Raw genomic sequence first — 72,089 nt, forward strand, 5'->3', positions numbered from 1 at the left:
ATCAATGATAAAAGCCTGTTGATATCATATAGAGCATTATATGATGAGATGAAAAGGAACTTAAACTCTGGTATTCTTTCCCCAAACCCAAAACCACAGCCTAATCATGAAATAAAAACTCAGACAAACCCCGATGTGAGGACACTCTTATAGTACACCTGGCCATCATACCTCAAAATTGTCAAGATCATTAAAAACAAGGAAAGATGGGACTGAGTGGGTTAAGCATCTGACTCTTGATTTGGCTCAGTTTATAATCTCAAGGTTAGTGAGATTGAGCCCTGTGTTGGTTCTATGTTGATGACACAGAGGCTGCTTGGGATTCTCTCTCCCTGCCCCCTCAAAATAAATAAATAAACTTAAAAGCAAAACAAAACAAAAAACAAAACAAGGAAAAACTGAGTAAATGCCACAGATCAGAAGAAAATAGAGAGACCTAACATCTCAGTTTGGTATGGTACTCTGGATTGGATCCTAAAATAAAGCATATTAATGGAGAAATTGATGAAAGCTAAATAAAGCCTGGAGTATAATTGATAGTAATGTACTAGCGTCAGTTTTTTCTTAGTTTTGTCACGTGCACCATGCCAATGTAAAACACTAACAATGGGGACACCTGGGTGCCGGGTTGTTCTGGGTTGAAGTGTCTCCTCTAAAGAAGAAATGTTGAAATCCCATTCCTCAGTACCTCAGAATGTGATCGTTTGGAAATAGGGTCTTTACAGAGAAAATCAAGTTAAAGAGAGGTCATTAGGGTAAGTCCTCACCCCACATTATACTGGCCTTACAAAAAGGTAAAATGTGATACAGGGACAAGCATGCACAGGGGGAGGTCAGCCATGTGAAGACCAAGGATTGAGGCAAGGATCTACACACCAGAATGCCAAAGATTGCCAGTCAACAGCAGAAGGTAGGAGGATGCAACCAATAATTGTTCCCTATAGGTTTCAGAGGTAGCTTGGTCCTGTGAACACCTTGATTTCAGTTGCTCCAGAAGTGTAAGATGATATGATTCTCTTGCTCTAAGCCCCTCAGTTTGTGATATTTTGCTATGCCAGCCCTAGAAAACAAATTCAGGGGTGTACAAGAGCTCTCAGAAGTATCCATGTAATTTTTCTTCAAGTCCAAAATAGAAAGTTTATATAAAAGAAACAATAACAACAACAATAAAAACAAACAACAACAACAACAACAAAAACACGTTTCCATATGCCATCAGTGTATTATTTGAAAGCCAAAGTAAAGGTAACCATTTGCACTATGTTAAAGGAGAAGAAAGAAAGAAAAAGAGAAAGAAAAAAAAATGTAGGAAAATTTATCAAAACATACGAAATCTGTATGGTGTAATCTACAAAGTCCTAATGAAAGAAATCAAAGAAGACCAAAATAAATGGAGAGAGAGATCTTTTTTTTTTTTTTTTTTGGGAGGGGGCGTGTAGTTGGAAGACTCAACATAGGAAACATGTCAATTCCTTTCAATTTGATCGATAGATATGACAATTCCTACAAAAGTCTCAGTAGGATGTTTGTAGTTTAAATAAGCTGCTATTAAAATTTATGTAGAAAGGCAAAGTAACTAAAAACAATAATAATTTTTGAAAAAAAAGAATAAAGTTAAAACCATACTTTCTAATTTTATTTTTTTCATACTTTCTAATTTTAAAACTGACTATAAAGCTATAATAATCAAGACAATGTAGTGTTGGTAAAGAGACACACACATAGATCAATGGAACAGAATAGAGTCCATAAACTGGAGTCCATAGACTCACACAAATATGGATGGTTGACTTTCAAACAAGGGTGTAAAATCAACTCAATGGAGATAGGTTTTTGCAACAAATGATGTTGGAATAATGGAGCATGCAAATATAAGAAAAACTTAACTTCCAACTGAGTTTACCTCTTATGTAAAAATTAATTCAAAATGAATCATAGAGATGTAAAATGTAAAATTATTTTAAACATTTTTAGAAGATGTGGATTAAAAATCCTTGTGACTCTGATTTACACAAAGATTTCTTAGCTACAACACCAACATCATGTTCCATAAAAATAAATATTTGTAAATTATATACCTGATAAAGGATTTCTGTCCAAAAATCTGTTAAAAAATTTCAAACCTGAATAATCTGGCAACAAACCAATTAAAATGTAGGCAAAAGATTCAACAGACACTTCACCCCAGAAAATACACAATGGGCAGATAAGCATAGGAAAGGATGCTAAACTTAGTTTACATCTAATTTACATCTAGTTTACATTAGCTAAACATCATATTAAGGAAATGCAAATGAAAACCACAATGAGATCCAACTACACACCCAGGGGAATAGCTAACATTAAAGTCAAACCAAAACAACAAAACAGACCCATGCCAGGCACTGCCAAGGATATGGAGGAAAAATCACACTACTGGACTCTGGACCTTACTAGTGAGTGTGGACTGAAGAGAGAGAAATTTGGCCCCACCCTCAGACAGTGGTGCTCTATTCTCATGGTCACCCATACACTGAAGGGACAATCAGGTTAGTTCCTGTGACCTCCAGCTCTCCTGTATCATGAAGGTTTTTGATGCTAGCTCAGAGACATGTCATTTATTTGCTAACATCTAGTGTCTATATTAAGAATTTGTTCTAAAAGAGATACAGCTCTCCTGTATCATCAAGGTTTTTGATGCTAGCTCAGAGACATGTCATTTATTTGCTAACATCTAGTGTCTATATTAAGAGTTTGTTCTAAAAGAGAAGACCCTGTCCTTGCCACGGTCCACTGGCTGTGTCCCTATATTCACCTCTCCTCTTGTTCTACTGAACCATGATGCCTGATAGAATCACACTGAAGTCCTTCTCCTTCAGTCCAGATCCTGGTATAAATGTCTGGAGTGTCTCTACCCACATTCCAGGGCTCTGTTCTTGCTCTTCACATTCATGACATGAGATGAGTTGATCATCTAAATATCCCATAATAAGAAATGGGAACTGCTGTTCTTGCGTGAGACCTAGCAATAAAAATGTAAGATCCTGGGGTGCCTGGGTGGCTCAGTCGGTTAAGCGTCCAACTTTGGCTCACGTCATGATCTCATGGTTCATGAGTTCAAGCCCCACATCAGGCTCTGTGCTGACAGCCTGGAGCCTGGAGGCTGCTTTGGATTCTTTCTCTCTCTCTCTCTCTCTCTCTCTCTCTCTCTCTCTGTCCCTCCCCTGCTTGCACTTTGTCTTGCTCTCACTCAAAAATAAATAAAAACATAAAAAAAAAAAAGTAAGATCTTAAAGGGAGGAGGACAAGGCAAAAGGTGAGGGTTCTCAAAATGTTCAGTCCTATTCCTATGGCATGACTTTATTTCAAAATAGCTAGAGTGTGGGGTGTCTGGGTATTAAGCATCTGACTTTTGATTTCAGCTTGGGTCATGATCTCATGGTTCATGAAATTGAGCCCTGCATCAGTATCTGTGCTGACAACATGGAACCCACTTGAGATTCTCTCTCCCTCCCTCTGCCCCCACCCCATTCTCTTTCTCTCTCAAAATAAACTTAAAAAAAAAGCAAATAAGTAGAATGAAGTTTCTTCTGTTCTGATTGATCCCACAAACATGTAAGGAGATCATGTCTAATAAGACAGGACGTATGTGAGATTGTGTTAACAGGAAGAGAAGAAGAGGAAAGTAATGTCCAGATAAATAAATAAAACTGAGTGTGGGACAAGAGAAGCATCAGGACTAGCGAGGAACTTAGGGAAAGCAATGCCAAGGAGAAATGGAGTTCGAGCCAAAAAGGCTTCCAGTGACACTGTGGGCAGCTAGAGAGAAAAAAAGAGGTTCAAACAGCGCCTACACAAAGTAAACTTCCCTTACTTTAACTGAACGTACACATGAATCCAGGAGGAAGACAGTCCTTGGGGAACAGTGGCCAAGTTGTAGACGATATGGCATGCTGATAGAGGAAGCGACAGACAACATTTCATGTATATTTCAATATTACTCTCAGGTGGTATAAAATTCTATTTCATAGAATTGGCACAAAGCTTCTGCTGTTCATTAAGACCCAAAGGGGACAAGACAATTGAGAGTAATATAGTGCTGTCATGGAGAGTGCAGTTCCTGAGACCCAGCTAATGAGTTTGAGTCCCAGACCCACTGCTTACCAGCCCAGACACCTGGAGACCCCTCAGTTACCTTGTTTGAAAAACAAAGTGTCTGTCTTGGGGGAGAAACTGGACCAGGGCCTTGCACAGGTGTTCACTAGCACTGTTGTTAACTACATGAACAGGATGACAACAAAAGAGAGAGGGAGCATCTGAGAGAAGGGCAAAAAGAGAGGGATGAGAGGAAAAGTAGAGACTTAAGTAGGGAACAATAAAAATCTAGCATAAAATTGAGAGAAAAATCCACGTTTGAGACAGTAATAAGTGAAAGGGCCAGGAAAAACCCTATAAGGTTTTTTAACTTTAAAATTGGTAAGGGAAAACTGATGTTGGAAAACAGACACATTGGATGTAATCCAGGGTGGAGATTTCATACGTTTCTCACACTCAGGGTTCCAAGACACCCCCCCACCACCACCATGGTCATGTCCCACAATAGTAACACGTCTCAAGTGTCACTACCTGCAGCACCCCAACCTGGCAAAAATCACAGCAGAGAATGGGCAAAGGTCTCAGCTAACAAACTCACAATCTGAAAGCTGGGGTTTAGACAGTGTGACCTCTTTCATTTACCTCTCAACGTGTGGGTTGGGGCACAATGCTACCTTAGGCTCCTACAACCCCTAGAATGAATCCATAATTGCTCCCTCATGCTCTGGAGCTTTCCTGTGGCTCCTTTAAAAAGAGTCACAGAGGGTGTCAGCTGCCTTAGGTATAGTTGAGATCAGGTACTCCTGTCAGGTTCATAGTGGAGCCACAGAAGGACAGGAAAATTAATGGGGCTGTCTGAGGACTCTAGGCATCGTAAAGCATGGAGAAGTGAGTTCATGAGTCCTGGGATCCTCTTTATCACCAAGCACCCAGTTAAGCACACATCCAGGACTCAATGTTCCCATTGTTTAATGAAGCCATAGCTCGTCAGGTGCCTTGGAATATAGCTCCCTAGATTAGGGAGGTCTGGATGTAGATTAGTCCCTGTTCCAGCTTTGAGAGCAAGCACCTGACATACAGAACAGAGCTCCTCATAGGTTCCTGCCCCCCCTTCCTCGTTTTCTGGGAGATGCGGCCCCCACAGCATGAGTGTAATATTCCTAAGTGGAGTACTAATCATACACCCTCAGGCTCCATCTTAGTTTTCCTGAAAATAGGCATTTAAGCAATCTCCTAGGGTCAAAGGTTCTAGGGAGGGAACTTCTCTCCTCTGTCCCTCAGAGAGAAGTAGTAGCCTCTCAAAAGCAGGGAGGGAATGGCAACAAAAGGAAATGGGATGAATTGCCTCCCTTATAGCAACTGATTTATATAAACCAAAGCTGTGAAAGGTAACAGTCAAAATAACCATCTGTACTATTCCACTTAAAGCCACTAAGGGACAGTTTTCTTCAATATTCACTTCTGCTTAGCCCAGCCTTTACTTCAAATCAGCTTCTCACAATGATGAAAGGTAAGAAAGAGAGAACCCTGGATCTCATTCAGCCTTGAAAAACATGGCCTTTTTCTTGCTTTTTTTCTCCAGGTTCAAGAACTCCTCAAAAATCACAAATCTTTTGGGAGGGATGGGAATATCTGTCTTTGTTCTCTCGCCTCACATGCATGCGCACACTCACACACTCACTCTCAGACTTTTTCAAGAGGAAATACACACTGCTGTGATTAGGGAATAGTGAAATATATTTCAAAACATTATTTATCCCCTAGAAATTTTTGTCATTCTGCATTTTCCCAAGGAGGCTAGCAAAAAAGTGCAACCGATTTCACAGCATGGGGATATTCTCTCACTCTCTGTGCCCCTCAGTCCCTCTTTCAATATATATATATAAACAATCTTACCAACCAATCCCAATTTTTTGGTTAATTTCCTTAATAACATTTCCTCTCAATGGATCACAAAATTTAAAAAATTACTTCCAAATATTAACAAAATTATTAAAAGCTTTCTGTATTATAGGTTACTGTGATTTAATGTGATTTCCTCTTGTTGCATGTTTTATGAACTTTTTGCAAGTAGCAAAAATATGTGTGCACAGTTGTGTTAGGAGACAGAAGGTAGACCGCTATCTCTACAGTATTCATAGACCTTTGCGGGACTAATATGAAGCCTCCTTCATTAGCAGAAATGAAACTCAGAACCTGGCAAGGTGTTCTGGAGGCAGGTCTCCAGGTGCAGAAGGTAGTTCTCCGGTTCTATTCTTTGAAGGCGTTCGGGATCACCACTGTCACCACTGAGGTGACCATGGGTGTGTGTGTTCCACATTAATATGCTTATTGAAGTTGGTCCCATTTCTTTTCAAACGGGGTGGAGATGAGGCTAGAAGTGTGATTAAAGGCTTCAGGAAAACTACACAGAAAGAGAAGCAAATAGTAACCAGAAGCAAGGTAATCTTGTGTTACACAACTCAACTTTTCTCACCTTCTTGTCGGTCTTCTCCTCCGGGAAGCTCCCTTGCCTGTTCCTGTCTGCCCCCACCACCCAGAACCGATGTTCTGTATCTCTACCTAAACTGTCCAGGTTCAGGAAGAGGAGGATTTGGGTGGGAGAGGGCAAGAGAAGCTTCCCTTCTCATCTGTGCTGTTTCCTTTCTGAGCAAGAACCCTTCTCGGCAATTACCATCAAGACTGCTTTAACCTAGGAGGTGGATCAGAATCACCTGCAGGGCTTGTTAGAACACAGACTTCTGGGCCTCCATCACAGAGATTCTTGATTCAGTAGGTCTGGGGTGTGGCTGGAGAGTTTGCCTGTCTAACAAGTTGGAAGATGCTGGTGTTGGTGCTGATTTAATGTAATTGATGTCTGAGAACCTCTAACTTAGGCCAATATTCATTAATAATATGCTTTTAGAGTATATCTCGGAAAGCACAGGGATGGAAGTTCAGGCTGTGGATCTGTTGCTGTGGCTTCTTGAAGTCTATGTTGGGGAGAAGAGAGAGGAGGGAAATGTAGGCCCTTTTGCCTATGTGGCCCCAGTGCCTTAGGAGGGGTGCAGGATGGCTTCTATGCAGCACCCTTGGAAAAGAAATTCTGCATTTCTTAAAATGTCAACATAAATTTATCGGAGAACCAGAAATTCACCAATTTGACCTGTCCTCCACCCACCCCCTCTCTGGTAACCATCAGTTTATTCTCTATACTGAAGAGTCTGTTTCTTGTTTGCCTCTCTCTCTGTCTCTTTTCTTTTCTCCCTTTTCTTGTTTGTTTTGTTTCTTAAATTCCACATATGAGTGAGATTCAAGAAACAAGTTATTTGAAAGTAGATAAAGTTCAATAGTATGAAACAGTCCAGAGTAAAAATAAATAAATAAATCAGGAAATCTCATGTGTGTTTCCTTCAAAGCAGGGCCTTCAGTAGAAACTGTATGATCTCTTAGCATTTTTTTAGAAGGCTTTTAAAACTTCATTTGTAGGTAGTAAATTGGAGAGAACAAGACATGCCACGATAAATGACATTTTGTGATTGAGAGAAGGGTATTTTTCAGGGAATATAAAAAAAATCAATCAAACAAACAAACCAAAAATGCCTGGATAGTCCACTTCCCAAATCTCACAATCTAGAGTGCAAGTAGAACATAGGGTAAGAAATGGAGCATATGGCAAACAGTAAGCAAAGGCTATGAAAATCAGTGCTTGGAATTAGTAAAACACAAATAATTCTGTTCAAAATATTAATTAAACTAGTGGCATTTAGGCAAGCTTTTAATATGCTGGAGATGTGCAGCAGACACTGATTCTAGATGACAGAACATTTGTAAGTGGTTGTGAGTAAATTTTTATTATTTGTTTAACTTTGGTGCTTGCCAGACGGGCTTTGAAAATTATTGCAGCAAACTTTGTTCTAAAAGGACCCTTTTGGGGCTCCTGAGTGGCTCAGTTGGTTAAGCATTTGACTCTTGATTTTGGCTCAGGTCATGATCTCACAGGTAATGAGATTGAGCCCCAAGTCAGGCTCTGTGCTGAAAGTGTGGGGCCTCCTTGGGATCCTCTCTCTCTCTCTCTCTCTCTCTCTTTCTCTCTCTCTCTCTCTTTCAACCTCTGCCCCTCCCCTGCTCTCTCTCTCTCTCAAAACAAATAAATAACCTTGAAAATAAAATAGGTGTGCTTGGGTGGCTCAGTCAGTTGAGCATCCGACTTTGGCTCAGGTCATGATCTCATGATGGAGAGTTCGAGCCCTGCATTGGGCTCACTGCTATCATTGTACAGCCCACTTTGGATCATCTGCCCCCCTCTCTTCCAACCCCTCCCCCACTCGCTCATGCTCTCTCTTTCTCAAAAATAAATAAATATTTGAAGCAAAAATAAATAAAATAAAATAAAATAAAATAAAGTAAAATAAAATAAAATAAAATGAGATAACCTTGTTGGCATCACATGTCTTGCCACTTTAGGCTATGCCTCCCTGAAGGACAACAGGCTGTTGTGATTCACCGTACCCTGATCTGAAGAATCTGAAAAGGCCATTAAAATTGGAAAAGTGTTTCTTTTAAGAATGACTTTTTGGTAAACTTTCTAGTGATTACAATCTTTTTTTTAATACAAATTCCCACACCCATTTCTTCGGAAAGCCCTAAGACACTGGATTTCTTTGTGATGTCCTGAGAAGGCTGTCCCTAATGATTAGATTAACACAATAAAGCTGTTCTCTGAAAATATCTTCAAATACTTTCCTGTGATTTCACACGTAAAATCAATGACTACCACGAATGGATTAGCATTATTATTTAACAGTAAATGAAATGCGCTGCCAAGCAGGCAGTAGACAGAGACTTTAAACGCAGATTACTAAGTGAGGGAAGTCAATCTGAAAGGCTTTTGTTAATTGGAATTAACATCAATGGATTCAGTTTACCAGTTATGAAATACATATTTCATCTTAGACAAAAAGAGGATAAATGGGGGCTATTATTTAGAAGAGACACTAGTAAATAATGACAAGGAGAAGTTTGAAAATTAAATAATAGAGGGGTGCCTGGGTGATTCAATCAGTTGAACATCTGACTTTGGCTCAGGCCATGATCTCATGGTTCATGAGTTTGAGCCCTGCGTTGGGCTCTGTGCTGACAGCTCAGAACCTGAAGCCTGCTTCATATTCTCCATCTCCCTTTCTCTCTGCCCCTCCCCTGCTTGTACTCTCTCTTTCTCAAAGATAAATAATAAAAAAAAAATGAAATAATAGAAAACACTCAGTGAAAGAAACCTTGGCTTGTTCTCAAACAAAAAGTTAAGTGAAAAGTTCCAGTGTGTTTGGAGGGACAATATACAATTAAAAAAAAATCCAATTCAGGGGTGCCTGGGTGGCTCAGTCAGTTAAGAGTCCAACTCTTGGTTTGGGCTCAGGTCATGATCTCATGGTTTTGGGATTTCAAGCCCTGTGTTGGGCACTGTGCTGACAGTGCAAAGCATGCTTAGGATTCTCTCTCTCTCTCTCTCTCTCTCTCTCTGGCTCTCCCCGACTCAGGCTGCTTCTGTCTGTCTCAAAAATGAAAAAAAAAAAAAAACAGTTCAATAATATGTACTAAATCTAAACATTTAGACAACTGGAAGCTTCAGAATTAAAAGAAACATTGGAGATCATTGACATATACACATTTACATGAAGCAGTAAACATTTATCTCAGCTATGGATAAATCAAGTGCACAGGAAGTTCAGCAAGGACGTCAGGGAATTGAAGGACTCAGTTAATGAGATTAAGCTTATTATCAGACACCAAATCACATTATTGTCAAACATAGGCTGGTCATTTTCTAGTGATGTTGGAAACAAGGAAAGTGGAAAATTAAATTTCCTTTCAACTTAAAGCCCATTGACAAGTCCTTGGACAGAAAGAGTAACCTTCCCCTGGGAGCGCAGCTGCCTCAATGATGACACTTTGCTAAGAGCAAAAGGGAATCTTAGCTTAACATTATCCTGACCCCAGGATTCTGTAAGTCTACTTGAACATATAAAAATTCCTTCAGAAACTTCTTTTATCTCTACCCTCCCTGTTCAAAGATACATGTTGGCAATCATACTCCAAGCTTATGGCCCCTGATATATGTCTGACGGGTCTCATGAATGAGCTTTTCCTAAACAGTAATAAATGACCCTTTCCTAACAGCAACTTGCCCCTCCAGGTCCTGGAAACCTTGCTTCTAAAATACCTTAGAGACTTAAGCTATCCCTAACCCCCTCCAAACCTGAAGGTATATAATCAGTCACCCATCACAACCCCAGTGCTGCTCTTTCTGCCTATGAGTCCTGTCCTCTGCTTCAATAAAACTACCTTTTCACACCAAAGATGTCTCAAGAATTCTTTTTTGGCTGTCAGCCCTGAACTCCAACACTCCAACAATATCATTTGGTGTTCTAATGTTGGGTTGAGCCTTCTCATTTGGACTCTGAGTCTTGGTGCAAACTTGGTGAGTGCTTTCTCTTCTCTTCCTTTACTTTCATTTCAGGGGTTTTTCAAGGACTATGGTCTCCTTGGAACACTTTCATTTGCATTGCTCAGGCTGCAGTCCTCTAGCCCTGGCTACTCTACAGAAAGGAAAAGCTGCCTGTTGGCTGGAAGTTAGTTCCATGGCTGGAATGGTAATAATATCCAGAAACTTGATGTCCTCTCTTTATTCCTGTCCTTATACAATGTTGTCTGTCTTGGGCATGGGACAGCCACCTAGGTCACCAGCATAACTGCCAATCTTAAGACTCCTGTGTGATGAGTCCTCCTGATTGGTCTAATGTGATCACCTCCACATCTCTGGTCTAGCTACTTCTGTCCAAGAGACCTCCACTGGGAGCCAGCCAAAACCAGTATCCGATTCAATTAAAACCCAAATGGGGAATGTTTCCTAAGGAGTTGGCTATAAAGACTACATGTGCTGGAATGTCACTTAGACCAAAATGGATTTCTATCTTTACTGTTTTCTGTCAATGTCCCCTACAAAATTGAGTAATTTTTCCTTGTAAAACTTTTCTAGTGTTTTCCATGTGTTAAAAAACAGCATAACCTTCACAGCAAGGCAATAGTGAGGCTTTCATGGGAAGGCTTAGACACGAACCGAATGGTATTTCACTCCATTCACCAGGCACCCACCAGGCCTAGGATGCCATGGGGAAGTTTGGGGAGACTCTAGCATCCCTCCTATGGAGCCTTTATGACAGAATGTGATCAATAGTGATTTTCATCCAAGGGACACCTTTGGTCATTTTTGACACACAGAACCTCTGCTCCTATCTTGTGTGAGGCGAGGTGCCTCCAGAAGGCCAGAACACCATCCAGGAGTTGGGGGGAGGGGATTTTTGGTAATGAACCTTCTCTTCTTCATTTCTCGAGTACTCATCCTTGGAATGTCTTTTAACCCACTGGAAACAATTCAGATTGCAAAATTAAAAAAAAGACTGATATTCTGCAACACTGCATGACCTCTGTAAGATCTATCAATGGATCTCTTCTGTAGGAAACAGGACAAATGGATGGAGGTTCTCTAGGTCCAGGCCTTCAGGGCTGTAAATCAGGACCTGGACCTAAGGGCCTCTTGCAGAACATATTTTGTCAGTAACCAGACCAGTAAACTCCCCCCCTGATATATTGGGTGATAATTATCTAAATAGGCCTCCTTCTGATAGAAGCCAGGTTGCTGGAGGAAATACAGGCCATTCCTAGCAAAAAGGATGTTGACTCTCTCACTGTTGTTCCTTCTATTAGATGTGGGGGCTTCTCCCTCATTCATTTCCTGGGTGAATGGCTATAACTGGAGCCAACTGAGGTTAGTCTCCCTTGGACAGGGACTTTAGCCAACATTGTGAAGCAGCTGCTGAGACTCCCTTTGTTTTGGGGAAATTCCCTGTTTTCTCTGGCTCAACATGGACTGCATATTTCCAATTTTGTGGAAAAAAACAAAATGGCATCTGCTCCTCTGTTCAAGCAGTGAGGTTTAGAACCAGGAACCCTCTTTCTCTGCCTTCTGGAGGCACCTCGCCTCTTTTGCCTCCCCCTCTCTCTCCTCCTCTTTCTGTACCACCTTTGGTGTGGACTATAACCAGTTACTATACCATCCTTGGTAACTGGTGCCATTGACTCTTCCTTCTACCCTTGCTGTCAAGGAGCAAAAAACACCCTCTTGGACTTACACTGTACACTTCAGATTTCCTCACAGGTGCCCCAGGTAAAACTGACATGGGAACAGATTTGATGAGGGACCATAAGGCAAGCTGAGGGCCAAGCATAAGCTAGCACAACCCCCTTCTCCCAGGTGGGATATTTGTGACATTTCTCAGGCATTCCTTGCTGCCCAAGAAAAAAGGAGAGGACAGAAAACAAAGGGTTAAACTGATAGAATCTCCATCAGTTTACAAATATTTTAGTAATATTACAAGAAAATGGCAATCTTATCAATAGCCTAATCTCCAGAAACTCTCTGTCTTAATGATAATGCTTTGCTAGAGGGAAAAACAACCTTAGCCTGACAATAGCTATGCCTCCAGTAATCTGTGAATCTTTTTTAGCATATGGAAATCCCTTTAAGAAACTTCCTTTTGACTTTACCTCCCCCAACTCCACAGTATATAACCAGTCACTCTGCACAACCCCAGTGCAGCTCTTTCTGCCCACAGGTCCTATCCCCATGCCATAATAAAATCACCTTTTTGCACCAAAGACGTTTTCAAGAATTCTATCTTGGTATTTAATCTAAATGAAACATTTATTCTACCAAGGTTTGCTGAAGGTCAAATAAGCTCATGTTATCTTTTTTGCAATTTGTCAGCAAAATGATGATTTAAAATAATGGCTAATTTTGCCTCTCAAATTTTTCATGGGTGATTGTTAAGATAGTCTTTGGTAACCTGAAACTTTAAAGTTTTGCTTGGATAATAAATTGGATTGAATTAGTTGGACCTCTAGGTATTTTCCAAATAGGATAAAGTGCTAAAGCATTGGTTACTGAACATAGGTTTGCACTTTTGACTTATTGTAAAGAAACTAAGGATATTTGGGTCTATTGGAAAACATGCTTTGTGCTTAATTGATTCACAAATTTGCCTTCCAAAGAATTCTGGTTTAACAGTTCACAATTGGTTACTACTTAGTTTTCATTGGAGATTAAGGTTTCTAAGAGCTCAAAATTCTGCTTTGGATCATTGGATCTGCTCTTGGATCATTGGTCTGCTCTTGACAAGAAAGTGTAAACAAAATTGTGCTTTCTTTGACCAGAAAAACCAGTTTCTATGGTGTGACGTTATCAGGTTTTCAATGATCTGTAATCCTATTTAGGCATGTGCTTTAAAACTTTCCAAGGTTTTAACAAACTTCCCCAAGATTTAGATTGTAAATGAAGTCTCTGACTAATTAGGCTTGTTTATTTGGTATGTTATGTTCTTGTATAAGGTCATCATTCTATTCTGATTATTAAAATGTTTTATGTCACAGAGGCTCCTGAGTGGCTCAGTCAGTTAAGTGTCTGACCTCGGCTCAGGTCATAATCTCACAGTTAATGAGTTCAAGCACCACATGGGGCTCTCCACTGTTAGCACAGAGCTCGTTTTGGATGCTCTGTCCCCCTATGTCTCTGCCCCTCCCTTGATTGCATGCAGTGTGTCTCTCTTGAAATAAATAAACCTTAAATAAATAAAATGTTAAATGTCACAGAAATAACTGAATTTCCTTGTCAACTGCATCATAATGAACTCTCTTATCTCCAATTCTGAGTTATTTGTCATTTATAGTTATTTTTATATCTTTAAGATCATAAAACTGAAATGGGTAAGAGTTTCCACAACTAACTAAAAGCTGCATTCAAACTGAGCAGGAATTGGTAACATGGAACTAAATGAACTGCAGAAGATGATTATAGTTTTGTGACTTTTGTTTGAAACATTGCTGGTTCTATAATGTTTGTTCATCCAGATTAAGGAAATTTCTCTTAGGATATCTAAGACTTATAAAAATGTGACAAAATATTGTGAACAAACTGAAGCATTTAACTTTTCTCTCTACCTGAATGCTCTGAAATTCAAAAAGTCTCAGTGAGTATTCTTCTTCCATGGCAATCACAGTTATTTGCATAAGTTAATAATAACCAGTTCTCTTTGCAACAGGACACCACTGGAAACACGGACTATGTTACCAAGGTTTTGACTGTAATGTCATAGTTGAGAGAGACATGCATAGACCCAGATATGACCAGACAGCTTTAAGGAATTGAGGTTGGCTTTATGAAATGGAGCCATAAAATCCCATTGTTGGCCTGATATGTTGCTTACCCAGTAGCCATGCCAAGTGAGTAAAGAATGTCACTTCCTGGCAGGTCTGGATATCATGGGGACCTTGTGAAGAGGAATTTGCCCAAATCTACAGGTACTGCAGACATGTCTGGTGGCAAGTACTTGGCTTGGTTTCTGGCCTAGAGAAGCAACTAAAAGTTAAATCTAGATTCCTTATGAAAAATTCCAGCAAAGCAGATTTTAGAAGATCTATATGGCCAATCAGTGTTCTTGCTGAGCTTATGTAAATAATTAGGCCAAGTTTGCTAAAACTGGACTTATTTTACAAATGAATTAGTCTTGATTTGACTACCACTGGAAATAATGGTGCTTATAGAGAGAAAAATTATGGTTCAATAACACACCTTTGCCGATGTTAAATTCTAGTTCTGATTATCTTTGAGTGTTTCTTGTTTGCCTAAGCTAGACAACTTGAGGTCAACTTCAGAGAAATTGCTACAAAGGCTCATATATAGACAATCTTCATGCTTGTTATTCTGTGGGGATACTAACAGGACCTATGGACATATGATTATTTGAACAGCTGGAAAATGAGATGTATTCTCCAACAATTGTATAATTCAACTATCACCTTAACCAATTCTATGTGGCTGGAATGATAAATTTGTTCCTTAAAAGCCAGAGCATACCCTACTCCATCGGGTTAACTATGGACTTGTGGAGATAATGGGTGACCCCACTTTCCTTATAACTGGATGGGATGATGCCTTGGGGATGCCCTTGTCTCTATAGATAAGTGATTTGCTAGTGATTCCTTGTAATTAGGATATTGTTAGCGTCAGGCCTCGAAAATGAGGTCTTCTTGATGGTTTTATCTCTTAGCCATATTTGTCCCACGAACTACTTCTATTGATGTACAATTGCAAATATAGGCCTTAGCCAAGTGTATAACAGCCCCCCCCCCCCCCCCCGTAGAAGAAGCTTCAAAAATTTCTATGGGACAGTCCCTGACAATAATGAGTTCACATCTGTTCCAAAGTGTCTTAGAGACTAAAGGCCACCAATGGATGATAGGAGGCCGACTTATTAAATAGCAAGCTATGCCTATATATATGCCTGAATTAAAAATTAAACTGTCAAACTTTAAATCCAGCTACCCTTGTGTCTGGGGCTGACCATCATTACTCCATGTTAGAACATAACTGCTCAGAGATTACTGATCTTGTTTATTCTAGGCAATCAAACTAAAAAGATTCCCCTATTAAAAATGCAGATGACAGTTGGTTTTCTGATGGCAATAGTTTAGGCGAAAGGGGATTAGAAATTCTGGGTATGCCAAAGTCAGTCTAACTCAGACAGTTGAGGCCAAAGCCCTCCCAGAAAATATATCTCCCACAAAAGCAGACTTAATAACACCCACTCGTGCTTTACAGTTGTCAAAGGACCTCAAAATTAATATCTGTACTGACTCTAAATATGCCTTTCCAGTCCTACATGCCCAGGAGGTAATTTGGAAGAAAAGGGGATTATAATCAAGCCTGAACACTCCAATCAAATATGGGTCCAAAATTATCACTCTTCTTGTGGCTGTACACCAAATTAAGGAGGTAGCTATAATTCACCTCAAAGGACATCAAAAGAATATGACCTTAGAATATAAAGGAAACAATATTTTATAGACTGTGCAGCCCAGAAGACAGCACAAAATAGCAAATATTAAGTCTTATACCAGTTTTAACTCCAATAAAGTCCATAACTCCAGTCTATTCAGACCAAGAAATTCACATAGTGCAGGGATGAGGATATTAAAAAATGAACAGGACTGACTTGTTAATAATGAGGGGAAAATCTTTATGCCCAAAAAATAACCAATGGAAGGTAATAGAGGATTTATACCAGTTCACTTATTTGAGCCAAAAGGCCACTGAGGTGACAAAAACCTTGCTAAGAAAAATTGACCCTAGATTTGATCTCCCTTGGTCCCTACAGAATGACAATGGACCATCTTTTTATTGTAAACATAACTCAGCAAATAGATAGGGCCTTAAAAATTAATGACTATTTGCATTCAGCCTGGCATCCACAATCCCCGTGGAAAGGAGGCCCTCCAAAACCAATGGCCTTCAATATCCTGACTGCAGTGAAGGAGGCCCAGAATTAATTGACTGGCTCCTAAGGGGATCCAATGGCTATGCAGCTCTTACTTGTGGCCATAGTTCCCCCTGGCTGGATAGGCTGCTGTCCTCTGGGTTTTGCCTGGATGCACAGACGCATTATTAAAACCATTATCAGCCAGCCAACCTTCCACACTTAAAACAACAATGGACATGTTCTGTGTTTCGTTGGCATGACCACCTAGTATCTATCTTTGTTCCCTCTTTGGGATTAGAGGTTGTTGTTTGGCACAGGAAGCTCTTCATTCGTACACAGTCAAAGGCCTAGATGACACTCAAAATAACATCTCCCTAATAAACACTAAGTAACACAAATGCACAAAGCAGTTTTACAAAATGGAATGGCATTAGATGCTTTAGCTTCAGCATAAGGTGGAACTTGCCCTCATAAACACAGAATGCTGTGTGTACATTCCAGACAACCACAGAAATAATTCTGGGTTTCTATCCAACATGAATACTCAAATCAGAGCTCTAAACCACCCCTCTCTTTCCTTTATTGATTTGTTAAACTCCTGGACTGGAAGAGGATTTTTGTCAACTATCAAAGGACTTGTATCTGGGCTTTTCTTTTTCTTATTCTAATTATGTTTTGCTGTTTTCTCCTATGTCTCTCCCTTGGTGCTGAGACTCCTTCACTGCCATAACTTCAAACTGACAGAGAATGCTTTCTACTCGGGAAGATACATACATTCAGTCTCCCTGGGATTCAACTGCTTCTGCCTTTCATAACTCTTACATGTATAAGCCCCCACTGACAAATGTTGACCCATAATTAGGGACATCTCTATGCTCCTCATCACCAGGAAGAAGTTACATAAAAAGAGACCTTCCACCCTCAGCAACCTTGAAGATTTAAGGGTCAAAATTGTGCAGGGGAGAATGATGTGTGAAACAAAGGCAAATGAAAAATTAAATTTCCTTACAACTTACAGCTCATTGACAAGTCCTTGAGAGTGAGCTTCCTTTGGGACCTCAGCTGCCTGGACAATGACACTTTGCTCAGGGCAAAAGGCAATCTTAGCTTAACATTATCCCAACTGCTGCAATCTTGGAAGTCTACTTTAACATGTAAAAATTCCTTTGGAAACTTCATTTATCTCTCCCCATCACCACCCACCCCCCAAGATATATATGTTGGCAATCATACGCCAAGCTTATGGTCCCCTGATATACATCTCACAGGTCTCATGACTGACTTTTTATTAAAAAGCAATAAATTTCTTACTTGACACATCCCCAAGGGCAAGGGAATTAAAAGCAAAAATGAACTATTGGGACCTCATGAAGATAAAAAGCAAAGGAAACAATCAACAAAACTAAAAGACAACCAACGGAATGGGAAAAGATATTTGCAAATGACATATAGGACAAAGGGCTAGTATCCAAAATCTATAAAGAGCTTACCAAACTCCACACCCAAAAAACAAATAATCCAGTGAAGAAATGGGCAGAAAACATGAATAGATACTTCTCTAAAGAAGACATCCAGATGGCCAACAGGCACATGAAAAGATGCTCAGCGTCGCTCCTCATCAGGGAAACACAAATCAAAACCACACTCAGATACCACCTCACACCAGTCAGAGCGGCCAAAATGAACAAATCAGGAGACTATAGATGCTGGAGAGGATGTGGAGAAACGGGAACCCTCTTGCACTGTTGGTGGGAATGCAAACTGGTGCAGCCACTCTGGAAAGCAGTGTGGAGGTTCCTCAAAAAATTAAAAATAGATCTACCCTACGACCCAGCAATAGCACTGCTAGGAATTTACCCAAGGGATACAGGAGTGCTGATGCATAGGGGCACTTGTACCCCAATGTTTATAGCAGCACGTTCAATAATACCCAAATTATGGAAAGAGCCTTAATGTCCATCAACTGACGAATGGATAAAGAAATTGTGGTTTATATACACAATGGGATACTATGTGGCAATGATAAAAATGAAATACGGCCTTTTGTAGCAACGTGGATGGAACTGGAGAGTGTTATGCTAAATGAAATAAATAAGTCATACAGAGAAAGACAGATACCATATGTTTTCACTCTTATGTGGATCCTGAGAAACTTAACAGAAGTCCACGGGGGAGGGGAAGGAAAAAAAAAAAAAGAGGTTAGAGAGGGAGAGAGCCAAAACATAAGCGACTCTTAAAAACTGAGAATAAACTGAGGGTTGATGGGGGGTGGGAGGGAGGGGAGGGTGGGTGATGGGTATTGAGGAGGGCACCTTTTGGGATGAGCACTGGGTGTTGTATAGAAACCAGTTTGACAATAAATTTCATATTAAAAAAAAGCAATAAATGACTTCTTCCTTTTTTTTAAAAAAAAAGTTTATTTCTTTATTTTGAGCAAGCGAGAGAGAGCGAGGGAGAAGCAGAGAAAGGAGAGAGAAAGAATCCCAAGCAGGCTCCGCACTGTCAGTACAGAGCCCGTGAAGTGCTGATGGGGGGCTCAAACTCATGAAAACTGAGATCATGAGCCAAAATCAAGAGTCAGATGCTTCATCAACTGAGCCACCCAGGTGTCCCATAAATGCCCCATAAATGACCTTTTTTAACAGCTAGCCCCTCAAGGTCATGGAAACCTTGCTTCCAAAATACCTTGAAGACTTACGCTATCCCTAACCCCCTCCCTACCTGAAAATGTATAATCAATCACCTGTCACAACCTCAGTACAGCTCTTTCTGCCCACAGGTCCTGTCTCCGTACTTTAATAAAACCATCTTTTTGCACCGAAGATGTCTCAAGAAATCTTTCTTAGCCATTGGCTCTGAACCCCAACACTCCAAAACACACCACTAGGACCTAAAGAAAATAAAAAATAATGCAACGTGTTGTCACAATAAAAATATTAGGGAGAGAGTCATGGTTAAAAGGAAATATTTTTAATCTGAGAAGCATACTCTTTATATGAATATAAGCAATGCCATTGTAAATGGGGGAATTCCTGGAAGCATTCTCTTTAAAATGAGACAAAAGGACAAAGATAGTCACTATCACTGCTTCCACCCAATATTGGATGGAAGTCTTAGCCCACACAATTTATAAACGTATTGGTGGGAGGAGTGAAGAACACAAAAGTATAGGACTGGCAGGAAGACAATAAAACTGTTCATACAATGAGATCTTTAGGAGAAGATTGTATTAACAAAAACAAGCTATATACCAACAAACCAATGGAAAAAATGGGAAATGGGTAGGAAAATGCATTCAATATTTTTTGAAACCTAAAAACCCTCAATTTCTGCTCCTTGCTTACTTCATTCCACGTTTATTGCTTGCTCCCACTGGATTTAGTAACTTGAATTTATCACTAGTCTTCCCACTTTAGCATCTCCACCCACTACACCCTAATTCTCTTTGGAGTCTGCCTTCCAAGGCCACTTCCTCACCCTAGTCTTAGATTGTCCTTCATTATCCATTCCCTTAGTCCTTCCCCCTGTTTTCTTCTTCATAGCCATAACCCAAATTGTAACTACAATTCCTGTAGCTATCTGTTCTGTGCCTCCTTCCCTGACGATAGCCTTCAGCGGGTGGGAATGAAGTCTGTCTCAATCCTGGCTACCCCTCTGTACCCAGAACAAACTGTTAATAAGGAAATAAGCAATGAAGTAATCCAAGAATGCCCTCAGATGTATTATTTGCAGCATTGAAAATATATTTACACATTGAAAGACCAGACATCTCAAATCATAGTGACAATAATCCCAGGTCAAAATATTGTCCTCTCATAGATTGGAATTGAAATTAATCATCTATAACATCAGGGAATCCTAGAGAAACCTTAAGCCTATGGCATTTAATTTTCATTCTTAGCTTTCCATTTATGCATGACTTCCACTTATTGCCTGTTGCCTCCAGTTACTGGATGGTTAAAAGTGTTATTATTAATCCTCCAGCCACGGATTTTTCAAATCAGAACTATCAACATTGGCAATGGGATCATTCATTCTGGTGGGGCTGTCCTTTGTCTTTTAGGATGTTTGAAGAATCTGTGACACTTCTACCCACTAATGCTAGTAGTGACCTCCAGCTGTGACAACCAAAAATATTTCCAGACATCAACAAATGTACCCTGAAAGAAAAACTCCCCCTCCCCCGCTGGAAATACTGTACTAGGAACTATATACATATACACATATGGATACATACTATATATATATATATATATATATATATATATATACATACATACATATATTACGTTGGATAAGATCTTTAAAATTGTTTAGATATTCTAACTGGTGTTTAAAATCTAGAACATATAAGGGGGAGTAACATAAAAGAGAGTCTATAGAAAACTTGATTTGGAAAATATAAGCATACCAGTGAATAGGTAATATTTTGAACAAATTAGCTATAGTCTAGTACCCATTTTCTAGGAAAAGATACTTTTGTTGCTATATACAGAATTACATATCAGTATTTAACGATAGGATGCCAGAGAGAAATAATAGCCTCTACAGTTTGTTCTTACTATCATTTGAAGAATGATGTTAGTACAAATTTATTGAGAAAGGGTGTCAGATTACTCTGAACCTTCATGAGGCAATGTTCCCTTCCCTCCATATAAGGAGCATCCCTAGACTACCCTAGCTCTCCAAAACTGTACAGATCTTCCAAGCACAAGGCTACAAAAATCACACGATTTTTCTTGATTATTTTTGATTCTTGCAGGCTGCATTCTTTCTGTGACTGTGATTTTTGTTTTTCATAGGATTAGACTAATGCGGTGTTATGCATGATTACCAGATGCCTTTGGCAGTGGACTTAGGTCAGGGGAAAGACTCATAAAGGAAGAGTTCCAAGTGCCATGATAAATGCTGAGTGAAGGAGTGATCTTTTTCTTTCTAATATGATTGGATTGAAGGAAATCATAGTACTGTTACTGTTACATTGTTACCTTTCCATATTCAAAGTACATGCCCCTCCTCTCCCAGATTTCCCTAGATTTTCTGCTCATATTTTGTTTCTCACTAATATTTCCTTTCAGATTTTCTCAAGTAAGGAGATGTTGAATTTAAGCTCCCTCCCCACCTTAACAAAAGAGCTTGCTCATAGGTTTCAGAGCCCCTAACAGCTCAAAAGGTTTAGAAGTCTCAAAGACCAATATGTATTTGGTGACTGAAAGTTAAATCTTATAAAATCATAGACCTCAAAGACATAGATATTTTTAAAATTCTATTCAAACGGGCAATAAAACATCAAAGAGATATGAGGAAATTTGACCAAAACACACCTCTATCAGGAGTTGAGCTGAGAGCAGAAATGTTTTCTGATGTAGAAGCAGCCACTTTCTCTTATAAACACCAATGCTACCTACCCCTCTCTCTGGGAGATATGAAAATTATTGAACCTAATGAGTCAGATTCCAGAGCATAAAAGTTGAAGTCCTTTAACAGACACACCATGTCATTGCCAATTTGGAAACAGAAGCAGGATGTTGTCACATTTTCTTCAACTCAAAAAAGAATAATACATAGGTATGCTTGATAAAATTTGACACATAAAATTAGCTGCCTGGATGACTCAGTTGGTTAAGCATACGATTTGAGCTCAGGGGAGTTCAAGTCCTGCATCAGGCTCTGTGCTGACAGTGCAGAGCCTGCTTGGGATTCTCTCACTCTCTGTCTCTCTCCCTGCCCCAACCCACCTTGTGCATGATCTTTCTCTCTCTCTCAAAATACATAAATAAACTTTAAAAATTTTTTGGTACTTGGAGGGGCCAACATGGTGGAAAAGCATGGAAGTTTTTTTGCTTCTCTTGTCTGTGAAATACAGCCAGATCAACACTAAACCATCTTGCACACTTAGAAAACTGATTTGAGGATTAACACAACAATCTGCACAACCTGAACCACAGAACTTGGCAGGTATGCAGTGTGGAGAGGTGAACTAGGGGAGAGAGAGGCACGGAGGGCAAGGAGCTGTTTTTGCTTGTGGAGAGAGGATGGAGATGGAGTGGTGGGGGGAAGGGGGAGTATGGGAAAGCATCCCCCACCCTGCCCAGAAGCAGCTGGAGAGAAAGTACAGAAGGGACTGAACAAAAAAAGAGAGAAAGTAAAAAGGAGAAAGGAGAGGGTCTAAATTCAATTAAGACTCTATAAACAGGGGGAGCGCAGAGTCTGCAACTCCACAGCTAGATACCTGGTGGTGCTCTGGTGGAAAGAGCGAATACCCAAGAGCAGAGAGCAAGGTCCAAGGGGTCCTTGGGCCACACAGGAAGAGGCAGTTCCCCTGCTGGGAGGACATTTGGTAGAGGCTGTGTGGCCACCTCACAGGCAAAGGTCCCAGTGGACCCTGGAAAACAACCACATTCACTATGGTGAAGCCTGGTGCCAGACGTGTGTGGTGATTTTCTATAATCCCTGAAATGCTGCTGCTGCAATATCTTGTGAACATTTTCTGGGGTGGGCTGGCAACCAGTTGCAGTCTCTGGGCATCGGCAACAGCACAGTCCCGTGAATGTTCCTGGGTGCAGCCAGCACCTGGCCATTGCTCGGTGAGACCCTCCCCCAGAGGGACAGAACAGGTCAAAGCCACAGTCCCTCAGAAGTGAAGGGTTGGGAAACAGCCCCATCTGAGATAAAACTCAGGAGGGAGGTGCCACCTGCAACCTGACGGCTTGGTCATGGACAGTGTAAAAGCAGGGAGTGAACAGAAGCTGGAGACAAAGGAGGGGTGCACAATTACTGGTCAGAGAGAACAGAATTCTGATACTAGAGACTGGGTAAGCTAGGTGATGCCATTTTCACAACCCCCCAACCCCCGCACATGTGTATACACACCTACAAGTGCCACAACAATCCACCCCAGTAAGCTAACAGCACCATCTAGTGGAGAATGGAGCTGTTACACTGAGCCCCACACAACTGGGCCAAACTCGTTCTTCAGGAACACCATAAGTCTCTCTGCCTGCTTAGTTTATGGACTAGAAAGTGCGTCATAGTTTGACTTCTAGGGGAAACTGATATAATTTCAATCATATTTCAGTCTGTTTGCTGGTCCATCTATTCAATTTTTTTCTTTTTCTTTTTCTTTCCTTATTCTTGAATACAGAAAGATAAAATATTCATTTTTATTTTCAATTTTTATTAAATATGTTTCTTTAATTTTTTTCTACTATATGTTTTGTAAAATTCTCAAATTCTATTTTACTTCCATCATTTTATTTTATTCTATTTCATTGTATTTATTTTTTCAAATTTTCAAACATTTTCCTTTTTTTCTTTTTTCTTTTTTTCTTTTTTTATATTTACCTTTTTTTCTCTAATCTATCAAGCTCTTTTCAACAAGCAGACCAAAACACACTAGGAACTAGTATCATTTACTTGTTTTTTGTGTGTTGTTTTTTATTTCTTAGTTTTAATTTTTTTACCTTATTAATTCCTTTTCTTCCTTCAAAATGATGAAATTAAGGAAATGATGAAATGAGGCAATTAACCCCAAAAGAAAGAACAGGAAAAAATGACAGCCAGGGACTTAAAGCAAGATGTCTGAACCAGAATTTAGAATCACAATAATAAGAATACTAGTTGGGGTTGAAAATAGATTAGAATCCTTTTCTGCAGCGATAAAAGAAGTAAAATATAGTCCGGATGAAATAAAAAATAATTATATATATATATATATCTAATTATATATATATTTATAATTATTTATATATATAAATTATATATTATATATATAAATTATATATATTATATATAAATTATATATAATATATAAATTATATATATAATATATATATTATATATTATATATAAATTATATATAAATTATAGATATGTAATTTCATATATATATAATTAGCTAGATATATCAGCTATAACTGAACTACAATCTCAAATGGATGCCACAGTGGCAAGGATGGATGAGGCAGAGCTGTGAATCAGCAATATAGAGGACAAACCTATGGAGAAATATGAAGCTGAAAAAAAGAGGGAGACTAAGGTAAAAGAGCATAATTTAAGAATTGGAGAAATCAGTGACTCATTAAAAAGAAACAACATCAGAATCATAGACATCCCAGAAGAAGAAGAGAGAGAAAAAGGGGCAGAAAGGTTATGTGAGCAAATCATAGCAGAAAACTTTCCTAACCTGGGGAAAGACGGACATCAAAATCCATGAAGTACAGAGAACTCTCATCAGATTCAACAAAAACTGACCACCAACAAGACATATCATAGTCAAATTCACAAAATACTGTGGCAAGGAAAGAATCATGAAAGCAGTAAAGGAAAAAAAGTCCTTAACTTACAAGGGAAGACAGATCAGGTTCACAGCAGACCTATCCACAGAAACGTGGCAGGCCAGAATTCTAAGAGTGGCAGGATATATTCACTGTGGTATATTGGAAAAATATGCATCCAAGAATTCTTTATCCAGCAAGGCTATCATTTAAAATAGAAGGAGAGAGAAAACTTCCCAGACAAACAAAAAACTAAAGGACTTTGTGACCACTAAACGAGCCCTGCAAGAAATTTTAAGGGGGACTCTTTGAGGGGGGAAAAGATGAAAAAAAAAAAAAAAGACCAAAAGCAACAAAGACTATAAAGGACAGAGAACACCACCAGAAACTCATCTCTGTAGGCAACATAATGGCAATAAATTCATATCTTTCAGTACTCACTCTAAACATCAATGGACTATATGCTCCAATCAAAAGACATAGGGTAACAAAATGGATAAGAAAACAAGATCCATCTATATGCTGTTTGCAAGACACCCACTTTAGACCTAAAGACACCTTCAGATTGAAATTAAGGGGATGGAGACCCATCTATCATGCTAATGGTCAACAAAAGAAATCAGAGTAGCCATACTTATATTAGACAATCTAGACTTTAAAATAAAGACTGTAGCAAGAGATTAAGAAGGGCATTATATCATAATTAAGGGGTCTATCCACCAAGAAGACCTAACAATTGTAAACATTTATGCTCCAAATGTGAAAGCACTCAAATATATAAATCAATTAATTACAAACATACAGAAATTCACTGATGATAACACCATAATAGTAGGGGACTTCAACACCCCACTTACAACAATGGACAGATCATCTAAACAGAAAATCAATAAGGGAACAATGGCTTTGAATGACACACTGGACCAGACAGACTTAACAGATATATTCAGAACATTTCACCCTAAAGCAGCAGAATACACATTCTTCTCCAGTGCACATGGAATGTTCTCCACAATAGATCACAGACTGGGACAAAAATCAGCTCTCAACAAGTAAAAAAGATCAAGATCACACCGTGCATATTTTCAGACCACAATGCTATAGAACTCAAAATCAACCACAAGAAAAAATGTGGAAAGATAAAAAATACTTGGAGGCTAAAGACCATCCTACTAAAGAATGAATGGGCTAACCAAGAAGTTAAAGAGGATATTAAAAAGTACATGGAAGGCAAGGAAAATGATATCACCCACCACAGCCCAAAACCTCTGGGACGCAGCAAAGGTGGTTATAAGAGGGAAGTATATAGCAATCCAAGCCTTTCTAAAGAAGAAAGGTCTCAGATACAAAACCTATCCTTACACTTTAAAGAGCTGGAAAAAGGACAACAAATAAAACCCAAAACCAGCAGATGACAGGAAATAATAAAGATTAGAGCAGAAGTAAATGCTATCGAAACCAAAATAACAGTAGAACAGATCAATGAAACCAGAAGCTGATTCTTTCAAAGAATTAACAAAATTGATAAACCCCTAGCCAGTTTGATAAAAAAGAAAAAGGAAAGGACCCAAATAAATAAAATCAAGAATGAGAGCGGACAGAGATCACAATGAACACAGCAGAAATACCAACAATAATAAGAAAATATTATGAGCAATTATATGCCAATAAAATGGGCAATATGGAAGAAATGGAAAAATTCCTAGAAACATATAAACTATCACAAATGAAACAGGAAGAAATAGAAAATTTGAACAGACCCATAACCAGTAAGGAAATTGAATTAATAATCAAAAATCTCCCCAAAAAGGAGTCCAGGACCAGATGGCTTTCTAGGAGAATTCTACCAAACTTTTAAAGAAGAGTTAACATCTATTCTCTTGAAGCTGTTCCAAAAAATAGAAATGGAAGGAAAACTTCCAAACTCTTTCTATGAAGCCAGAATTACCTTGACTCCAAAACCAGACAAAGACCCCACTAAAAAGGAGTACTATAGACCAATTTCTCTGATGAACACGGATGCAAAAATCCTCAACAAGATCCTAGCCAACCGGATTCAATAATACATTTTAAAAAATTATTCACCACGACCAAGTGGGATTTATACCTGGGATGCAGGGTTGGGTTCAATATCCGCAAAACAATCAATGTGATACAGTACATCAATAAAAGAAAGTACAAGAACCACATGATTCTTTCAATAGATGCAGAGAAAGCATTTGACAAAACACAGTATCCTTTCTTGATAAAAACCCTCAAGAAAATAGGGATAGAAGGATCATACCTCGAGTTCATAAAAGCCATGTATGAAAGACCCAACTCTAATATCATCCTCAATGGGGAAAAACTGAGAGCTTTCCCCCTAATGTCCGGAATGCGAAAAGGATGTCCACTGTCACCACTATTATTCAACATAGTATTGGAAGTCTTAGACTCAGCAATCAGACAACACAAATAAATGAAAGGCATCCAAATCGGCCAGGAGGAGGTCAAACTTTCACTCCTCACAGATGACATGATGCTCTACACAGAAAACCCAAACGATTCCACCAAAAAACTTCTAGAACTGATCCATGAATTCAACAAAGTCACAGGATATAAAATCAATGCACAGAAATCAATGCAATAATGAAGCAACAGAAAGAGAAATCAAGGAATCAATCCCATTTACAGTTGCACCAATACCCATAAAATACCTAGGAATAAATCTAACCAAAGAGTTGAAAAATCTATACACTGAAAACTATAGAAAGCTTATGAAAGAAGTTGAGGAAGACACCAAAAAATGAAAAAACATTCTATGCTCCTGGATAGGAAGAACAAATATTGTTAAAATGTAAGTACTACCCAAAGGAATCTACATATTCAATGCAATCCCTATCAAAATAACACCAGCATTCTTCACAGAGCTAGAACAAACAATCCTAAAATTTGTATGGAACCAGAAAAGACTGCGAATAGCCAAAGCAATCTTGAAAAAGAAAACCAAAGCAGGAGGCATCACAATCCCAAACTTCAAGCTGTATTACAAAGCTGTAATCATCAAGACAGTATGGTACTGGCACAAGAACAGACACTCAGATCAACGGAACAGAATAGAGAAACCAGAAATGGACCCACAAATGTGTGGCCAACTAATCTTTAACAAAGCAGAAAAGAATATCCAACGGAATACTTCTACAAGACTTTTTCTATGGGAAGGAACTGAATAAGAGCATTAACCCTGATGAGGCTGTCACTTATGGTGCAGCTGTCCAGGCAGCCATCCTTTCTGGAGACAAATCTGAAAATGTTCAAGATTTGCTGCTGTTGGATGTCACTCCCCTTTCTCTTGGCATTGAAACTGCTGGTGGAGTCATGACTGTTCTCATCAAGTGCAATACTACCATTCCTACCAAACAGACCTAGACTTTAACTACCTATTTTGACAACCAGCCTGGTGTGCTCATTCAGGTTTATGAAGGTGAGCGAGCCATGACCAAGGGTAACAACCTACTTGGGAAGTTTGAACTCACAGGCATACCTCCTGTCCCCCATGGCATTCCTTAGATTGAGGTCACCTTTGATATTGATGCTAATGGCATTCTCAATGCCTCTGCTGTGGATAAGAGTACAGGAAAAGAGAACAAGATCACCATCACAAATGACAAAGGTCACTTGAGCAAGGAAGACATTGAGCGCATGGTCCAGGAAGCTGAGAAGTACAAAGCTAAAGATGAGAAGCCGTGAGACAAGGTGTCCTCCAATAATTCACTTGAATCTTACGCATTCAACATGAAAGCAACTGTTGAAGATGAAAAGCTTCAGGGTAAAATCAATGATGAGGACAAGCAGAAGATTCTGGACAAGAGTAATGAAATCATCAACTGGCTGGATAAGAACCAGACTGTAGAAAAAGAATTTGAACATCAGCAGAAAGAGCTGGAGAAGTTCTGCAATCCCATCATTATGAAGCTGTACCAGAGTGCAGGAGGCATGCCTGGAGGAATGCCTGGAGGTTTCCCTGGTGGTGGAGCTCCCCCCTCTGGTGGTGCCTCCTCTGGGCCCACTATTGAAGAGGTTGATTAAGCCAACCTGAGAATAGGTCTAGCATTGTTCCACACAAAACATTTGAAGGACGCAAATTTGTAACAAATTCTATGGCAGTGAAGTTGAGCTGATATAGTTAATAAACTGGGCATTCTTGATACTCGAATATGGAATATGTGCACAAGAAAAGGAAATACAACATTGCACTTTATAAGCACTGTATTTTTAAGTGGAAAATGCAATGTCTTAAAATTGTATTTAAAATTGGAAATAAAGAAGAATATCCAACAGAATAAAGACAAGTGGTGCTGGGAAAACTGGACAGCAACAGGCAGAAGAATCAACCTGGACCACTTTCTTACTGCATACACAAAAATAAACTCAAAATGGATGAAAGACCTCAATGTAAGACAGGCAGCCATCAAAATCCTCAAGGAGAAAGCAGGCAAAAACCTCTTTGACATTGGCTGCAGCAATTTCTTACTCAATATGTCTCCAGAGGCCAGGGAAACAAAAGCAAAAATGAACTATTGGGACCTCATCAAAATAAAAAGCTTCTGCACGGCGAAGGAAACAATCAGCAAATCTAAAAGGCAACTGACAGAATGGGAGAAGATATTTGCAAACGACATATCAGATAAAGGGTTAGTATCCAAAATCTATAAAGAACTTACCAAACTCAACACCCAAAAGACAAATAATCCAGTGAAGAAATGGGCAAAAGACATGAATAGACACTTCTCCAAAGCAGACATCCAGATGGCCAACCGACACATGAAAAAATGCTCCACATCACTCATCATCAGGGAAATACAAATTGAAACCACAATGAGATACCACCTCACAGCTGTCAGAATGGCTAATACTAAGAACTCAGGCAACAACAGATGCTGGCGGGGATGCAGAAAAAGAGGATCTCTTTTGCACTGCTGGTGGGAATGCAAACTGGTGCAGCCACTCTGGAAAACAGTATGGAGGTTCCTCAAAAAGTTGAAAATAGAACTACTCTGTGACCCAGCAATTGTACTACTAGGTATTTACCCAAGGGATACAGGTGTGCTGTTTCAAAGGGGCACATGCACCCCAATGTTTATAGCAGCACTATCAACAATAACAAAAGTATGGAAAGAGCCCATATGTCCATCGATGGATAATGGATAAAGAAGATATGGTATATGTATACAATGGAGTATTACTTGGCAATAAAAAAGAATGAAATCTTGCAATTTGCAACTATGTGGAATTAACTAGAGGGTGTTATGCTAAGCGAAATTAGTCAGAAAAAGACAAATATCATATGACTTCACTGATATGAGGACTTTAAGAGACAAAACAGATGAACACAAGGGAAGGGAAGCAAAAATAATATAAAAACAGGGAGGGGGACAAAACATAAGAGACTCTTAAATACAGAGAACAGAGGGTTGCTGGAGCGGATGTGGGAGGGGGGATGGGCTAAATGTGTAAGGGGCATTAAGGAATCTACTCCTGAAATCATTGTTGCACTATATGCTAACTAAATTGGATGTAAATTAATAAATAAATTCTTACAAAAATTTTTTTGACACTTAATCAAAGAAAGAAAATATCATGGCAGCCCGTGTCATATATATGTCATCATGGAACTGTTTCCATTTTCACCTGTAACCTTTTTTCTTCTATATGAAGTTTTGAGTAATCTAATTTTAAAAACAGTGTGGAATGATGAACTGTGCATATGAGAAAAGAAGAACACTTTAGGTTTAATTCAAGCAATGGCTGTCAAACTCAACTACACATTAGAATCACCTGGATAGATTTTAAATCTCTGGGATGCTGCTCAGATAGTGGCACTCTTTAAAGGTCTTCAGGTGATTTCAATGTAGAGTCAAGTATTGGTTTGAACAGTATTGGTTTAGAGTAGTAATTCTTAAGCTTGACTACAAATTAGATGCATCTGGGGAGATCCTGAAACTCCCCAATTTAAGATTATAACCCAGAACAATTTACCAAAAATTCTCAGAGAGAAACTCAGGCATTACCATTCCCAGGAGTCCTCAGATGATTCCAACATTTGAGCAAGTTTGAGAACCAATACTATAAAATTCTCCACACATCCCTTACTCACCTCAAAGTTGGAAGGCGTGGATAATGATGCGACATCCCCACATGTAGTTTGTTTTCTCCCTCCTTGTGCTCTGGCTCAGTGATAATCAGACTTCATTGTGCCTAGAAGTACCTAATAGCATCACAGACCAAGTCATATTAATGCATCACACATGATTTTAGTGAGTGATTATTTTGAGTGTATTAGGAATGGCACCCTATTTTCACAGAACTTCCTGAAAATGTCAGTTCACTACACTCTCATCTTAAATAATTATCAAGCTTAAAATTACACAGAGGTAAGTAATAAGCATCAGTCAGTTAATTTATATGGATATTCAACTTCACTAAAATATATTAATACAAAGACCAAATTGATATAATGAAGCTCTTCTCTTTGCAAACCAACTTCTTGATTTACTACTGCAACAAAGCCCTAAGAATGTTTATCTCTCATTTCTGTCTACTAAAAGCTTTATAAAAAAGTAATTTTTCGAGAATGCATCTATGGAGGGCACAACAATTCTTCTCAAGCACAGTAAATGAATTTTTTAAAAAAAGTTTATGTATTTATTTTTGAGAGAGTGAGAGTGAGCAGGGGAGGCGGAGGGGAAGAAAGAGAGAGGGAGAAAGAGTATCCCAAGCAGGCTCCACACTGTCAGCACAGAGCCTAATGCAGGGCTCGATCTCATGAATCATGAGATTATGACCTGAGCTGAAATCAAGAATTGGACACTTAACCAACTGAGCCATCCAGGCACCCCTCCCACAATTTTTTTTACATATATGTGTACAATAAAGATTTCAAGATTTTTGTCTACATTTGTATTGAATTCATATAGATTATTTTGGGGGAGAATGACAACAACATTGAGTATTCCAAAGCATGAACATGGTATCTCCATTAATTTAGATGTTCGTTGATTATTTTTAGTAATGTTTAATAATTTTTAGTGTAAAAGTAGAGGGCCTACATGTCTTTTGTTTCATTTACTCCTAAGTATTTCATGCTTTTTGATGTTATTTAAAAAATTTTACATTTTCCCCCATTTTTCCTGCTGGTCTATAGAAACACAAATGATTTTTGTGTTGGAGTGGGAGAAAAAAAATTTTTTTACATATATTGACTTTATACACTAATTCTAGTAAGTTTTTTGAATATTCTGTATTTTCAATGTATACAATCATGCCAATTATAATTAAAAATGATTTATTTTTGTTCTATCTTTGTTTCTTTTCTTTTATTCCTTTTTTCAATGTCTAGGAAATCTGGTATGCTATTAAATAAAAGTGGTGAAAACTTACACCTTTGGAGTGCTTGGCTGGCTCAGTTGGTGGAGTGTGTGACTCTTGAACTAGGGGTTGTGACTTTAGGCCCCTCATTGGGTGTATAGCCAACTAAAAAAAGAAAATAGAACTTACATCTTTGTCTTATTCTTGTTTTTCAAGGAAAAGTCTTCAATATTTCATCTTTATTATGTTAGCTGTAGTTTTTTAAATTTTTTTTTTCAACGTTTTTTATTTTTTTTGGGACAGAGAGAGACAGAGCATGAACGGGGGAGGGGCAGAGAGAGAGGGAGACACAGAATCGGAAACAGGCTCCAGGCTCTGAGCCATCAGCCCAGAGCCCGTCGCCGGGCTTGAACTCACGGACCGCGAGATCGTGACCTGGCTGAAGTCGGACGCTTAACCGACTGCGCCACCCAGGCGCCCCAGCTGTAGTTTTTTAAAAGTTTCCCTTTATTGCATTGAGGAAGTTCCTTTTCTACTGCTAGTTTGCCAGGTACAAGTTCTTATCATTAATGGTTTCCGGAATTTTGTCAAATGTATTTTACTGCATCTATTCAGATGGTAAAAGTTTTCTAGTGTACCATTTTAATTTCCTTGTTGTTTATTTTGCTACATATGTTTGAGTTATTTCCCTTGGTGGTGTCCTGGGGATTATAATTCATATTTAGTTCATAACAATCTAGTTTGTATTAACATTAATTGAATTAATACTTTTTTCTAACCTTTGTCCTAATTACATGGGTAACAGATGAAAATTACAATTCTTGACTTCATGACACTCATAGTCTAGCAGGAAAGACTGACCAGGAAATGTCAAGAGGCTACATAATTTGGTCAAGAAAAGCAATAATGCTGGATTTCAACAAAAGTGGACTGGAATTCTGAATTTTCTTCTAAAATAAGATGGCACTAGTTAAAACAATTACCTGTTGGGGCATGTAAGGTGGCTCAATCAGTTAGGCATCCAACTATTGATTACTGCTAAGGTCATGATTTCATGGTGATAAGATTGAGCCTCACACAGGGCTTGGCATTGGGCATGGAGCCTGCTTAAGATTCTCTCCTTCTCCCTCTGCTCCTCCCCTGCTCCAGCTAGATTCTCCAGAGAGATTACCTCTCTCTCTCAAAACAAACAAATAAACAACAAAAAACAAAACAAAAAAACAATTACCTCTTTGTATATCCATTTCATTGTTTATACATTCATGTAGCTTATAAGTGAATATTGCAGTTAGCACTTATAAAATGCCTCCCAGTGAAGGAAACAATCAAGAAAACTAAAAGGCAACTGATGAAATGGGAGAAGGTATTTGCAAATGATGTACCAGATAAAGGGCTAGTATCCAAAACTTATAAAGAACTTATCAAACTCAACACCCAATAAACAAATAATCAAGTGAAGAAATGGGCAGAAGACATGAATAGACACTTTTCTAAAGAAGACATCCAGATGGCTAATAGACACATGAAAAGATACTCAACATCACTCATTATCAGGGAAATACAAACCAAAACCACAATGAGATACCACCTCATACCTGTCAGAATGGCTAAAATTAACAACTCAGGAAACAAAAGATGTTGGCCAGCATGCAGAGGAAGGGGAACATTTTTTGCACTGCTGGTGGGAATGCAAACTGCTGCAGCCATTCTGGAAAACAGTATGGAGGTTCCTCAAAAAATTAAAAATAGAACTACCCTACGACCCAGCACTTGCACTACTAGGTATTTATTCAAAGAATACAACAATGCTGATTTGAAGGGGCACATACACCTCAATGTTTATAGAAGTGCAATGAATAATAGCCCAAATTATGGAAAAAGCCCAAATGTCCATCAACTGATGAATGGACAAAGAAGATGTGGTATGTATATGTATACACACACACACACACACACACACACACACACATACACAATGGAATACTACTTGGTGATAAAAAATAATGAAATCTTGTCATTTGCAACAATGTGGATAGAACTAGAGTGTATTGTGCTAAGTTAAATGAGTCAGAGAAAGACAAATATCATATGATTTCACTCATATATGGAATTTAAGAAACACAACAGATGAACATGGGAAAGGGAAGCAAACATAAGGTAAAAAACAAAGAGGAAGATAAACCATAAGAGACCCTTAAATACAGAGAACAAACTGAGAGTTGCTGGAAGGGGAGATGGGTGGGGGTGGGCTAAATGGGTGACAGGGTGTTGTATGGAAACCAATTTGTCAATAAATTTCATAAAAAAAAAAAAAAGGAAAAAAAATAAAAAATAAATGGGTGACAGGCATTAAGGAGGGCACTTGTTGGGATAAGCACTGGGTGTTATATGTAAGTGATGAATCACTAAATTCTACTCCTGAAAATAAATAAAAATAAATAAATAATTAAGTGGAACCATGTATACAAAATAAATAATAATAAAATTAAAAAAATAAAATGCCTCCTAGGAACTTTTGAATAATGGTAGGTTAATTTTTGTCTTTTTATTTTTTCCACCCAGCTATATTTTTCTTTAAGTCCAATAAAAAGTCTTTATGTAATGAAATTTTTATAACAAAATTAATAAGTTTAAAATGAATAAAAGTTCAACTAACAAAATTACTCTAGAGTGTACATATCAGGGGCACCTGGGTTGCTCAGTTGGTTAAGCGTCTGCCTCCTGATTTTGGCACTGGTCATGATCTCGAGGTTTGTAAGTTTGAGCCCCTCGGCAGTGACAGCATGGAGCCTGCTTGGGATTCTCTCTGTCCCCCTCTCTCTCTGCCCCTTTCCCTCTCTCTCTAAAATATATATATATATTTTATTAGAGTGCATATATCAGAGAGGTCTATAATCGTGCTGGAATTTGGATGCAACTTTCACCCAAAATATCACTAACAATTTTTTTTTAATATCATCGGCTCTGTTTTAATATATTCTTGTAGGTAATAACAGCAGGACAGGTCCTTGGCTGCAAAGCACTTGATAGGAAGTGAAGCACATTATTTAAAATGTAAAAAATTTACTGGAAGGAAATTATTCTAGAGTTTGGTCTTAAAAATAAGTGTTACATAAGAAAAGGGGAAGGAGCAGTGATGTCCAGAAGGAACTGGTACAGACAAGCCAAGACCTCTACATGATCTGTAGGGTACCAAATTCAGTGTAGGGGGAAACAGAAGAAGGAAACAAGGCTATCAAATGAACTTGAGAACCACAAAAGTCATCAACAGGGATTCATTAGGAAGTGTGGCAAGTCAATTTAAGGAAAGCTGCTGAAACTAGGGAAGAGGGTAGTTTGCACACTTTAAAAGCAAGGAGTTAATGATAATGTGTGAAGGGGTTTGAACCATTTGCTTCCTTTGACTCTCAAACATCACCAGCCAGAACTCCCTTCCAGAACCTTCCAAAATCTTCCCTTATGGGAATGACATACATATTGAGCAAGGCTGGGACAATAGTTAAAAAAAGGAACCTTATTTAAAAAGTTGAGAAAGGAGCAGAATGAGGAAATGCCAAAATCTCAGAGGTAACAGGGAAATTGTGAAGCATTGGGAGGAAAATAAAGCCCTTGGGGTTGCTTTGGGCAATAGTGGGCCCCTGTGAGAGAACCTCAGTAGCCCTGTAGCCCCACCCCTTCCCTGGTCTGAGCTGTGTCCATCCCAACACACTTCTCATTCAGCGGGTGGTTTAGGAAACCTGCTCAGCGTCCCCCATCCCTATCCATCCAGCCGAGCAGACCATCCCACTCCGTAAGAGGACAGTGCAGTGGTAACGCTCAAAATCTTGCATTCACATGTCCTTTACCAGAGCAACATCACGTCTAGCAATCTCTCTCACAAACAATGATATACACACAAGGGTGTACTGTGGAGCATTTCCGAAGGCTAAATAAACAGTAAACAGACGTTCTGAAATTCGGGGTATCATTTGATAAGATAGGCTACAAATCGTTCAACTCATTAAGTGATGACATTCTACCATTAGAAACTCGGCCCACACTATCACGTGTGTTCTTAGCTACGGATTCAATGAATACTCAAAAACAAATGCTTCCACCTGACAACCCAAAACCACTCCAAGCCAATTCACACCACTGAGAAAACATGAAAAATAAAGATTCACTGACCTCAGTTCAAGTTCACAGTGAGTGATCTTAAAGGCCAAAGTTTCCATTTCTGACCAGAGAATCTGAAATGTTGACTGACATGGAAATCTGTTGAATTAAAGAGAATATATATCTAGGGCATTCACCCTGTAGGTGCTGCTGCCTGGTCAACCTGGAATAGAAGGAGGAGTCCTCTTTTCATATTTTGCAGGTTTAATGGCATGGACATCATGCTGGTTTTCTGACATACCAGGGGGCTTAGGCTAAACTACCCCCAGGGAAAAGAGGGTGGCAGCCATTTACTAGCCTACACCCAGTTTCCCCTGGTTATTGAATCCAGCTGCTAATGTAAGGGCTACCTTGACGGATTCTGCAGATTTGCAGTTAAACTGCTGAGTTTCAACTAGCAGATCTGCAGAGCTGCTGCCTGAGGGGCAGAGGGTTAATGTTCTCTGTGGACCTGCAGGGCTAGGGCAAGTGATTTTGGTGGCACCCCCGTGCCTCCCCGCACAGCGCCAATTTCTGCAGGGGTGTGCCTGGGCCAGTGTGGGCGCCCCCAGTGTCTCCACCATTTCCAGCATGGGAAGCATGCAAGAACCCACAATAAAACAAAATCCCTTTAACGTCCTCATTCCTGGCAACACTTTATGACCGTTTGGGGTAAAGAGATATTATTGCCCTAAGTGACTTATATTTCGATGCTGCCGGGAGCACTGGAGGGCGCTGTCAAATTGGTGAAGCAGTGGGAAATTAAGCCCTTAGGGGTGCTTTTGACAATAGTGGGCCCCAGTGAGAGAATGCATGTGCTTTTAGAATTAAAGATGATTTTTAAAAACCATGCATATGAACACTTTGGAGCATCATCCACTTTACATGTATATAAACATATACTTTGTAAGACTTGAAGACTGGGTCATAGTTGCCACTCTTTCCAGAAATGCATCGCCGGGCTGATTGTTAGGTGGGAAATACATCAGGAAAGCTAGGTTTTCAGATTGAATGATCCAGTTCTGATAGAGTGGGGCTATCAGTTATTCCTTAAAAAGAAATTTCTTCTTGGAGCACCTGGGTGGCTCAGTCCATTAAGCCTCCAACTTTGGCTCAGGTCATGATCTCAGGGCTCCTGACTTCGAGCACTGGGTCATGCTCTGCACTGACAGCTTGGAGCCTGGAGCCTGCTTCAGATTCTGTGCCTCTCTCTCTGCCCCTCCCCTGCTCATACTCTGTCTCTCCCTCTCAAAAATAAACAAACATTTTAAAAAAAGAAGAAATTTCTTTTTACTGTCCTTTTCCCATCCATCCTGGTTGTTTTTTCTGTTCTGTTGCAATGCAAGTTATGAATGAAGTTGACCTAAGGGGGTGTCTGATCTGGGGCCATTCTTTACTGTCTCCCTTGAACTGGACTGGGGAGCACTAGGCAGAGTGCTCCTGTCCTGCTGTGGCTGGGAGGCCTTGGGGGGCTTGATCTGGAGTGTAAGGGACAGAAGAAACATCCATCCTGGAGCGGTGGCCAGAGATGTTCTACATGAAAGTCTGACCTTAAAAAACAACAACAACAGTAAATCAATCAATGAAACAAAGCACTACCTCCATGAGGAAAGGAAGATATTTGCACACACCTCATGAAACCAATTTCAAACCAGTTTTCAAAGACATTGGATGAAATCACCAACTGATGAAACTAATCCTCTCTCTTTGCAAGTTAAGAACAAAAGCCATTGGTGTACAGAAATTTAGATATGAAGACCACATTTACCAGTTGGCTTGTTGTGAAATCAGGTGGCCCTTGGTGAGATGACATTTGGGGAGATGGGTTTATGGAGATTAGCCAGGAGGAGATTAGCCAGGATGTTAAATCCATTTTTTCCTCTGGTTTGAAGAAATCCCATCATCCATAAGAACACCCCTCTGAAGACCTCTGAAGTGCTATCACTTGGAAGAAATTGGTGGTCTTCAGAGACTCACTATGAGGAGATTCTAGGGGGCCAGACTCATTCTCCTCCAGAACTAGGAGAATATGTTTGGAGCTCACCTGGCTGTGGGGACCTCTGAAAGCTCTCACCTGGAAGCCCTGGTCCTCAAGCTGACTTCCTATCAGCACTGCTACAGCAAGCATCTGTGAGATCAGAGGCATGCTCTATAAGTGAGTACACAAGGTAGCAGAAGAGGGTTGGCTGGTTGCAGCGACTTTCCCAAAGGAAGACAAATCAGATTTCCTGTTTTCCTATGAGGGACCTGAGGTGTATCTGTGAAGTGATGTTTGCCTACTTAGAGCCATCCGTGTTCTATTAGCCTCATTATGGGTGTTAATATGGAGTTAATATGATGATTAGTTTTAGTTCTGTTATTTTATGCATCCGTTAGTCATTTATACATACTAGAAAGACTAAGACTAAGAAAGTAGTTGCCAAGCTGTACCTGTCTTGTAGTTTTGTACTTGGGTGGATGCTAAAAAGGGTTTTAGGAGTGTTTGATTAGACATGGAGTACCTATGATGGTCTACTCTGCTGCATGCCTGGATTCACAACAGAGGTAATAGTCTATAATATGGGACTAGATGGGGCATTCAATGATTTGTAAGAGAATATGGCTTTTAAGTGAAGTAAATTCTTGTCTCTTAAGAAACATATGAGTTCTCTTGACTTTGATGTTCAAGAAGTTAGGAAAGGATTGGGTAAATAGAAAAGTGACATTGGTGAGTATATAGAAATATGAGAAATTTGAAGAACATCTGTATTTGACTGATATAGACAGAAGGACCCAAATTTTATGCAGAATAAATTTCATGGGGAAGGATTTGTTTTTGGTACTGATTATTGTTTCATTTAGATTATATCTTATCACAATGTGAAGGGCTGTTTGGCAATAGTCTTAAAGACCTGGAAGAGATAGCCATTCTGTTTAATTCTCCATTTGCTTTATTAGAGTGGTACAGATAACAAAAATATGAGGGTGGAAAATTTCACATGGTGAGTCTATTTATGAAGGTAGACTGTATTTAGGATCAGGCCCCACTCAACAATGTTTAGTTCCTCTTCATTAACTTAACATTCAGAAATTGTTGTGGAAAGACAGATGTGACACGTGGGTTCTAATTAAGAGAAGGACATACTAGAAGAATTGCCTGACAATTACATAAGGTAATGTAAATGCAGGCTTAGATACCCTGAACTAAATCAATGACTGGTAATGAGCATTACCATTTTTTTTTTTTAATAGCATTCGGGACCCTTTACTGGAGCTATAAATTATGTCAACCTCCTCCAGTTCCATCTCTTTGGTGAAAAATGAGACCTCAGCAAGACTGGGGTTACTGTGTGTGCTCTCCCTCTCCTATTCTCTGTCCCTCTCTCAATTTAGGAGCAAAGGAAGGGGAGCTGGAAGTGGATAGTTTTGGCTAGGCAGCCAAGACAGTTTTCTACAGATCTCAGAGCTCTCTTGAGTCTTGGTTTTCCATTTGTGTGTCCTCTACAAAATCAAACCTATTATGCTCCAGACCCAGTGTAATAAGAGTAACACCCCGAGTGAAATTTTGCTTTGACCTTTTATTTCTCTAAGGAAGAGGAATAGATAACCTATATGATTTTCTTCCCCCAGAAACCTGGAGTCCAATATCCCAGATGCCATCATGAAAGAACTCATCTGCCCACTCTTCCTGAATTCCTTTACAGACCCAGTCACCATATCCTGTGGGCACAGCTTCTGTTGGTCCTGTTTCTGCCTTTCCTAGAGGGGAGATGAATTCCCTTCCGGGTGCCTGGTGTGCAGTGAACTCTCCAAACAGAGTACAAAACCAATATTGTTCTCAAGAATCTGCTGTCCATTGCCAGAAAAGCCAGTCTAAGGGAATTCTTGTGCTCTGAGGAGCAGATGTGTGGGGCCAAAAAGAGACAAAGATGATTTTCTGTAGTGAGGAGCAGAGTCTGCACTGTTTACTCTGTTCTGACTCTCCAGAGCATGAGGCTCACAAATACTGCTCTGTTGACAAGGCTGCTGAGGAACAGCACGTAAGTGATGGCACTGGGAACACTTTAACAGGTGGATTTTAGTAAGGACATGAGGGGTATGAGGGTGCCTGAGTCCTCCTTCATGAATGCCAGGTACTGGGTACCCAGGAGGAGGCTGTGAAGGAAATACACCAGGACACCAGGGGGCGCCTGGTTGGCTCATTTCCTCAAGAAATCTAACTGAACATGACTCAGATCTCAAGGTTGTGAGATCAAGCTTTGCACAGGGCTCTGCATTGAGAGTGCAGAGCCTGCTTGGGATTCTCTCTCTCCTTATCTGCCCTTTCCTGATCATGTTTTCTCTGTCTTTCTCAAAATAAACTTTAAAAAATAATACACCAGTCTACTGCTCCTCATGGCAGGGTGGTTAAGTAAATGGTCATGATGTCCATCGGTGAGACAGATGTCATCATGCTCAAGGTACTATAAAGCCCTCCCCTTGAGAAAGAGCCACTGGCTGTGAAAACTACAAAAGTACAGAAAGGTTTTCTTATAGGCTACATATATCCCCAACAGTGGGCACAGGTGGGATAAAGTGCATTGGCATTAACAGGGGAAAAGCATCACTGGAAGTATATTGGGATCGAAGATGCCATGTGTTCTGAAGACTGACCCTGCCAAGCAAGATGCTGACCAGTTTCACCAGGCAAATGATAACCTGACATTGCATGGTTCTGCAATTGGAAATCCCCTAAATTTTGATCAGTAGTGGGGGCAAACAAGCAAAAGTGATGATCCTTTTGCTCTCCCTGAAGTATATGTATCTAGTATCCCTACATCCTTCCCACCATTGGAGTTCTGAAACTTGGATGTATTTGCCACAGTCCATAGTTCTTTTACAGAATATGCTCTCAAACCAGATGAGATATTTATGGAAGAATATTCAAGGAATCCAAGAGAGCTTCCATAAATATGGCAGTATGAATGTACCTTGGATGGTAAGTATGAGACTGTATTTCCCTCTGAATCAGGGTGAGACAGATGACCTAGAAACTGTGCCATTAGGAACTTCAGCTGAAATCATGTGTCATGCATTCTGCCACAGAACAGCAGGAGAAATGATCCAGCCATCTATTGAACCTAAAGTAGCAAGCATGCCTCTTAGGATTTTTAGGCTCTACTATCCCAGTAACTACCAAAAAAGAACTACGAGAAGAATGTTCAACAAGTGTTAAGATGGAGGCACAGAGCCTGATCTAGATCAGTTCAATAGCCATTATTCAGGCTCTCAGGACAAATTCCTCAGGCTGAAGGTCAATCTGAGTTCTCAAGGTCAATTAGATGTGAAAAATCATTGGATATTTGAGGCAGAGATTTCTACGTTTATACACTCCGGGTATTAAAGAGCGTATCATTGGGAACTGCAGGTATTTCCATTTGATTAGTCCAGTGAGGACCTTTGATCCGGGGATCAAAAGGAAACATGAACAGCAGTTGAACAAGTGTGCCCCTGATGGTGAAAACAGTGGGAGGTAGAGAATGCAACAGGTCAAATAGGAGAAAATGTTAGGTTTAAAAATAAAACTTAAAAAATGAGGGAAAAAAGCAAAAGAAAAAGCTGACATGCAAAATGAGAGACAGACCCTAAATCCCGGCAGGGAATATGCAGTGGAGTAGGATTAGTGTCCTTAATGAATACGGAGGGCCTTCTCCTTCGAAGGTGGACAGCAGAAGATAGGGCTATGAGGACAGACATCCATTTTGAAAGCAGGTAGTGAGAATTTTAGGAAGATCCTTTCTGGTGGCCTCCAAACCAGAGAGTCAAATGCAACATTGCCCTGAAGAGAGAAACGTCAGGCTGTGGAGGAGGGAGGTTTGAGACTGGAGGTGAGTTTCCTAACCTAACCCATAGCAGAATATTGCATGATTTGAATCACTCATACATTTCAATTGCTTGCCCAGTTTCTGATGTGAGAGGTTGGGTTTGAAAGAGATTATCAATGACAAGCTTTTCACTAGTGTCAGGAATTCATAAAGTGGATGCAAGTTGTTTGAGGGAATGTGGTTTTGGCTTTTCATATAGTTTTGGAAGAATCAAAAAAAAATGAAGGAAAGAGGAATGAAAGGCTTCTGAGAAGGGGGAGTTCATGAATTTTTGGATGTATGGAACTCAGTGGTAGAGCCATCTGGGTGCTGTTTTAAGTGGCAAGGGATGAGATTGACTTGAGCATTTTGATTTAGTTAACCGGTGTCCTTGCAGTGTTTTGTGAATCAACATGAAACTTCACTGTTCCTACTTATGAGAAACTGAACTACTTGTTCGTTGGTGTGTTCCTTGATTTTGACAGTGGAAGTTTGAGTTTTGTGGACGTGACAAAGCAGTGGATCATTTGGACATACAATGATGGTTTCTTGAAATGTCCTGTAGTCTTTCATATTCTCTGGTCACAGATTTGGGCTAAGTCACTAGCCTGACCTGGGACACCAGGAACCTAGTACCTGAGGGAACCCTCATCCATCAAAGCAAATCAATGATACTTGATACTTCTACTTTTCTACTTTATAAGTTCATTTGACTGCTCTTCAAATAAAAGGGTCATGAAACCCAGAATTTTGCCATTTCATTCCACCTTCTTGGATATCAGAATCATCTCCTGTGGGCCTCTCATCTGGAATACTGTGTCATCACTGCTCACCTATTATGTGAGCCTGCGGGAGTTACCAAAATACATGAGTATGTGATTGGAGCCGAATGGCCAAACACAGGGAACACAGGAGCATGGGGTTTGCACATTAGGCACAGGCACGGTTATCTTAGACTCCCATGTAAGTCTGCAACCCAGCATCTGGAGATCTCCCCAGGTGTATTTAATGTATAGCCAAGTTTAAGAACTACTACTCTCAATACTTTCAAACTTGACTCTAAATTGAAATCACCTGAAGAACTTTAAAGAGTGCCACTGCCTGAACACCATCCCAGAGATTTAAAATCTTTCCAGGTGATACTAATGTGTAGTTGAGTTTGAGAATGATTGTTTGAATTTAAACCTAAAGTGTTATTCTTTTCTCATATGTACAGCTCATCATTCCACAATGTTTTTAAAATTAGATTACTCAAAACTTGATATAGAAGAAGACAGGTTACAGGTGAAAATTGATATAGTTCCATGCCGACATATATATGACATGGGCTGCCATGATATTTTCTTTCTTTCATTAAGCATCAAATTGTATCAGGCACACCAATGTATAAATCTTTTTTGAGTTGAAGAAAAAGTGACAACATCCTGCTTCTGTTTCCCAACTGGCATTGATATGGTGTGTCTGTTAAAGAACTTCAACTTTCATGCTCTGGAATCTGATTCATTAGGATCAATAATTTTCATGTCTCTAAGAGAGAGGGCTAGGTAGCATTGATGCTTAATCTTTGCCTTACTGCCTGAGAGGCAGATTTGTACTGTGTGTGAACGTAAGATATAGGTCACTATACATTTAAATAATACTCCTCAGTAGTCCCATTTAATTTTGGTTACATTTAGTATGCTTTTGACAGTGGTATCCCATGTCCTGATTTGCTACTGTGTAATATGTATGAATTTACTCAAATATTTATTAAATGTCAATTACATGTTAAACTTAGTGCTACCTGCTGAAATATATCCATACATTAGCCTGGAATATATCTTCTCATATAATGGGTAAACAAGAGGAGAGGGGCAATATTAGCTTGTGGACTTTACTGAGTATAAGGTCTTCTGAGTCCATACAATCAGGAGACCTCATTTAGTCCAGAAGCTTTAAAAAATCGTTCCATGAAGAAGATATTTTAAAGCTGACACTTGGCGAAGAAACACGCCTTAGCAGATGCAGAGCAAAGAGGAGAGAATTCCAGGTCTGCCAGTGAGAAGAAACCTGTGCTCTTGCTTTAACCCATGCAGCCAAGTAAACCCACTCAGGCATTCTTCGCCTCCAGCTACCTTAGAATTAAGTGAAAGGACACGAGGTAGAATAAAGATGGCATCAACCTCTAAGAGAGATTGTTTTTATTTAAATACAATGGAAACAAATGTATTTTAAAGGTTGTAATTATCAACCTTTAAAAATAGTCAATGGGTTGGATAAAGGAAGACGTTGAAGACCATCAAGCAGGCACTTCGCTGAGCTGACGCTTGAGGTCTCTTTCTGACATGTCCCTCCTCACGAGGGTGCAGAGCATAGAAAGGGTCTGAAAGGAAGACAGAAGGAACGTGAGAGGAAACTGCAAATGAGGGAGCAATTGGCCACATTCACAAAGCTCACCACACCACACTCATAATCCAGGAACACCCCCACGTGGCCCAGAGGCCTTTCTACATATTGAGGTGACAGTGGGGAGGAGCTAAAGAGACGACACTGGTTGTCCTCTTTGATACAAAAGAGTAGAAAAATCCCCTCTGAGTCAAGCGCCATGTCATTCCTCATTGTCCAAGAATCATCGCAAAATCCAAGGGCCCAGTTCCGACAGTTCCCCACATCCACCTCCCAGTAATGCTGACCACAGGTAAATGTCTGGGCTCCCCATGCCAGAAAGTATTTTGATCTTGTTGCATTAGTGACAACGTCAGGATGATCGCGACTGAAGAGCCAACGTCTCAGATCTTCAAACAGCGGCATGTGACAGGTCGTTGTTTCATTTTCAAAAAAAATGGGCACTGCAGGAGGAAGGAAACAGTCACATTAACATGGAGTGTTACCAATTCCTGATGGACGTGGGCTTAATATCGCGTCTGGGTTTCTAGCTTTCCCTGGAAACAAGGGCCAGGGCAGTGAGGAAGCTCTAGAAATCTACTGTATGCCACAGCCTGTCTTCATAATGAGCAAATCATTAATGAGACAAAATAGAAGACATTTATGAATTTTCTTAAAATGTATAAAGAAGAGGGATATTGCTAAGCTCTGGTTTTTTTCCTCTGAAACTTTTAAAATTGGGACATCATTAGTAATTCACAGTAACAGAAAGGAGTAGCCAACTTCTCTTCTCAGAAAATAAGAATAACTCTAAATAATAATAATTCCTAAAGAGTGGTCACTTTGCCTCATATTTAAGTATCCTTTACCAATATATATCAAGATAAAATAACCGGAAAGAAAAATTCATATCTTCTACAAGTAGAATGTTTGTGAGAATTTTCAGCAAATGTAATTTTTGAGAAGAAAATTATGCAATAAGTGGTTAGCTTACTTTGTGGGGTTGTGTAGAAGTATTCATTTTCTGTTCTTAACACTATTGATTTATACAAAGTATTTTTGTATTATGTGAATAAAGGATGTACTGTGTAAAGTGCGTTTATTGTGAAACATTCCAGAAAACAAAACTCTCTACTCACCTCACAGCCAGTAATCACCACATAACCCGAAACCTGGAATATACTGAATGTTCATGCAGATTTACATGTTTCATACAGTTGACACCAAACCTCAGCATGATGCACACATCAACTATCGTTTCCTATTGCTTACTTCCAGGTAGCTTATCATAAACTATTGTACTGGGTTTTTCTCCAGATATTATTTGTTGGTCCACATATATTATTCTTCCACAAAGGCAAATTGGGTTACAAAATGCCCAGATATGAAATCATCAATCGTACAATGGAGCAACATAACCCGTAGACACTAGCTGAGGAGAACGCACGGCTATCCCACCAAAGGGCGGTCTATTACCAAGAAAACGGTTGAGTCTCTCTATCAGCCCTGTGATGGGCCATGAACTGAGTCGTGGATCCACAGGTTGGGGCATGTGCAGCTGCACTGACTCACTCCTGCAAAAAAGAACAGTCAGTTACTCTTTCTGAGTTCATTTTCATTACAATGGTTATATTTAATGTACGTCCCCGTGAAGATGCTTCATTAAAATCCTCATAGTTAGCATCGTAAATAGTTATGAATGTAACTCCACAAACGAGGAAACTTAACAAATATCCATTTATTTTATGAAGAGCAAACTAAACCCAATTCTACCTCCTAACACTTTGATCCTGGCATAATATTTCAGGATCTGGTTCTTCACAGCCAAGCAGGGGTTCTGCAAAATGGCTCGAAACTGAGGACATTACAGAGGGCACTTTGATTTTTAATCCACACTGGTCACCACCGAGATGCTGTGTCCATATAAGCACAGCAAGGGGGTGAGGAGCTTAGCCCGGGCAGAGATTCTGCTCCCAGGTCCCAGCTTCCGTAAGTGCCACAGACAGCCTTTCCACGTGAAGCTGGAGTCAGCCACGTGCTACGTGGGAGCCCAAACCCTACATGGTCCTCCCCCCGCCCGCCCCGTGGCTTTCTCTCCCTTCTCCCACTTTATGCTTCTCGGAAACACCTATTTCTCCCACATAAGCCTGTCACAGCTTTGGGCCACATCCTCAATGTGTTCTTACGTTTCTAAGCACTAAAATCGTAAATGGCGCTTTGTCTACACGCAGCTTGTGCACAGAACTGCCAACCACACGCGCTTCCACAGAGCCCTGTCCAGCTCCACCTTACACAAAATGACAAACGCGTCTCTACCTTATGAGACATGGAAAAATAAAAATGGGTTCTATTATCATAATAAATCACGCTCCTATTTCAGCACCAATACCCTGATTACTCTTAAACAATTCTCAAACTTTTAATATAGGCGTAAACTTACCTTTTTAAAGTGTTTTCAAAATGCTGCAAAGAGAAACAGAAAAAAAAAATCTCAGTATATGCCTCAAGATTCGCAGTAGAGACCTCATTACTTATTCCCAAGAGTGCGTAAGCCCCAATTCCAGCAAATTGTATCATGTACACGGAAACAGAAAGAGAAAATGAATTGTATAGATTCTGAAATTTCTCATTTTTGCCAGGTCCACATACAAATCCACAGTCTTCAAACAAGCTTCTCGGGGCTGTCCATCAGTAAGTGAATGTATATTGCAGCTTGAGAAGGAGGTATTCTCTAGGATTGTGTTTAACCTGCTTTTTCAGACTTGGGTTGTTATGTATGGCAAGAATACCCTTTGGACTTCTGCATCACCGAGACAGGTAAAACCCCTCCCACAGCATCACAAAGCATCACTGCCAACGCGTGACGGTAGACGAAGAGATTGTGGACGTTCTCCAGGCAGCCCCGTGACTCTCCTCAGCCCTTACCTGGAGCAGCTCCACGTCTGGTTTATGACACGTTTTCTTGAGGTCCTCATACATTCCTCTTAGGAGTTTTCCCTTTTGGTCCATGCTGTCCTCACTTGCTCTGAGTTGTTGTAAAATCTCGTTGCTTTCTTTTTCCATTCTCTCTAAATAACGTCTCTCTTCCTCGAAAAGCAAGTGGTACACCTTCCGATATTCAGCACGGATCATCTCCCTCCGCAGAGACACATAACCCTGCGGTGAGTGAATTGTTTAGATCACAGAGCAGGCTCTCCCTGTCTTATCATCTGCTATTTCTCCTCTGACATTTAGCAATTGGGTACATTCTTGAAAACAGAAATTTAGGGACATCTTTCTGCCCCCTGATCCCCTTTTCTGCTCATTTGGTTATTTTTTGGCACTAGAAGTGAAAACTTGACTCTAACTCCTTCCCCCAAATATCTACGTTTTCTTAATAATAGGTACTTGTGATTTAATAATTGTCCTGCCTAATATGCTAAGAATCCTCATTACTGAATCCATTTCATCTCTTGTATGCCCAGATATTTTAGCTACAGACTAACTCGCTTTCTGAAAATAATAGCAAACATTACTTCCTAGAATAAGATAAGATCTTTCTAAAATGTTTGCTTCCACATCCACAAACTGCAAGCAGACCAGAACCTTGTGTGTATGAATGCAGCTTAACTCATCCTGCTCAAGGCTCCACACCCCCTTTCTTATCTGACTTCCACATGTCCTTAGAGACATTGGTCAACAACCACCTTCCAGTATGAATTCCTCTCTTCTCACTTTTTTTCACTTTATCTTTCCCTATTTTCCTCCCAACATTTAAACGTGGTTTGTTCATGCACATAGTTTTGAAATTAAAACAAACGTACTCGGTTGACCCTATGTCTTGGCTTTTGTGGTGTCATTTTTACTCCAAAAAAGCCTACTTCTTGTTTACAGGTATACATTCACTGGACTTGTTTACGGAACTCTCAATCATTCTTCCAATCAGTGAAATCTCTCTTTTATTCCTGTTTTAATGAGATTGCTCTTTATCTCCCCAGAACCTTCTTTGCTGAATCCACATGAGTTGTTACATGCATGTTACAAAGTTCTTTATATTTCATCAGTCCTTCTTGCTATAAACCCTGCATACCCTGGGCTTCAAGGAAATCCCTGTCTCCTGGTTTCTTTCTAACAATTTGCCTTCTCCAGCTACTCTTTCCCAGCTGGAGTTACTAATACAGGGATTTCCCAAGTTATCTTTCCATGTGAAAACTTTTTACTTTTCTTTCTAAAAATTCCCATGTGAAAACCCTCTGCTCCAATGCCTAAAATTTTCCAATAATTGTGAAATGCCCCTGTCCCATCCCAGTCTTTCACGTAGACTCCAACCTTACACATCCAACTGCCTCCTGCACATTTCTTCTAGGATATCTCACAGGAACTTACAGTGGCACACTTCTCAAACTAACATTATCTTAACCCAGACCAGCCATACCTCCTCCATTTCTAACCTTAGTGATGTTCCAAATTCAAGGAAATCTGTTGCATTTTTAAATTTTATCCATTTAACATTCTACACTCAAACAGATAATATTTTCTGGCATTTCTCTACCATAAAGACTGTCCTTTAAATCCTTCCATTTCCCATTAACTGTGTTCAATTCATTCCCCAAATTTCCTTTCAAGGTTCCTAAACAGCCTATATGCTTCCTTGACTTTCATTTTGAGGTCTTCCAATCAATCATTATTCTTTATAAATTGCTATCTGAATGAACTTTCTAAAAGAGAATTGTGATATCTCTGCTTTAACTCCTTCAGCAACTTTTAACTGCGTTCAATATGTTTCAACTTCGTAGCATATATTAGATGAACCTTCAGTAAAATGACACCTAATTATCTCTGTGCCTTTATCTATGATCCATTCGGATACTTCTCCTCATTACACCAGTTAACCTTCAGTATTTTAAATGAGTTTTTGGTTCATCTTACATTCAGTTCACCCACTTAGCATGCTTACTTCAACTGTGCTTCTCATAAATAGGTCATACTCAATATTTAGGTCTGACTTCAAATGTCTCTACTGTTACTCACTTTCCTTTATTGTCTTCATAATGGAGAAATACAGGCAGGTGTGGGGAAATCCTAAGTTTAGTGTGAAATGTGTTTAATTACCTCTTCCTAAAAGCTATTTTCCCAAATAGCCACATGCCTTGATTTCTGACATCATACTGGTGTCTGTCCAAAGTGATATTCCATCATAAGTCTTTTCTGACCACCGTACTGAAAACTCAATTTTGTCAAAGCTACTTTCCTTATTTACTTTCCTACTGTATTTTTCTCAAAAAGCAGTTATCATGATGACTCATACTCTAAGTTTTATATTTTTACTTGTCAAATACCTTCCCCAACTACTGCATGAGATCCTTGAGTGCAAAGAAATCTGTTGCTTTTGTCTATTTCTATGTTGGCTTGGAACAGTTACTGAGACACAGTAGGCACTGGATATTTCAAAGAAAAAATATTGTAGGTTATATACTTAATGATATCACCTTTAAGTAATGAAGATAATTTTGTTTTATCACCTTGTCATTCACACAGCCCCATTTTGATTCCTTTATTAGTGCTGACAAGGTTCCCTCATACTGTTTGTTTATATTTCCATCAGGAAATCTTTACTTCCTCAAAAATACGGATAGGCTTTTGTTTCACATCTTCTACTAGTGGTGTTCAATCCATATTTTTGAATCCACAAATGATAGATCCGCATTCCTCTCTCATTCATTAGGTCACATTTTGAAGTAGCCAATGCTACTGTTTCAAGCTATATGTCTCAACACTGCATCTCTTATAGTACATGTGTTAACCAGCATGAACTTTTTTTTTTAAATTTTTTTTAACGTTTTTTAAATTTATTTTTGAGACAGAGAGAGACAGAGCATGAACGGGGTAGGGGCAGAGAGAGAGGGAGACACAGAATCGGAAACAGGCTCCAGGCTCTGAGCCATCAGCCCAGAGCCTGACGCGGGGCTCGAACTCACGGACCGCGAGATCGTGACCTGGCTGAAGTCGGACGCTTAACGGACTGCGCCACTCAGGCGCCCCCAGCATGAACTTTTTAGGCTATCAACTTCTTCAGGATTCCTCTAGCTGTTAGGCTCAACCCTCACATATTTATCTGCTTTATATTCTCATGAGTTTACAATATCAAACTGTCCAATCATTAATATAATCAGAGAGTAACTTCTGCACATTCAAAGATTTTTTTCCTTCTAAGAAACCCTGTATTTATCTCATGTATGAATTATTGTCTCCCATTATGATAGTGATTTTCCTATACCTGTTGGTGTGTTACGGTGTTATCCAGGAAATAAAATCTTTTAGGTGGGTTTTTTGGTTTTAGGAAGAAAGCCTCACAAAAATGACATACTTCCCTGTGCATTATTAGGTGGAACTGATTTGCTATTGGTTACTCACACATGGAAGACTATTAACATTATGATTTTAGCTCAAGTTTTTATTGTATAATCACTGTGTGGTTGAAGCTGGTACTAAAGAAAAAAGAATCCCTTGCTTACCTCCCATGCTCTGATTTTGCTGCTCTCTCTTTTTTGATTTCTCCGATTTTCTTGTGTCTTTTCCCACACAGACCTCATTTCTTTCAGGAGCTTTTGCTACAAAAGAACCATGAATGTGAGCATCAGAAATGCTGTTATTGAAACTTCCATGTCATAACAGACAGAGAGGGGCAGGGAATGCAAAATACATGATTATTAAAGAGAGCAAAGTGCCAATGCATTTCACTGCTAAGCTCAATGTCAAATATGGAGGACTTTTATAACCACATAGTAAAGCTACAGTTGGAAAGGGGGTCTCACCATGGAGGACACTGGCTGTCAAACTTTACATCATAAAACCAATTTTCAATAAATGAACCTATCTCACCTTTTAATGGTCCTGTTACCAGTTATCATCTCCTAATACCCTATTACTTTAATGGAGAGACAGTGTTTCTAAATAGAGTCTATTAGTTTAGTCTTTGTGTAATTATGGTTATAATGGACAATAACCACTCCTGAAACTAAGAGATTTGTCTACCTTGGTCTTCACAGTTCCAACTATGATCAACATTATTATCACTATCAAGCTTGAGTTGTAAGATTTTAACTGTGGAAATGTAAATGTTGTAGGACTGAGAACATCCTTTTTTCAATAGGTTATCCAAGTGTCGGGCACATGATGCCAGTTAATACCTGTTCAGTAAGATGAATGGATGAATAAATTCTTTTTTTCTAGTCTCTCAAATATCAGATCCCCCAGATTCTGTCTCAGCCATTGCTTACCCGGTATTCCTCAGCGGTCCAGTCAGTGGAACAATGTCTGTGGGCCTCATGCTCCTTTGACTTACAGCACAGCAAACAGAGCAGGTCCTTCATAACCTCACAGAAGAAGTTCTTAGTTTTCATGTGTATCTCACACATCTGTTCTGCAGAGCTCGGTAAGTGGTAAGGTCTTGCCCGTCTGGCAAGGAATACCCGTGTCTTCAAAACAATGTTGGTTTTGAAGTTCGTTTGATGGGATGTTTCCCTGCAGACAGGGCAGGAAGGAGGATGATAGGCTTCCTCCCAGAAGATACAAAGACAAGGCATACAAAAGCTGTGCCCACAGCCTATAGTGACCGGGTCTATGAAGTACTTCACACATATGGAACAAGTGAATTCATTCTGGAAGATGTTGGAATCCATATTTCTGAGGAGACAAAGGAAAGAAAGAGGAAATTAGTTTGTCATAGGCCTTTTAAAGAAGTGAATATTCAAAACTTTAAAAAATACCAAGAGGTGGGGGTGCCTGGGTGGCTCAATTGGTTAAGCACCTGACTTTGGCCCAGGTCATGATCTCACGGTTTGTCAGTGTGAGTCTGTGTTGGGCTCTGTGCCGACAGCTCGGAGCCTGGAGACTGTTTCAGATTCTGCATCTCCCTCTCTCTCTCTGCCCCTTACCCACTTGTGCTCTCTCTCTCAAAAATAAACATTAAAATTGTTTAAAAATATATTAAAAAATACCAAAAGGTGTAAAAATTATTTCCTTCCTTTATGTACGAATATCCTAGTATATATAGCAGGACACGCTATATATTGCATATAGCAGATGCTGAGGAAAAGACAGTCCTCATGATATAGGTCAGATTATTGATTTGTCAAACATGGCCTTCATACCAGAGTTCCAGCTCCCTTGTACAATTCCAAATTTGTTTATTTGTGTCTTCCCTTCTAAGTGGACCTGGGAATGTAGTACAGATCCAACCACCAGAACAGAGCATGGATCAGATTTCACCTAATGCAATCATCCTTATCCCTTTGCCAGGGATTGGTTATAGGCCGCTTGACCCTATTTAGCCAATGCAATTTGAAGGAAATGTTATTATGAGGATTTTGTGAAGTGTTTATTGGCTCCTGAGAAGAACCATAAGAAGAGTCAACTGTTTCATGCCCCTCTGGACAGTATTTGAATGTGATGCATGAGACTGTCATTTTGTTACCACAATGTCCACCTGCCTAGAGACCAAAGCATACACCCTGAGGATGACAGAAATGGAAGACCTGGGTGTGTGACAATGTCATCAAGGCATTAAAGTAAGCCACTCTGGGACTGACCATAAATACATGTAAGAGGAATTAAGGAAATAGAAAAATCATTTTACAATCATGATGATCATCTTTTCTGGCAAGAATCATCAATGGATATGAAAAACATTGGTTAAAACAGGACTCATCCAAAGATTGTTTATTAATAAGTTCTTCACTTTATTGCCAGCTAATATATTAAATCATTTATTGAAATTTTTAAAAATACATGATTTTAGTTACCATAAATTGTGACTAAATATTTAATTATATGATTGCTGTTATCTTTCCCATCTGGAAGCACTTGAATGGGAGAGGCTGTATACGTGCAAGGCTGAAAACTCATTTTGGGTCCAAAATAAGTTGGAGTTAGACATGAGGTGAATTATTGCTTTACTGAACAGTTATAAAACCAGCTTTACAATACCTCTTTGAAAAATAGGTAGCAACAAGGCAGTAATGCTGACAGATATATTTATGAATAACAGTTTGTGGGAGGAGTTCATGGCTTTCTGCTTGATGAACACACGATTTTCAGTGACATGGAACATAAAGCCTTCTACCCAAACCCACCCATCTGGAGGAGATAGTTTGAGGGACAGGAAGAAAGCTTAAATTTGCCCTGTGTAGAATGGCCTAGAAACTGGCCAAGAATTCATTCCAATATAATCATTTCTAGACTGATAACATTAATGATAATATTAAAGTGATAATAGTAGAAGCTAATACTGTTTTCAATTCTAGGCATGGATTAACTCCTCTTACCTGGATTACCTGTTTTAGTCTCCTTAATAATGGTAGCAACTTATTTTCTGTTTTTACCAACACTTTATAATGAATAAGCTTGACATAGTATGAGTAAAATAAGTTACTTGTCTAAAAGTCACACATTGAATAAATGACTGATCCCATACTCAAATATAGATCTTACTGATGGAAAAAAAGACAACTCTGAGCTGTAGTGTCCAAGATTAATATTAAATCAAGCAGCATTTACTGATCTCTGAATTGTAATGACAGTAATCTGTTTCACCATGATTAAAAAAAAGACAATATTCTAGTACTCAGTGGGTCAGAGTTTGAATTTTTAATTGTTTTTTAATGTTTATCTTTTTTTGAGAGAGAGAGGAGAGAGAGAGAGAGACAGAGCATGAACAGGGAAGGGGCAGAGAGAGAGGAAGACACAGAATCTGAGGCAGGCTCCAGGTTTTGAGTTGTCAGCACAGAGTCCAATACAGGGCTCGAACTCACTATCTGTGAGAGCATGAGCTAAGCCAAAGTTGGACACTCAACTGACTGAGCCACCCAGGTGCCCCAGAGTTTGAATTTTTTTTAAAAAAGTTTATTCATTGAGAGAGAGAGAGAGAGAGAGTGAAAGAGAGAGAAAGAGAGAGAACAAGCAAGTACATGAGTGGGGGAAGGGCAGAGAGAGAGAGAGAGAGAGAGAGAATCCCAAGCAGGCTCAGTGCTGTTGTCTGCAGGCTTGATGCAGAGCCTCATATGAGACTCAATCCCAGGAACCATGAAATCATGACCCGAATCCAAATCAAGTGTCAGACGCTTAGCCTATTCAACCCCCAGGTACTCCAGAGAAATCTGTAACTGGCTGTAATTAATTAATTGTAAACACATCTGTACTTGGACCAGCCAGCAAGTCAGAGTTTGAAGGATGATATAACCAAGTTTAGTGTAGTTTAGTTTAGTTTTTAGAAAAGGATGTTGTAATAATGAGAAACATGTAATGTGCCATGGAAACAGAGAAGAGAGAACCATCAGATAGTTCACCTTTGGTTATGCAACCATGCTACACGAATACACACTCAATGCATACAACCAAATCTACTTGTCTTAATGCCTAGCATATTTCTTAAGGAACATCCTCTCTCCCAGTCTACCTTATTTTTAATACAAAAAGCTGACCTATTTAAAGTTAAATATTGTATACTTTGTTCAGATCTTATCTATTTCCCTTCATTTTGAAATTTTCAAACAAGTCAATTTATCTTCTCTATCAACCCTGATGCGTTCAAGATTTTAATGACAAAAAAAAAAAAAAAAGAGACAGATTCCATATGTTTTCACTCTTATGTGGATCCTGAGAAACTTAACAGAAGACCATGGGGGAGGGGAAGGAAAAAAAATGGTTAGAGAGGGAGGGAGCCAAAACATAAGACTCCTAAAAACTGAGAACAAACCGAGGGTTTATGGGGGATGGGAGGGAGGGGTGGGTGGGTGATGGGTATTGAGGAGGGCACCTGTTGGGATGAGCACTGGGTGTTGTATGGAAACCAATTTGACAATAAATTTCATTAAAAAAAAAAAAAAGATGAAGAACTTAAAAAAAAAAAAAGAGACTAATAATGTACTCAGACTCATTATCTAGAATTCCAGTTCTCTGTGAAATGATATATACCTCAGGTTAAAATAGTTGTCAGCAGCAAATAAAAATTGTGTTTTAAAGTACAGATTTTTCTTGGGGATTTTGGGTGGGTCAGTTGGTTAAGTGTCAGACTCTCAATTTCGGGTTTTTGCTCAGGTGAGTTTAAGCCCCGACAGTTTGGAGCCTGCTTGGGATTCTCTCTCTCTCCCTTTCTCTCTGCCCCTCCCCTGCTCTTTTTCTCTCTGTCTCTCAAAATAAACTTAAAAAAAAAGAATTAAAAAAATTTTTTTTAACGTTTATTGATTTTTGAGATGCAGAGAGACAGAGCATGAACGGAGGAGGGTGAGAGAGAGGGAGACACAGAATCCGAAACAGGCTCCAGGCTCTGAGCTGTCAGCACAGAGCCGGACGCGGGGCTCGAACTCACGGACCGCGAGATCATGACCTGAGCCGAAGTCAGCCGCTCAACCGACTGAGCCACCCAGGCGCCCCCCAAAAAAAAGAATTTTAAAATACAGATTTTTCTTGACTTATGATGGGGTTACATCTGAAAAAAATCTATTGTAATCTGAAAATATCATTAGTTGGAAACACATTTAATACACCTAACCAACTGAACATCATAGCTTAGCCTCACACACCTTAAAAGTGTTCAGAACACTTACATTTAAAACTGGGCCAAATCAGCTAATTCAAAGTCCATTTTAGAATAAAGTGTCAAAAATATGCTGTAATGTATTGAATACTGTACTGAAAGTGAGAAGCAGAATGGTTGTGTAGGTACAAATGATTTAAGTGCATCAGAGGTCAATCGTCACGGTCGCTGGCTGACTGGGAACTGCGGCTGCCTCTGCTGCTGCTCAACGTCACCAGAGAACCAGTAGGGCTCCATTGCTGGCCCGTGAAAAGACCAAAACACAAAACTTGAAGTTCAGTTTTTACCGGATGTGCAACACTTTCTCATCACTGTGAAGTCAAAAAATCATTAAGTCCCACCATCTTAAGTCAGGGACTGTCCATAAATTGATTTGGCTGCACTCAAGAGTCCTTATTTTCATGTTCAGTGGATGCAGAGAACCTTCCCGTATCTAAACTTCCTCATAGGGAAAAGTAACAGTCTTCTCTAGGTCACTCCAATTCCTAAACACTTGACAATCTCCCTCTGAAAACTGAAATCCAAGTCTGAAGCTGAGAACATTAAGAGACATTTTAAACACTCAACCTCACAATGAATGTTTGTGGGATAATTCAGCACATTGAATCAACCGGCATTTTAAATAGACCTGAGATACAAACATGTACTTAAATATGCACATACACAGAGCATAACATGAACAGCTTGGTAGGCATGGATAGATGACTTAGTATCTACAGAAAAATAATACAATTAGCATATATTTATTGCTTTACCTACCACACTGCAAGCTATCTGGTGCCAAATTATTTTCTGTACTTCACAATTATATATGAATAATCAATGTACACAAAAATAACAGAGGAAAAATAATCACACTAACTCAAAAAATAAATACAAAGAGAAGAGATTGCATCCTCATAATGGACTAAATTTAAAGTAATGAAACAATTTCTACTATTAAATTCTTTGGAAACAACCTAAACAAACAGACATGTGGATTATCGTTCCTAATTTTAAGAGAAAATAACAGAAGTTGCTTTCATGAATATGAGTACTCACCCGTGGTTACTGGTAATGGAGATTTCCATTCTTGTTCCGTACGTGATTCCGGTAAAGTCGGTTCAAGGATTAGGCGCTCACCTTTCAGTAGCAGTAAATTTCTGAAGTCTCCACAGCCCAGCCAACTCCAAACACAAAGATTCTACGAAATAATGAACTCACCCCTTTGCCTGATGTTTTATAGTCTTTGAAGACCACGCCCATTTACCCAAAGTGCTTCAGTTATTGAATCTTGGGAAAGGTGTTGGGTTACATGATTCGATTTTTGCAGCCTGGTAAACACACCCTGAAGATTATGGCTGATTAGAAACCTTCTTCAACTTATTCAAACTTCCACATTCGCTCTCTAGTAAGAAGCCACACCTTGAGTTAAGCTATGTGATCAATATGGGTCTTGTTTTAAATGAACTCCACATAAGAAAATAAATACCCCCCAAATATAAACTTTTTATCTGCTTTAAAAATTTTTTTACTTGTGTGTGTGTGTGTGTGAGAGAGAGAGAGAGAGAGAGGGAGAGAGAGAGAGAGAGAGCAGGGGAGGGGCAGAGAGAGAGAGGGAGAGAGAGAAAATTCCAAGCAGGCTCCACACTATCGGGCTCCAACTCACCAACTGTGAGGTCATGACCTGAGCCGAAACCAAGAGTAGGAAGCTTAACCAACAAAGCCACCCAAGCGCCCCTATAGTTTCTTAAAAGCAGAGAAAAAGCAGGGCGGCTGGGTGGCTCAGTCGGTTAAGCATCTGACTCTGGATTTCAGCTTAGGTCATGATCTCACGATTTATGAGATCCAGCCCCACGTCCAGCTCTGTACTGACTGTGTAGAGCCTGCTTTGGGTTCTCTTTCCTCTCTCTATCTCAGCCCCTCCCCTGCTTGCTCATGCTCTCTCTCTCTCAAAATAAATAAATAAACTTAACAAAAAAGAATATGTAATCAATGCTACTGGATCAAATTGTGTCTAGTGATACTCTAGCTCTCAGATGTTAAGAAGTTTGCTGGTATAAACCAGATTCATTCAGTGTTTCTCAAAATCCAGCATTCATCTGAATTACTTGGAATGACTGTCAAACCATGAATTTTGGCCCCTGACATGCAACATTTTTGATTCTCTAGGTCCTGGGTTTGAGCCAAGAATTGGCATTTCACCCAAAGTTCAGGTAAATTATTATTTTTTTTAAGTAAGCTTCATGCCCAACTTGGACCCTGATACAGGGCTTGAGCTCACGACCCTGAGATCAAGACCTGAGCTGAGATCAAGGGTCAAACACTTAACGAACTGAGCCACCCACGGCCCTGAAGCTCAGGTGATTATGATGGTGGGGAAACTGAATGAAACTTTGAGAAACATGAGTCAAGTCCCTTCTTTGTCCTTTATTATCCTCAACTGTGTCATCTTCAGTGGTAGATAGCATTTCTTCTACTGGCTATTCTCAATTATTAATCACAAATATGTAGAATCACATGCATTTCAAAACTACGTCCATATCAGAAGTGGAATTTGGTAAACAGAGTATATAGTATGTTAACTGTAGCAAAGATTATTGGGTAGCATACAGTAATCAAACCCTACATTACACGATTGAATTGGAATCACACACTCATACATTTTTGTAACCCCAGCAAACTCCCAAACCAGGTGTGCAACCACAGCATGTATTCTAGGTAAGTGGGCCACAGAGATGAGTTTAATTTAAAGAAGATGGAACAAGAGAAGACGGAATGAAAAGTCAAGGAACATATACCAACTGGCCCAGAGATTTCTTTATTGACAAACACTGGGAAACTGGACAGGAAAGTGTAACAATTACTCTCTTTCACATATAAAAGAAGAAATGTATCCTCAGATTCCATCAGCAGGTCATTCTTCCTTATCCAAGAATCCTTATAGACTCCTAGAGCTTACTCCCAAGACCTGGCCTACATCCAGCTCCCAATACTGTTTTCCAGAGGTGAAATCATCATCCATAATATGTCTTGATGTTCTCCACACAGCACAATAGTTAGATCTTTCTGAATTCAAAGATGCATTTTGATGGTCATGTCTACACCTCAAACATCTCACATTGTCAAACAGCTTGATATCCTGGTTGGTTATTTCTTTATTGAAGGATCTCTTTACTGTGGAATGAAAAGAATAGTCCAGTCAAAACCAGTTTTAAAATTCTTGGCCAATTTCTGAGTTGATTTAATATCTGATTGGATACAAACTGTGACTTCAAAATTTAAAAGAGGAAAAATTCAAGCTTTTTGTTCTTGTGAATTATTTCTTCTCTTAGCACAAAATATTAATTTCTAAGTGATTTTGCTTCCAAGAATGCCCAGACCTAAATGACTCCACTTTAAAGCCAAAAGAAAAATTCCAAGAGGAGTTCTTAAGGAGTCAGAGGAAAATACTAAGAAATTCCTCTGCTTGTCTATGGTATAAATATATTTTACATATTGTATTTCCTCTGCTGGTCAATGTGTCTATTACTAAAATGCCCCCCCTCCAGAATTTAAACAATGATATTATTCTTCTTGCATGTTCTACAAATAAATCTAAATGAGTGACAACAGAAGACTGTTAGTCTAGCTTGATGGTGAAGTCATAGCTTATTCTGATATATAAAAGTAAATTATGTTTTGTAATTGAATAAACTGTGCCCATTACTATGTCTCAATTTTTGATCACCTGTAACCCTAACTTTAACACTCCCAAATTTTACTTGTACATTTTCATTTTTATATTGTGAAGGTGCTAATAAGTGCATCAACTCTAATGAAGTCAGTATCAGTTTTGTTTAAAAATTTTTTTTTTCAACGTTTATTTATTTTTGGGACAGAGAGAGACAGAGCATGAACGGGGGAGGGGCAGAGAGAGAGGGAGACACAGAATCGGAAACAGGCTCCAGGCTCTGAGCCATCAGCCCAGAGCCTGACGCGGGGCTCGAACTCACGGACCGTGAGATCGTGACCTGGCTGAAGTCGGACGCTCAACCGACTGCGCCACCCAGGCGCCCCAAAATCAGTTGATAGTAAAAAGGATAAAATAGATAAAGGAATAATAAGATATAGGATCAAAAAAATAAACTGTTGTCAATGGTAGCCATGAGCATATATTTATATACACATATAAGGCTTTTGGGCACGTTTTATCCTGATGTTTGTGGATTATTTATGTTACTTCATAAAGAGCAGCTCTTTGAGATAGGCAAGAATATTTTTTTTATTTTTTAAAATTTGTTTATTTATTTATTTTAGAGAGAGAGCGAGAAAGAGGGAGGGAGAGGGGCAGAGGGAAAGAGAATCTTTTTTTTGTGTGTTCATTTATTTTTTGAGAGACAGAGAAAGTGAGAGTGGGAAAGAGGGAGAGAGAGAGGGAGACACAGAACCTGAAGCAGGCTCTAGGCTCCAAGCTGTACAGAACCAAACATGGGGCTCAAAATCACGAACCAGAGATCATGACCTGAGCCAAAGTTGGACACTTAACTGACTGAGCCACCCATGCTCCCTGAGAGAGAATCTTAAACAGGCTCCACACTCAGCACAGAAGGGCAAGAATATTTTAAAGGAATGTATTCATTTCCTGCTCCCCCCCAAAAAAAGGTGGGGGTGTGGATTTGCCATGTAGTTCAGCAATTCATTCCAAAAACCTGTTCAAGAAAGCACTTATACCATTGCAAACTAAGCTTATATAGATAAAAATAGAATATCTCCTCTACTTCAAAAGTTATTCTAGTAATAAGATACTTTAGTCAGTGAGGCACAGACTATAAGAATTTCATGGTCTTAAGCATGTTGATAAAAAAGTGATTCGGGGCGCCTGGGTGGCGCAGTCGGTTAAGCGTCCGACTTCAGCCAGGTCACGATCTCGCGGTCCGTGAGTTCAAGCCCCGCGTCAGGCTCTGGGCTGATGGCTCAGAGCCTGGAGCCTGTTTCCGATTCTGTGTCTCCCTCTCTCTCTGCCCCTCCCCCGTTCATGCTCTGTCTCTCTCTGTCCCCAAAATAAATAAATAAACAACAAAAAATAAATAAATAAAAATAAAATCCTTTAAAAAAAAGTGATTCATCTTAATGTTATTAAATTTTTTGTACATATGTTTGAAAGCAAGTCCCATAACTAAATATAATATATACCAGGCAACTAAAACCTAAGCACTATTGTGGCTGCTTATATGTATAATCCAATGGTGACCTCATTACCATATTAATTACCTTATGAGTTAAATCCATGCTTACTAGTGATATGGGTTCCAGTTGCCAAATATATTTGTTTACTTGCAATAAATAAATAAAATTCCTATAAGAAAACTCTTTTGTTTGCCTAACCAACAAGCATCTACCTTTCCACCCCTCTTCCTCCTGTTTAAAAGAACCTCAGTTTTGTTGACGTGTTCATTTCCTCCAAAAATCAATTGGTCTGAAAAATCAATCAATAATGTGACTAGTCAGCAAGTGGTTTAACAAAAGGCAGTTCACTAGGTTTCTACTTTCATTATTTGATTTAAGTGTCAAAACCATCCTGTCGTGATTTCTTGCCCCAAATCACTCTGCTACTAAATGTCAGAGCCAGAAGTCCCACCTTTGACCCAATTAAAATCAGCAAGCTATTAGTCTCTAAGACTCTACAACAGGAAAAACAAGCAACCTGTGCTTTCTAAGCAACTTTATTAATTCAATCAACAAGATTTTTCTGATAAGTTTACGGTTCCAGGAACAGTCTGTCAGCTTGGGGATATAATGGATAGTAAAAGAAAAAAAAAATAACATTAAGGGGTGCTTGTGTGGCTCAGTCAGTTAAGCGTCCGACTCCTGATTTCAGCTCAGGTCATTTTGGGGTTCATGGGATCAAGCTCCGCACATCAGGTTCCATGCTATCAGTGGAGCCTCTTGGGATCCTCTCTCCATCTCCCCAACTCTCACAGGCTTATGCATGCTCTTCTCTCTCAAAATAAATAAACTTAAAAAAAAAATCCCACAATCGATAAAATGAAATATATATAATGCCACTGATCTGTATATCTTCTGTCCCTCATTCATGATCCAGAAAAATGTTTTTATTGCAATGTGTTGACTAAAATGCACGAAAATGTGCATACATAAGACATAGCCATAAAACGAAATTTTCTCCTCTGATGTTCTTTATTTCAAACAGAATCCATCAGTGAAAACATTTTCTGAATATATGAGATTAACAGGATAAACTTTGTAAAATTAGACCAAATTTCACCCAGCATCTTTTTATACGAATATGCTAAGTTTTTAAATATGCCTTCCTGTCTTCATTATAGACACAGCTGCATTAAAAAAAAATCATTAAGGAGAAGAGAATAGAAACATATTCTAAAGCCTTTGGAACTATTTCCAAGCATTCCTTGTCATGGTGAAAAGATTTCACTATCATGTAATTACAATCAGCACCAGAAAACATATCATAATTTAAAATTGTGTTTTGCAAAAACATTCATTCATTTCGATTGTACATGAACACACTGACCCTCTAATTTCTCACATTTCTTCACAGTTACCAGTGTCACTTTTCTGCAAACCCATTCGTTTTTGCCATCTCTAACTTTATGCCAGAAAACTGAGATTTCTGAAATCATTTGCCAACAGTCAAATACAAGTTATTTTCCAAATTATCCAGTGCTTTATATACTTATAAATTACAAAATATTTCCTCTAACATACTTGCATATTGTCATTTGTAGAATAGAACATAATATATTTATACAAAGAAGATATGATTGTCCTAACTCATTTTTATGATCTACACAGACTAAAAAATTACAAGACTAGAAACTAATTTATGAGTCTTTATAGTCATATAAACAGCCAACAATGAATAAAACAACAGATCAAAACTTAATCACCAAATTATTCCAAAAATATACAGCAAAATCAGATGAAAAAATAGCTTAAGTTATGAAAAAGATGAAGGAATGGAGTCATTTGGGGATTGGATTACTGAATTACCTAACGTTAAGCTCACATCTTATTAGATTAAACCCACTTTCTGAGGTTGTATTGAAATGATGACTAGAGTTTAGGCAAATTTTCCAGCCTTTTTTATGTTGGAAATATGACATTTACACAAAGCTTCCATACTACCACTTTGGGAAGCAGCCAAAGTTCATTATTTCAATGTTTTAATTATAATGAAGCTTAATATATGATTAACGATGTTGACATTGTTACCTTCACTCAGTGTTAATCATGATCTAGGTTTGAATTCATTTTTCTTTTTCCAGAATAGTAAGGCCTGAGAGGGGACAGCAGGGTGAGGGAACAAGACTCATTATTACATTAAAGCTGAAGGACTTCCCCAGGCTCTTCCTTAGAAAACTGAAACAAAATGTAGTTAGGGAGAAGAACCAGGGAGGAAAATCTCTCTCAGAACTGTTGCAGACACATAGACTGGGCTAGATTAGCACTTAGGCTCTTTCATTTTGCATAAATTGGACAAAAATTGAATGGGAAATATCAAGGTGTCACCTGTGTGCTGTCATGTGCCTGGAATCTGAAACACCATCCCCTCATATCAGTGACGCTTGACCTGAGTCTCAAGGAGGCAGCAGTCAAAGGGAGGCCAGGAGACTGTAGAATTAGTTGCTTCCTACATTTACCACCCTTATCATTGGGCATTCCTTTCCTTCAAGTACCATAAACTCCTGGTTTCCCTTCACTGCTGTCTCTGTCTTGGAAATCTGCATATTCTCATGTAGCCTATATGCCCTTCCAGCATGAACCCATCATGTCCCACATGTCTATCTGTTATTCTCACATTAAGTCCATATATTTCTGCAAAAGTCATATCACAAAGTAATAATCTCACTGACATCTCCATTACAGTTTTCCTCTGGCACACCATTCTTCAAGTGTCAAAGACAGAATTCATCCCAAACCCAAAACATGCTCCTCTCTTGGGATGATCCCACCCATCATCCAATTGTCCAAATCCTTCCGTTCCATATTCACTGATGATCTTCTGCCTCATCTTCACCAGCACAGAGCAGGTGATCCATCTTCTCAGCACACAATTGTAAATGGGAGCTCCAGGAGGCCTGCCGAGCTCTACTGGAATTTTCCTAAATTCTCTTGGCTGGTTCAAACTTCTTCAGGCTCTACCAGTTGTCACACAGAATGAGATATGAAAGACTCAGATATGGCGCTGGGAACCACAGGGCAGCTCCAACACCTCGTCAGTGATTTAAAGTGCAAGCTTTTGGGGGAAGGGGGCTGGGTGGCTCAGCTGGTTGAGCATCTGACTCTTGATCTTGGCATAAGTCATGGTCCCAGGGTCATGGGATCCAGTCCCCGAGTGGGGCTCCATGATGAGCATGGAGCCTGCTTAAGATCCTCTCTTTCTCCCTCTAGTCTTCTCCCTGCTTGTACAAGTGCTCTCTCTCTCTCTCTCTCTCTCTCTCAAACTAATTAATTAACTGAAGAGAAAGGTTTTGGACTTGGGCGGTGACTCAAGTAAGGCAGCCACTGGGAAGTGGGGAGGGAGGGAACAAAGGGCCAAATGATTTGATCTTTACTCATTACTGGTGGGAAAAAACAGACAAAAACAAAAACAAAAAAAACATGGAAGCACGAGGATGTCTGGGGTCATCTTACCCTGGGGGAGGGGACAGGATGCTGTACAGAAGGTGGACCCTGCCCTATTCCTCTAGGGCTAAATGGTAGGGAACTCTGGTCATGGGGACAGCCCCAGTGTCAGCGGAGAAATCCTGACATCAGAAGGTCCTCAGGGACAGGGTGGGGCTCAAACTTCTTCAGAGCAGAGACTTGTTTCCCTTGTTAATCCACAGCCCCAGGATTAAAGGGGATTCTACATCCTCTCTGCGCGCTCCCTTTTGTGTCTATGAAAAAGGCAGTGCGTGGGTGAAAATGTGTGATCTGAAACGGACTGCACAGTTTTCGAGAACGTCATCTGAACCACCTACAGAGGAAGCTGGGGTTCCGCGGGGCCCACCTGTCGCCTACCCTGGAGGGAACGGGTCCCACTGTCCCCAAGGCTAAGGCTTCCCAGTTCATACTCTAGGCTCCTAGAGAGCAGTGGAGGGCACTGCAGTGGAGGGCACCCTTTCGCCAGGGTGAAAGAAAAGCCTAGAAGGCCAGGGTCCCTAAACCAACACTGCAATTCGCGGAGATTCAAACTGGATCTGAAATCCCCCAGGCAAAGGCTGAGGATCTCTACCCTTTCCCGCCAGGGATGCAGGGCGGCGGCGACCACACCCACCACCGCGCAGGGCCGGCCCGGAATGGTCCCGCAGCCAAGGCCCATTTGCACGCGGACTCTGGGGTGCTCGCTCGGGCCTACTGACTCGTCCCGCTGAGGCCGGGAACCTGCACGGGGCGACTAGGGGTAGTGGCGCGGTTTCCGAGGAAAAAAAAAAAACCCAAAAACATAAAAGGGAAGCGGAGCCTCGGGAACAGACCCAAGGGGCGACAGGACGGGGGTGGAAATAAGGGCCCACAGGAGGTAGCCCGAGAGCGAGCGGGGCCGGAGGGACTGGAGCGAAGAGGCGTCGTCAAGCGCTTCCAGCCTCGGGGACCCTCCGGGCTCTGCACACCAGCCTTAGGGGGAGACGGGGTCCGCGCAGCGAGCCTTTCTCTGGGTGCTGAAGTCAGGGGTGAGGTAGAACAGGTGCGGGTGCGGGTGCGGGTGGCGATTGCCTTAGGGTCGGAACGTGGCTCAAGACCCGAAGGGAAGCCGGGAGATCGCGGCAGGAATGCAGCGCGGGGCGTGGTTAAAACAAAGCGAAACCCACTCGAGTCCCTCCCCATCCCCCCATCCCCAGGGATCCTCTGCTCGGGATTTCTAAGACCTTGTAGAAGGCGCGGCCCAGAAGCGCGCCAGCTCCCTCCGACCTCATCCCACCCGCGGAATTAGCAGGAGCTCACTGGTCCTCACAGCTCCTCACATTTTACACGAGGAAGTGCATGGGCTTCAGAAGGATTTCTCCTCCTCCTGCGACCTTTGGGCGCTTGATTGCAGCTACTGGGTTGCGAACACGCAGGATTCCACCTTTGAGGTCCGGCGGGGGAGAATAAAACGAAAGGATGGAAGGACAGAAGCCACAGAGGTACTGTGGCCCCGCTGGCAACGTTTTTGATGCAAATTCTCTAACAAATGCAGGGGAGAGAATGACTGGTTCCTCTAAGCCATAGGGAAAATAATAAAACTGCCAAACAGGGAAAGGAAAACAGGTCTGTTCTCCAAGAGGCAGATGCAGAAACCTGGATGGTCTCAGCTCCTGACATCACCAGGTGTTCCTGAGAGTCCATACCTGCTAGGCTGGAATTTCCATCTCCTTTAGCAAAGGGCTGAAGGTCTTGCAAAGACTGGATCAGAGAGAGAAAGAAGAGACAACAAGATATTATAATACGAGAGGAGAAAAATAAAACTGAAGAGACACTACACAAAATACGCAAACCTTCCTCACAAGTCTTCGCAGACTCTCCGGCTGATGGGAGGAGGCAGGCTTTCTCCTGCACATCTGCAAAAGCTGCACAATTGCTGTTCACTTCTATGAACACGTCCCTCTACGGCCAGCATCCTTCTTTTTTATATTATGTGTATCTGAGCCAAGAGTCAGATTCTCAACTGACTAATCTGCTCATGTGCCCCCAGCATCCTCCTTTTTACAAAATTCATTTTACCAACTTGAAAATTGCAGAAAGTCCAGAATCTCGTAGTAGCCCTGAAACGCTAATACTCTTGCTCTCTATTCTTTCCATTTTTTTTCTGCATCTCCATTCTTTTATTCCCTCTGTATCTTTATTCTTATGTTCTTATACGCTTTTACTGTAGAGACATGCTTTTTGTTAGCTTTTTAAATGCATAATTTACATATCATTTAACCAACTTTAAGCATACAATTTAATGTTTTGATAAATCAGTGAAGTCATGTTGAAAAGCAAAGGACAAACCAGCTGATATTTAGGTAACATCTAAAGATTATTATCACTTGAGAAGGAGCATATTTATGAAAGTGGCTTTGAAGTGTCACATTTAATAAGGAAAATAAAAATGTACCACAGAGGAACAAAATAATTAGAAGAGATTCCTTGAGCTGACTTCCCAAGTCTTAGAAAACGCTGTTCACTGAATGCAGTTCAGTGTTCCTTTCTCTTTTTATAGATCATGTGAGGAAAATAATGCCCTCAGAGTTCCCTGGAATCCAAACGGCAGGCATATTTATGAACAGGGTGGAAATATACAGTTCTGCCTTTCTGACCCAAGATTACACCTTCCTGCACAGAGGTCTCTGAACATTTGGAACATGGTGAAGACATTGTCAAAGAAAATTCTATTTCATAACACAAAGTAAAGATACTCCCACATCCAGCCCCCAGTATTGTCTACCCTACCCCAACTCTAACCATAGAGGTTACCATAGCGCTAACCACATCCTGGTGATTAATATATCCTGACACAGATAATTGTGTTGTTTCCTCCATTCTTTTGCCAACATTTGCCATTACCTGTTTTGATATTTTTTGTCATTTTGTGGTTGACATTGTGGTGTTAATTTGCATTTACCTGATGACAGATGCAGTGAAACACTTTAGCATAGGAGTATATTTGGATATTCTCGTTGGTGAACTACCTGTTCAAATCATCCCTCCCCCCCCCCCATTTTTCAAACAAGTTGACTTGTCTTGTTCTTACTGATTTTTGGAGTTCTCTCCAAAAAAAATGTCAGATATGTTCTCCCATTATTGCCTTTCACTTTGAATGGTGTCTTGATGTACAAAAGTTACTAATTTTCATTCATTCCAATTCATTTTTCGTATGTTTAGTAACTTATGTGTCCCACTTAGGAAAACTTCCTCTGAGATTATATAGTCCAAAAATTTTCTGAGATTTTTTTTCTTTATTATTCTTTCCACAATGATAACTACAATAGTGTGGAAATAATTTCTATGCCATGAGATAGGAATTAATATTCATTATTTTATCATCAGTATTCAGTACTACCCTTACTCTGTTGTAACTCACAGATTACTACATAACACTAATAATGAGTATTTATTTCTATGATGCAAATTACAATGAAAATACTTCACAAGTGATCAAATTAGCCTTCACAAAATGGATTACTAAATTCGGGGCATGATGGATAAGTAGGATTTAAGTAGGAAAAAAATAAGTAAAAACTTTCTGGTGACAGTATTTTTGCGAAGAAAAGAGCATTATATTTATATTAGACATTAAATTTAATTAAAAGAACCATGCATTAAAAAAATTAACTTTTATTCATTTTTGAGAGACAGAGAGAGACAGAGCATGAGCAGGGGAGGAGCAGAGAGAGAGGGAAACACAGGATCTGAAGCAGGTTCCAGGCTCTGAGCTGTCAGCACAGAGCCCAATGAGGGGCTCAAACCCATGACCTGAGCGGAAGTCAGATGCTTAACTGACTGAGCCACCCAGGCGCCCCCCATGCATTTTTATTTTTGCCTACTTGTAGTCTGGAAATTAAGATGAGAACCACCGCATATATTCTATGCATTATATAATAGATTATGATTTTCATTATAATTAAGTAAACAATTCAAATACATACCTTTATATCACCACCCAAAACCATGATACTTCATATAAAATGGTACTTTGTTTTACATTAGAGAGAATCTGAAGACAGATATCATCTGCTTGTCTGGTTCAAGATTGCACAAGTAGAGGTTTTTCAGATTTCCTCTTTAAAAAAAATTTTTTTTAATGTTTACTTACTTTTGAAAGAGAGGGAGGGAGGGAGAGAGAGAGCAGAGCAGGGGGAAAGAGAGAGAGACCAAGGGTCCAAAGCAGGCTCTGCGCTGACAATGAGAGCCTGATACAGGGCTTGAACCCATGAACCATGAGATCATGACCTGAGCTGAAGTCACTTAACTGACCCAGCCATCCAGGTGCCGCATCTCAGATTTCCTTCTAATTCCTGATTTGCCCCTGGTCAAATGTGATTATGGAAAAGATAGGCATGAGATGGACAGGGAAGGTGCAAGATGAGTGGCTGCATATAAGGGAACTTGGGCAACAATTGCAAAGCTCACAGTTCTACTTTCATAACCCTGGAATGCTCTTATGAAGCTAATAGGTTTTGATACCTATCGATGAAAGTGGGAGTGTGGGAAAGAGATTATAATGAATGTTCTCCTTAATACAACCAAGAAGAAAGAATCCCTCCTCTTAACTATCAGGTTATTCTGACACGTCAAATTCCAGGAGGCTGATCCAAACCTTCTATGAATTGCCTTTTATTCTATGTCTTTATGCTTGGACTGTCCACCCTAGTCCAGAGGTACCAGAGGTGACAGGGGACCTTTTCCAGGACATCACTGTGTGCCTGGAGAGAGTCATGAGAGCTCTGTTTGCAGATAATCTATCAATCATCTTTTAGTTAAACAGCATGTTGATTCTATACTATAAAACAGTAAATTGTGGGGCACCTGGGTGGCTCAGTCGGTTGAGCGTCCGACTTCGGCTCAGGTCATGATCTCACAGTTGGTGAGTTCGAGCCCTGCGTCGGGCTCTGTGATGACAGCTTAGAGCCTGGAGCCTGCTTCATATTCTGTGTCTCCCGTCTCTCGGCTCCTCCCCTGCTCATGCTCTGTCTTTCAATAATAAATAAATGTTAAAAAAAAATTTAAACAGTAAATTGTTATTTTCATCATTCTGTTAGTGTTTTGGTTGCTCTTCTTTGACATAAATACTTGACAAAGTAAAATTAGAATTTAAATGTATTGCACATAATCTTCAAAAAGAAACAGATTTGGAGGATGATTGAAGGTGGAGATGGGGTGAAAATATTGAGGACATTATAGAATAAATTGGGAGTGAGCCATCTATAAACATTTCATTTCATTGCCTACTAGATATTTAGAAATACCAATGTGGAACATGGGGGATATCTTCTATTGGGAAATTTAGGTTAGAGAGTTATGGTTAAAGCCGTGGGGATGTGGAGCTCATTGAGGGAGGCCGTGCAAAGCACACTTAGAGAATCACAATCTACCAAGGGTGCTAATAAGAAGTCTAGATGAATAAAGGAAGATAGTAACCAGAATGGAGTGGGACCAGGAGGGTAAATGCCAAAAAGCCAAGGGGCCAGTGGTGTGTTTACATATCCAGGAGAGCCTCCTTCCCCTCCCCCAGCCCCCACATCCCCATGTTCCAGCGCACTGTTCCCAGTCTCTCTTCTTTTAATAATCTTACCGTCAGTTCCCAATAAAACTGAAACCACCTGAATTTGGTGGGCCGGAAAATCCTCCATTTATGTTTTTTCTTTCTGAATCAGTAAGAGGAAGATCTGAGAACCCTCGCTCTGGAGACTGAGGCCAAAAGTAACTACTGTACTTCTTACCATAGGAAACCACTTGAGAAGATCTAATCTGGTTTCATATAAATAATCTAAGTTATGAAAGTTTTTATTTTTATTTTTTTATAAATGTTTACTCATTTTGAGAGAGAGAGAGAGAGAGAGAGCATGAGTGGGGGAGGGGAAGAGAAAGGGGGACAGAGGATCCAAAGCAGGCTCTGCACTGATGGTAGTGAGCCACATAGAGGGCTCCAACTCATGAACCAAACCATGAGATCATGACCTGAGCTGAAGCGGCACGCTCAACTGACTGAGCCACCCAGGTGCCCCTGAAAGATTTCAATTAGACTACATCGGGGATTCTTAGTGATGAGAAAATAGTTAATTGGTGAGAAATTATAGCCTGAGGGGCGCTGGGTGGTTCAGTGGGTTAAGTGTCAGACTTTGGCTCAGGTCATGATCTCACAGTTCATGAGTTCGGGCCCTGCATAGGACTCTGTGCTGACAACTCAGAGCCTGGAGCCTGCGTCAGATTCTGTATCTCCTTCTCTCTCTAACCCTCCCCCACTTACGCTTTCTCTCTCTCTCTCTCCCAAAACTAAATAATAAACATTAAAAAAAAGAAGAAATTATAGCCTGATTTTTCTCCTACATAGAGCAAGACTTATAACTCTATAACTCATTGCCATAAATTACCTCATGGGAACGTGCATGGAAAAGAAAGATGGCAAGTTCTGTCCAAAATGACAGAGCTTAGAAATGGATTACAGGACAGTTTATATCTTGTCCTCCTTTTGCTAGAATTTGAGCATATTTCTACATTAGATTTTTTTTAAGTTTATTTTATTTTGAGAAAGAGAGAGAGAATCCCAAGCAAGCTCCACAGTGTCAGTGCAGAGCCCAACACGGGGCTCAAACTCATGAACTATGAGATCCTGACAGGAGCTGAAATCAAGAGACAGATGCTTAACTGACTGAGTCACCCAGGCACCCCTCTACATTAGGTTTTTTTTTTTAATAAAGAAGGAAATATTATTGTCTCTAGAATATGTAGAGAGAAATCATTTTATTATTTCTGACTGTCTTGTCATAAATGATTCCGGTGTCCCCATTCATGAGTTTATGGTACTCTATGCTTTTCCTAAAAAGATTAGATTTATTATTTGTATTTATTATCTTTTTATCTGTTTAATTTAGAAACATAGTTTCTTTGATTTTTTAAAAATGTTTATTTATTTTGAGAGAGAGAGCGAGGGTACATGCGGGGAGAGGCAGAGAGAGAGAGGTGGGGAGGGGCAGAGAGAGAAGGAGAGAGAGAGAATCCCAAGCAGGCTCCGCACTGTCAGCCCAAAGCCTGATGCAAGGCTCAGTCTCATGAACCATGAGATCATGATCTGAGTTGAAATCAAGAGTCAAAATCAGTCACTTAAATGACTGAGCCACCCAAGTGCCCCTCTGTTCTAGTAATTTTTAAGTTGACTAAATAGCATACACATATTCCTTTTTTGTTTAAAACTATTCCTAGGTGCACTTAAATATTTACATGAGTTTATGAGAGCTATTGTCTAAAAATACAATTTCTTTTCACATGAGCAGTTAATTGTTGCTACTACAAATTCTAAAACATAACAAAGAAGACAATAAATTAATAAAAAGAATACCAACAAGCTATTATCAAACTTAATCCTAAGAGTTTTAGCTCTCCAGATACTCTTCTGTACACGTTTTTCACTATGTTCATCTATATCCATAATTTTAAAAGCCCTAAATTAAATCCTATGTTATGTACCAATTTGTAAAGATAC

The 72,089-nt window shown here is 39.7% G+C and overlaps 1 protein-coding gene and 1 pseudogene across 1 annotated transcript; one reads left to right on the forward strand and one right to left on the reverse strand.

Annotated features, from left to right (window-relative positions):
- The first annotated feature begins 6,232 nt into the window (after positions 1-6,232).
- On the forward strand, positions 6,233-28,997 carry LOC122484226 (annotated as a pseudogene).
- Positions 28,998-44,209: 15,212 nt separating this feature from the next.
- On the reverse strand, positions 44,210-47,164 carry LOC122483224 (tripartite motif-containing protein 77-like). Its single transcript, XM_043579964.1, has 4 exons — positions 47,021-47,164; positions 46,808-46,830; positions 45,844-45,941; positions 44,210-44,831 (listed from the first exon to the last, which is right to left on the reverse strand). The coding sequence occupies exons 3-4, from the start codon at positions 45,917-45,919 to the stop codon at positions 44,338-44,340; spliced, it is 570 nt and encodes a 189-aa protein (XP_043435899.1). The 5' UTR covers positions 45,920-45,941; positions 46,808-46,830; positions 47,021-47,164; the 3' UTR covers positions 44,210-44,337.
- Between the last annotated feature and the right edge of the window lie 24,925 nt (positions 47,165-72,089).

The sequence above is a fragment of the Prionailurus bengalensis genome, chromosome D1 (assembly GCF_016509475.1).
Source record: "Prionailurus bengalensis isolate Pbe53 chromosome D1, Fcat_Pben_1.1_paternal_pri, whole genome shotgun sequence".
NCBI lineage: Eukaryota > Metazoa > Chordata > Mammalia > Carnivora > Felidae > Prionailurus > Prionailurus bengalensis.

What these genes read in the sequence shown, in the direction of transcription:
- LOC122483224 (XM_043579964.1), bottom strand. Translation starts at nt 45,919, where the DNA reads ATGCCCCAACCTGTGGATCCACGACTCAGTTCATGGCCCATCACAGGG. An exon ending in GAGACTCAACCGTTTTCTTG is followed by an intron (nt 44,832 to 45,843) that starts GTAATAGACCGC and finishes TTCCTCCTGCAG; the next exon opens with TGCCCATTTTTTTTGAAAAT.